Raw genomic sequence first — 59408 nt, 5'->3', positions numbered from 1 at the left:
CATGTAAGCATTAAGTCTAAATAGCATGTTAACAATAATGACAAAAACCTACTATGGTGTTTTATTCTGTTTTGTAAACCTTTCTGCACACAGAAATCAACAGCCCTTCAAACCCACAAGTGTCAAGAGTACAAAAGCCTTTTGAGAAGCATTCATGCATATTATTCATAAATAAGTCACTTTTTTAAATCACTGTGACCTACATTGTCAATAGAGGAAACTAACAGCTTTGACGAGAAAAACAACAGGAAGAAGAAAACAGAAGCTACTCTAAAACTGACAAACAGCATGTAACGCTAATATAATTTAATAATTATATAACTCTTTTCACTTGAGTTCTGAATTTAAATGATGCTTTGATACTATGACTGCATGTTTATTGAGATCATTACAGGAATTATATTAATATTTTGTATGTCTTTCCTCATGGTCACAAGATCGTATAGAACAAGGAAGCAAAAGGATATTTCCAAGAAATATAACTAGAGTCTTAAAGTTTACCAGTTACAGTATAACTAAAAAACAGGGAGGAAAAATCTCAACATCAAATACAGACAAAATAATAAGGAAATTGGGGAGCTGCGCAACTTCTAACACAGTGAATCTAACTAAAAAGATGACATATATTATATATTACTATGCAATCTGAGAGGCAAAGAAGACAAACGTTTGGTTTCGGTTTACAGGGAAAGGTTAACCAGTAAAAAAATCCATAAAATAGTAACATCATAAAGTCAATAGAAGCTAGACACACACCCCAGAACAAATGCCACCTTCATCCTGGGTTGGGGAGTGGCTGTTCAGCCTGAGAGTTTTCATTAATCCACACCTGTGTCTGACCCTGAGAACATGACATAATTACAGCTCATAAACGAGCATATATAAGAGCAGAGGAGGGACGCAGGCCACATTGTGAGCACCTGTTGGATTGATCGCAGTTTGGCATCGGATTTGAAGCAAATCTCATTCTCTGTGGCATCTTTTACCGTTTTCTCTCCATCATGAAGTGGCTGATTACAGGATTCTGCATGTTGGCTCTGCTCTCTGTCTTACAGGCTCAGGTAAAAACATACACATCCATCATTTTTACACTCCATAATGCTGCCATCTTACAATATTATCATGTGTTACTGAAATATGTGTCCGGTCAAGTCTTGAATAAGATAAGATGAGGTCAGATTCTGATAAGCTTTTTTCAAAGCTTTATGAGAAAGCTTTTTGGTAAATATAATATAATATAATATAATATAATATAATATAATGCAAAGACTAAAAATAATATCATATATTATTTTATAATATATAGAATTATTTATTATAAAGATTTATTATAAAGAAGTCTAAACTTCTTACAATAAGAAAGAAAAAATCAGTTTAAAAGGATTTAATAAGACCTGTTATTAGAGAATCTATCTTTAATTATAATAATATAATATAATATAATATAATATAATATAATATAATATAATATAATATAATATAACAGAACAGAAAATTTTGTGTTTCAAGTAAAAAAAAAAAGGTCTAAACTTCTTACAAAAAGAAAGAAAAAAAAGATTTAAAAGGATTTAATAAGACCTGTTATTAAAGAAACTATCTGGAATTATTTTATAACATAATATAATATATACAGAAACATAATCTGCACCTTTTTCTGTTGTTTCCAAAACAAAACAAAAAAATGTCTACACATCTTACAAAAAGAAAAAAAAAATGCAAAATTGTTTCAATAAGAATTGTTATCAGAAAATCTAAAATTACTGTTATTTTTTTTTTTTTTTTTTTTTTTTTTTGCTGTTGTTTTAAGCCAAAACTAAGTGAGATTTATGTTTGAAACAATGAAGTTGATGAAGAAAGAAAAATACACTTCTGTTCTGCTTCTCTAGTAAATGTATCACGTTTTATATATTCATTCAGATGTTGACACTGGATGACAAGAAAAAAAATATTATGATTGCTCACTATATATTTACAACAGTTTTACTACAATATTGAGGACAGTAATAAGGAAGGGGAAGTTCTACACCAATAAACTTTGAGGAACAAATATTGTATTGTGTTTCAATTTTAACAGTTCAAAATTGGCATGGGTAATAATAAGCTTTTAAATTGTTCCCTAAAAGTCATCAACTAGAGCTCCAACTGCTCTGTCAACAAGTGGTCCTGCTACAACGACAACTGCAAATACAACTGCAACTACAACTTCAGCTAGAACTTCAACTACAACTTCAGCTAGAACTTCAACTACAACTTCAGCTAAAACTTCAACTACAACTTCAGCTAGAACTTCAACTACAACTTCAGCTGCAACTACAACTACAGCTACAACTACAACTGTAGCTCCAACCAGTAAAATCAGTTCTACTGCACCAAACCAGCCCACCACAACGTCTCCATCTTCAGCGCCCACCATGATTCGAACCACAATTCCAAGCAACATGACCACGATGACAAACACCTCGATGCCAGATAATGACAACACCACAACAGCAAGCCTGACGACAAGTCCAATGACCACGTCGTCCGGCAACTCAATGACAGTTAGCGTCATCAGCTTTACTCTATCTGTCCTGCTCTTCATGATGTTGAATTGAGCATTACCTGATTCAACCCTGGACTAAAGCGAAGTCTGACTGTTTGGCAAAGAACTGTAGTATAATAGTATATGAGTAATATATAAAGGTGAAGTATAGACTACGTGTATATTTGATATATAAATTACCAATGAGTATATAAATGCTCAATTATAAATTATATTTTTGCTAGCAATATTGCTAAATTATATTTATAGTAGCATAAGCCAAAACTGAAAAACAGATAATAGTTTTCTTGACTAAATGCTTGGTATGATAAACCTAACGGCTTATGCTTAAATGCTTAAAATTAGAAATTTGCTTTGTTGATAAATATAAACTCTGTGTCTCTATGTATGAATTTATGTTTTTTATTACATTATTTCAATGAATAACTTGGAACTTGGAAATGGAAGTGTCCATAAAGAAAGAAATAATTATAATGTACATATAAAGTGCCTTTATTAGATTTAAAAAGTGCTTGTTGCACCACAAATGAGGACTTTCTATACATTTTAAACGAAAAATTTATATTTATAGTTTACTGCCTGAAATAAAGAAAAAAAAATGTTGATTGTATGTCTTTCATAGTTATAACTAGTGAAGATTTTCATTGTAATGTGACAGCAATGTATTTACTAGCAACTTTTTCTTGACTGAAACATGTTAAGCAAAATCAGTTATTTCCTTTTGCTCAGTTTATGACCTCATGACATCCTGCGAAAACTATTTAAGCCTTTGGCTAATCATAAAACAAATGATTCATGCTACAATCTACAAGAAATGTCAAATAATAAAGTTGACTTCATCAAAGTTGTCCTAAGACAAGAACGGGTATTGTTTTGGTTTTAGGACAACTTTGATGAAAAGTTTTAATCCACTTCAAATTCAGGTTTATGAAGTGTTGCATCAACCAAACACATGAACACATTAATGTTTATTTTAATTATCACTCTGTAAGTTATTTAACCATGTATTATTTTTTGGAAGGCTTTTGTTTTTCAAACACATTAAAATGCACAAAATCACAACGTTTTGTGTCATCTGATCCTCTTTCACCTAATATATTTACTTGAATTACCCCTGAAATTTCAAAATTAATATTTTAATAACAAAGTATCACATTTGCATGTTAATTGGTTCATTGATGTTGGTTATCATCACATGACATGCAAGTAAACAAAAAACATGAAGTATATGAAGTTTTTTATTTTGATTGATTTTAAAATAATTTATTTTTTCATGATTGAATTAGCTTTTCATTAAAGTCATAAACCCCCTCCTATCCTAACAACCCATACCTCGATGGAAAACTTATTTATTTAGCTTTCAGGAGATGCATAAATCTCAATTTCTTGAAATTTACACTTATGACTGGTTTTGTGGTCCAGGGTCACATATATGAGACTGCTTGTTTTCTTGCCCTTGCCCTTCCTATTTCTCTTCCATGTTGTTGTCGTTGTCCACCTCCTTCTACTCCTCCTCTTCTTCTTTTACGTCCTAATCTTCCTCTTTGAAATCACACATTACTGTATGCAGGATATTGATTGAAAAAGACCGGATAGGATTCACAGTTACACTTTTACTAGTGGTCTGACAAAAAAAATATTGAGATAAAAAATAAATAAAATAAAAATACATTACAAAGTAATTGTGAAATAGAAAAGAAAAAGAAATATGGGCAAAGGTGGAAATATAAATTAGAAAGTCCACTGTCAGAATTTGTAACTCTTGTGTTGTCCTCTGTCTATATATGCTTTCCAATTGAAGGTTCATGTTGAGATGCACCTTTGAGCTATTTTAGAGAACTGCTTTATCATTGGCCGATCTGTAGTCTCTACACTAGTGAAAGTTAATATTCACTTGAACAATTCATGGCAAATTTACAAAAAGGCTAATAGAAATGTGTAGAATATGCTTGACAGTTTATGACAACTAGATCAAAAATTTAGCATTTGCTGTAAAGGCACATATGATGAGCTAATGATGTTTTGAGGGGCAAGACTGCAACAACATGACAGTAGGAACTGATAACGTAGGAAACCGCAGACAAATCAGTTGCACAATCAGTTGCATGAACGTACCAAAGCAAACACAACTTGTTCAAAACAATTAGAAACATTTTATGATGTGCACAAGTGACTAGATAATGCGGAGGTTGAACAAGTAGTTTTGAGAATTTAATTTCTGATCTGAGAAATGCACCAAACTGTAAGCTGACTTTGGCCCTTTTATCCCCATCGAAGGTTCTGATTGGTGTGTGATAAATTTTGTTTCCACTTGGGTAACTGTGTTCAGGGAAATGGGTGTGCTTTTTGAAAAATGGCATTATGGTTTTGAAATTTTCGTTCAAAAGACTGGCTATAGTGTTTTAGCAATCGAGAAACACTTTAATAATAAAGATAAAATGACAAAAAATGACTAAATTGTTGTTGTGAAATAAAATGACTATAAGATTTGGCTTTATCCTTTAAGCTAACATACCAATATAGCAAAGATCTCTACATACCTGTAGGCTTGGTAGTTGTTCACCATAATCCTGTGTAGTGGCACTGGCATGTGATTATTATTATTTTATTTTATTTTATTTATTTATTTATTTATTTTTAAAGGGGGGATGAAATGCTTTGTTTTAATAGATAAAATAACTATGATCTCCATTTGGATCATCTATTTAAATTGCACCCATATGAGCTCCTGGTTTGACATGTATAATTTAAATAGGTTACAATTTTAAACAGTCTGTTGTAATTGACAATTTAATCTTGATTAAAGTCACTGGATAAATTTAAGTGTTTGACATTAAAAACAACACAGGATGGTGATTATAATAATAACGTGATAATAACATAAAAACTGCCCTTATGAATAAAAAAAGCATCATTACTCCAGTCACATGATCCTTCAGAAAGCATTGTAATATTCTGATTTGCTGCTCAAAAAAACATTTATTATTATTAATATGTTGAAAACAGCTGAGTAGAAATTTTTCAGGTTTCTTTGATGCCTGGAAAGTTCAGAAGAACAGCATTTATCTGAAATAGAAATCTTTTTAAACATTGTAAATGTCTGTATCATCACTTTTGTTCAATTTAAAGAAGCCTTGCTAAATTCAAGTATTAATTTCTTTCCCCGAAAAAACAAAAAACAAAAAAACATTATACTGACTCCAAGTTTTGAATGGTATAGTGTATGTTACAAAAGCCTATTATTTCAGATAAGTGGTGGTCTTTGGATCTTTCTATTCATCAAAGAATCCTGAAAAAAAAAGTACTCAACTGTTTTAGATATTGATAATAATAATAATAATAATAATAATAATTGTTTCTTAAACAGCAAATCATCATATTAGAATGATTTCTGAAGGATCATGGGACACTGAAGACTGGAGTAATGATGCTAAAAATGTAGCTTTGATCACAGGAATAAATGACATTTTATAAATTATTCAAATAGAAAGCAGTTATTGTAAATGGTAAAAATATTTCACAATATTACTGCTTTTTCTGTACTTTGGATCAGATAAATACAGGCTTGGTGAGCAGAAGAGAATTCTTTAAAAAACATTAAAAGCCTATTTCTGCCACATGAAAAAAGTCATGATAATTATGACATATAAGTCAAAATTCTGACATAAAAAAGTCATGAAAATTCTGAGGAAAAAGTCATAACCGACATTGTCTTTTACAGGAATCCATAAACAACAGTGCTGCAATTCTCAGTAACATTTTATTTTTTTCTTTATTTGTTTTCCAGACACAAAGCTGTTGTTTAACAGCAATTCATGAACGGAATGTGCTTTTACTGTGTGCACGTGAATGTTTATCATTTGGGTCACACGTAGCACTTCCTCTAATCTTCTGCACGGCATATAGCCAACAAACACTGCTGGAGTTCACCTTTGAACTGCTTCTGTAAGGCCGTGTACAGGGAAGTTCCCGTTGCCTGAAGGTATGCCACTCGAACTCTCAGCAGATCCTCCTCACTGTGAGACACCATCACACCCTGGACCACCGGTGCCTACAGAGTACAGGACAGAGTATCTTTAATACACATCTATAGATGGTTTCACCATAAGCACACACCTGGCCCGAAGTTTAACTTCCGGTCTGTGTTTGTTAAGCAATCTGGCTAGTGACTAATAATATGGCGTCGACTACAAACACAGTTAAAGTTAAGGTGGTGAGTAGACTGAAGTTGAGCACAGGTTGTTGTGCTGTGGGATGCAACCCAGTGTTTCCCATACATGATTTATTTTTGAATAGTAAGATTTTAATGTTTTTTTTAAGTCTTTTCTGCTCACCAAGCCTGCATTTATTTGATTCGAAGTACAGCAAAAACAGCTACATTTACAAATGTTTTTACTATTTACAATAACTATTTTCTATTTGAATATTTTAAAATGTAATTTATTCCTGTGATTTCAAAGCTAATTTTTTAGCATCATTACTCCAGTCACTTGATCCTTCAGAAATTATTCTAATATTCTGATTTGCTGCTCAAAAAACATTTATTATTATGTTGAAAGCAGCTGAGTACATTTTTTTCAGGTTTCTTTGATGAATAGAATGTTCAGAAGAACAGCATTTATCTGAAATAGAAATAGAAAAATGTACTTAATTGTTTCATTTGTTTTAAATATTGATAATAATAATAATAATAATAAATGTTTCTTTAACAGCAAATCAGCATATTAGAATGATGTCTGAAGGATCATGTGACACTGAAAACTGGAGTAATGATGCTGAAAATGTAGCTTTGATCACAGGAATAAATTACATTTTTAAAATATTTTCAAACAGAAAGCAGTTGTTTTAAATAGTAAAAATGTTTCACAGTTTTACTGCTTTTACTGTACTTTGGACCAAATAAATGCAGGCTTAGTAACAGAAGAGACTTCTTTAAAAACATTAAAAATCTTACTGTTCAAAAACTTTTGACTGGTAGTGTATATATATATATATATATATATACATACACATATATATATATATACATACACACACATATATATATATATATATATATATATACACACACACAGTGTTTCCCCCAGGGGAAGTGCTGCCACACATAGAGTGTAAGTCTGGGCGAAAGACAAGGAGAGACAGCGAGCATGGAGGCAAGACATAGTTTTAACTTTTAATGGAATTTACTTATTTATTGTGCTTGTTATGAGAAATAATGTACTCTAGAGGGACTCTGTTATTGACTTCTTTGTAGAAGTCTACCAAAAGTTATGTTTGGGCCACAAAATCGCACATGCGCATTAATGTTTGCTTATGTTATTGACGTTGAAACCATCTATAGCTGTTTCAAAGAAAAAAGAAAAACGAAGTCTGTGGTAAACTAAGCATTACACAATGCATCAACAAACAGTGACCTTATTATCTTTGTAAAGTTGTATATTTGCTTACAAGAACTTCCTGTTCTGCATTTGCATGTGCTTTGCATTGATTTAGCATATTGTATTTTAGGAAATAACTTTATGATTTTTTTTTTTATTGACACATACCTGCCATGCAAAACAATGCAAGTTTGATACAAGATAACAAAAGTACTGTAACTATATTTACATTATTACTGTAACATTTTTCTATGATGACTGAGACTTCTGTTGTTTTTATATTGAGCTAATGGTATTTTCTATTCACTAACCTCAAACCAAACCCTCAAATAAACCTTTCTGTATTTTTATCCCAACATATAACTGATTTTAGCTTTTACTTTACTCTTTGTTGGGACATTTGGGACATAAGGAAAACCTTATCATGCAGACAAAAGTTTTAAAGTAAATAATTTAGGAACAGCATCAATATTTGGCTTTTTGAAATGACACTTATAAAGACAGATATTTCTTAAAAAAAAAAAAAAAAAACTTACTTTCATAGTTTGGATCCGTTGTGCCAAGAACAAATACTGGTTTTGTATACATCGTACTGATGAGAAAAAGAAAGGGATGAATCGCAAAGGCTTTGTAATGATCAGTTAATTTACATTAACTGATCATTACACATTGAGCACACGCACATTAATACATCCTTAAACACACATAAACCAGTTTTACCTAGTGTTTTTAAGCCTTTTTTCATATCTCCAGAGAGGAGTCCTTTAAAATGTCCCTCTATAGCGTCCTCCACTGTCTGCCCTTTCTCAAACTCCACTTGTTCCAGCACTGAAGTAGAAATAACATTCGAGTTCACACACATTTGAAATATTTGTTCTTGTCAACCTTAAAAATACCTTACAAGAAGGCTTAAATAATACAGATGGATATGTTCCAAGGATTTGCATGTTAGAAATGTGTCATTAAATTTACACAAATAATTACTTGCACCAAGGATACAGGAAACAACAACCTTTCCAAACACTAGGCTACGAATAACACTAGGCAAACACTATACTGCCAGCAATGGCAGATATAAATAAAACTTTGTGATGCATCTCATGCACAAGAATTTCATCAGAAGTATGAGCTGTCAAATTTAAATTTTGATATGTTGACTAAAAGCATTATTTAGTATCTTTATGAATAATGTTCCTGTTGATTAAATGGTTTGGTTTTGGTGGAATGGTTTTCCACATTTAGTAAGGCCCTATAAAACCTTTTTTTTTCCCCAATTTTAGTTTTATTTTTTCCGAAAAAATTCTGTTTTGTTATTTTTTTTCTTTCATTTTATTTTTTTCCTGGATTCAGTTTTTTCCCCCAGACTCTATTTTAATGGTTGAATTAACAAATATAAATCAAAATGACATCTAAATAATTGAAATCCCGAAATTTAACAGCATTTTTTTTTTTTTACCGAATTCTTTGTTTCCAATAATTTTCTGTATTTCAATTTAATGGTTTCTTAAATTTTAATAATCAAATGTATCACAAATTGATACATTGATATAATTGATTTTATTAAAAAAAAAAAAAAAATATATATATATATATATATATATATATATATATTTTACTCCGCCCCCGCCCCCCTTCATTAAATATAACTTTCGATTATTAATTTTATTAGTAGTAGTACTACCATTAAAATTATGTAATCTATTTCTGTCACAGTTTCTCCAAGTTAAACCAAACTTTTATTTTGACGCATTGCTGTGAAGACCTTTAAGTTTCTGTTTGTATATGATATGACGATAGTTGTTCTCAAAAGAAATGGTAAAATACTCAAGAATTGGCTTTCAGTGCAGTTCTAGAGATTATGTTTAAGGAATGGTTTTCCACATTTAGTAGGGGCCTGTAAAATCTGTTTTATTTTTTCCCAAATTGCATTATATTTTTTTCCATTGTATTTTTTTTTCTGGATTCAGTTTTTTCCCCTAGACTTTATTTTAATGGTTAAATAAAAAATATGAATCAAAATGCACATCTAATTAACTGAAATCATGAAACTTAACAGCATTTTTTTTTTTTAATTTACTTTGTTTCCATTAATTTTCTGTATTTCAGTTTAATGGTTTCTTAACATTTTAATAATCAAAAGCATCACCAATTAATTGTTTAATTAATTAATTGTTTTATTTATTTATTTCCCTAGAAATACTGTGTTGTACATATACTTTTTCTGGTAAATAAATTCTGGCAAATATTTTTTTTTCTGATAAATATTCCTTAAAAATAATGTTTTAATAATAATTTTATTATTAGTAGTAGTACTATCATTAAAGTTGTGGAAAGTTGTGTAATCTTAGTTTGACAGCTTGATCTCAAAAGAAATTATAAAATACTCATGAAGTGACTTTCAGAGCAGTTCTAGGATTATGTTCATGTGTTCATGTACTCATAAATCGAGATGCAGAAATTTGCAGAAATCATAGGGCCTTAATTTAGCTTAATTATAGCTTTAGATCAGACACACACGTATGAACACTTACAACTCACCAGTTCTAAGATGGTCTGGGTTTCTTGTGGTGAGTATTTTGATCCAAATATCAGCTGCAGGTTTCTTGTTTTTCAGCTCCTCAGATAAAGACTGTAAAACAAAATCATAATATACTATATTCGATCAGACAATTCAATCAGGTGAATGGAGTATGCATCTTATCTGAGTTGAACTTTTAGAAAACTTTAGACATCTGTTATCCTGTGATCTTAGCTGGAATTCTTACAACCCAAATCCTACTTCCGAGGTCATCTAGAGGTCTCGGTACAGGCTGTTGCAGTGCAACAGATCAAACAAAGCAAAGTCAACATCATATGTTTTATAGTTAAACCTTTATCAGCTACATCACCTAATATGTCATGAAAGCATTCACTGGAGTGCAGGTGACTTTGAGGGCGCCTGAAATCTTTTAAAGGAACAATCCATCCTAAAATGACAACTCTATCATGAATGTATATGGACTCACTGCTATATCCTGGTCAATACTTCCTGGCCCATTCTCTTTCTGATAAAGGAAATAGAACAAAAAACAAAACAAAACAATGAGCATCATGATGCACACAGCATGAGATATTGGCATACTGATGATGTATTAACACAATAACTTTTGTTTTGGTGGTAAATATTTAACAGTGAGATTTAGGACAGGTATCACACGTCTTACCTTCAACAACGCCACAATGAGCTTTGAAAAATCTCCACTGGTTTCACTTATCAAGTCTTTCTCCAAATCCCGCTTATACTCTGTTAAAGTGACAATGTTGAAACGTTCAATCACAGACCAATAGAAATTATCATTAATATTCAATTCTTACCCAATTAAAAATTACAGTGATAATATATGCAATTGTTATACATTAAAGGAGAAATCCACTTCCAGAACAACAATTCACAAATAATTTACTTACCCCCTTGTCATACAAGATGTTCATGTCTTTCTGTCTTCAGTCGTAAAGAAATTATGGTTTTTGAACAATTCATTCATTTGAACGAATCTTTAATGTGACTCACGAAGAACGAGTCGTCTCGGGGAGTGATTCGTTCAGTCGCGCATGCGCAACAGCCTATTAGGTTCAGTACCGGAATTAGTTCACCTGTTTCGAGTCTTCAGGTTTTTCGAGTCGTTCGTTCATCTTATGGGGCTGTCACGTGATGCTGATTTTGCTAAAATTAACGAAATGACTTAAAAAAGATTAGTTCATTTTGCTGAACGAGACTGAAAGGTCCGAGTCGATAAAATGATCCGAACTCCCATCACTACTACGAATCACGTCTAGGTTCATCTTCTGTGTAATCCGGCTAAAAAGGTACAGCATGGCGAAAAACTCAATCTTATTTTCTCCTACAACTTCAGAATCATCCAACACATACCTTTTTGTTTGTAAACAGCGTTTGACTTACTTGCACTTTCTTAGTCTTTGCGCATTCGCTTTGTAAACACTGGGTCTGTAGTTCCACCTACATTCAGCGTGACCTTTCGACATGATTTATTAGTACGTCGTGAACGTGCATGCCAGAACCTGTGCTACACAAGCTTTTGTGCTTAAAAAGTATACAAATTCTTATTTTCCGAAAAAAAAAACGGCAGATCGTTTCGCTAGATAAGACCCTTCTTTCTCGGCTGGGATCGTGTAGAGCACTTTGAAGCTGCATTTAAACTACATTTTTGAAGTTCAAAATCAGGGGCACAATTGAAGTCCATTATATGAAGAAAAATCCTAAAATATTTCCTCAAAAACCATAATTTCTTTTCGACTGAAGACAGAAAGACATGAACATCTTGGATGACAAGGGGGTGAGCAAATTATTTGTGAATTGTTGTTTTGGAAGTGGACTCCTCCTTTAATATAAAATAAACCTTAAATCTGATCTCACTCTAATTATACAAATGCACAGATATTCCTTGTTTTTGTGTTGCCTTACAGTAAAAAAAAATCACCAATAATTAGTAAGTAATTAGTGTCTTAAACGAGGACTTTTTTTTCAGACAGTGACATATTTGGTTTGAGGGCAACTGGCATAGCATTTTTTAACCCTATGTCAATATAAAATGCTTTAGTTCAGTATGAGCAGGGTTAAAAGTGAAACATTCAAAAAAACAAAAGGCTTTTAATTGCATTAATTAAATTAAAAGGTTCAACATTTTTACATTTTGTAAAATAATTATTAAAGCACCTTGATTGTATGTGGTCCTGATGTCAGAGAGCTGCTGTGGAGTCCTTGTGCACAGAATCTCCAAAAGAGTTTCTTCATCTGTGCCAGCACCCTAAACACACACAAAAAAATGAATACAGTCTAAATGGGTGTCGATCTATAGTTAAATGTATGCTGATTATCACACACACACACCGGTGGGGTGCAGTGGTGTTCTAAAACGAGGAGAAAATGTTAAATGTTTTTTCAATTTAAATCAAATCTAAATTCATGTCCCAACTACATTTTCTTGGTTAAATGAACATTACTTACACTATTAAATGGGAAAAAAAGTCTATTTTTACATTAACAATGTAATCAATATTCTATTTATTAAAGCCAAGCATTTTACATTTATTCCAAAACATAAACTCAAGGTAGTAACAATTTAAACAATATATTTTATTTGTGAACTTATGGTCAGCTTTTTAATAGTTAACCATTTTTTATTTTTTCAGATCAAAGGTCATCAAAGCTCAGTAAATATTGGTTACTGATTAAATTACACCAAGCTGATTACTCACTAAAAAGTCACACAGATCATGTTTTTAGGCCATTTCAAGTGTTATTTTGATGTAATGAAGTGGTTATATTTAAGTGTGTGAGTTGTTTACTCACTTTTTTATTAGTCTTCCCATTAAATTATGTTTTATTAACAAGGTTCAGGAGGAGCGTGTCAGATACCTAGCCTAATAATCACAAGAGAAGCTCGCTCAAGTCAATCAATGCTATAGGTTTAAATACAACTGACTAACCTCTATCCATTAGATGGTTTATCAGCATCCCTCCACCACCCCATCTCCTCACTCCGAGTTCTCACTACACCTATAGGGGTGTACTCTGGGTTTGGGCCATTCCCGAGCCTGGAGCCCTTCCCCGGAGAGCATGCTAAATATGCATTATACTCTGGCTAATTATATGTAAGCGTGAACTCGTGAACACCATTATATTGCTCATTCAGACTAATTTGTGAAAGCGGGAGGCAGGATTTATCGCATGAACCAATCACAGCCGAACTAGTCATATCTAATCATATTGCGATGATGATTCACGTGACTTTCCCCCATTCATAATTCTTAATTACCCCCCAGCAAACTCACCGCATGCTTTAGGGGGTCTGTTAAAACTCAATGGGCTCAGGGGAGGCGAGAGAGACGCGAACTCCTGCTGTACGTTTATCTGTTTGTGTCGCTGTTAGAAAATGTTTCTTTAGAAAAATTAGTGATTTTTTACACTTTTTACTGTTATATTTTGTAATATTGGCATTTTTTTTATTTTTGTACTATGAATTTTGTCTCGATTGCCTCACCCCTGATACACACTCATGTAATTGAATTCTCATAACACTATACTAGCGATTAATTGCAAACCTCCATGGCTTTGCGTAAGCGATGGGCCTCAAACTGCTCTGGTATCATCATCAGTCCAAGCATCAAAGACTGCAGATCACCAGAAAGAACCTTTTTTAGACCTGCGTCCAATTCCTGTAACACACACACAAGTCACTGTTATGTCACACACATTTTTGTATCATGATGTGGATTATCCATTTTCTATTGATATTTAGTTAATGATATATTATATCCCCTAAACCAAATCCTCACAAGCCTTTCTTTAGTTTTAAATGTTTATTAAGACATTATTTAAGGTGTTTAGTATATTTATTAGGCCATTTTCCTAAAGTGAACTATATGTGATTTTAATTTTTACTTTCCTTGTGGGGACATTTGGTGTCTATAATAATGTATTATATGACTTTGTCACTTCTATGTATTTGGCCTTTAAAAAAACTCAACCTGAGCAGCTTGTGATGATTTGGAGATGAATTTGTTTCTGACTTACCTTTTGTGAGAAATTCTTGTAGGCCCGGGCAAGAGTTTGTCTCTGAGCATTACTGCGATTGGTTAGTATTCTCACAAGGGTGCTCACATCTAAGAAATGGTAGTTTGAAATAACAACAATTAAATATAATAAAATACTAGCACATTGACTTTTACTACTCATGCCTCGTGAGCATTTATACAACTGTACCTTTCTTCTCCAGTGCAGTATGAAGAACTGTAACATCTCTCTCGGGACGGAAATTTGGGAAGGGCCGAACAGACCCAAGGGTGCCCCACCACATGCCTTCAGACTGTGGGATGATAAAAAAAGCAATGTAAAAGGGAGCATGGAAAATATAGAAGAAAATAGCCCTGATATAGAAAAGCTACGCTACTGAGAAGATGTTTTAAAGGAGAAACAGCAGATTTAGCAGCAAACTTCAAGACTGAAGCACTACACAAAAGGTGATGTACAGATGCAAATATTCACCATAAGTGGAGATGTTTCCTGTGAGTTAGCTTCTGCCTCCATCGCACCACTTGTCAGTGTAACAGGAAGTTATGCACAAGCTGCACTGATAAAGCAAAAAGGTGTAGAAACAATTTTCTAGTAGTAAATTTACTAGTAAATTTCACAATTGACCATATGCACGGAGCGTTCTTAGAACTTCCACATAATGATAAGCCAGCTCGTAAACTTCCGGTGAAGCTCATTTTAAATGTGCTATATATAGATGGAGACTTTTAAGACACCTCTCCTGCCTCGTTCCTATCAGAACTGAGAAAAATAATAATTGCAACATTGTAAATAATGATAGCAGCATGAACATGCAGTTATATATTATTTAACAACATATGTGACCCTGGATCACAAAACCAGTCATAAGGGTCAATTTTTCAAAATTGAGATTTATACGTCATCTGAAAATAAGCTTTCCGTTGATGTATGGCTTGTTAGGATAGGACAATATTTGGTTGAGATACAACTATTTGAAAACCTGGAATCTGAGGGTGCACACAAATCAAAACATTGAGAAAATTGCCTTTAAAGTTGTCCAAATAAAGTTCTTAACAATGTATATTACTAATCAAAAATTAAGTTTTGATATATTTACAGTAGGAATTTTACAAAATATCTTCATGGAACATGACCTTTACTTAATTTCCTAATGATTTTTGCCATAAAAGAAAAATCAGTAAATTTGACCCATACAATGTATTTTTGGCTATTGCTACAAATATACCCCAGTGACTTAAGACTGGTTTTGTGGTCCAGGGTCAAATATAATTCAAATGTCGAGCCTGGTAATCCCAGGAGAGTACCTAGACACATAGTTGTACATTAAAATGCTGACAACTAAACACTATCACAACCGTTTAGGCAAACAATAGCTAGCTAGCTAGCTAGCGATGCTTCTCTTCAACGACATCTTAATAGTATTCTTGATAATCAATAACTTGCCTTCATAGTCATGAACACATTTTTAAATTCTTGTAATATTTTAAAGCCTTTATTATTTTTTAACTTAACAGCTGTGCAGTAAAATTCACTTTTCATTCATAAAGATGACATGAAAAATGTCTTATCACAGAAAACAATGACTTTTTAAGATGAAAATGATATGAAGATGGCAGAAGAGGATCACTCATTGGCTGCAGCTGCCATTTCAACTCCCTAGTTTTTTCAAGTCTTGCTTTTCAAGTTATTATAAAATTACTAGTATAACAAATTTTAGTAGTTTTACCGTACTGAAGTATATAGTATAGCAAGTGCAGAAAGTCATTAAAATAAATAAATAAATAAATAAGCTCACACACAAACAGCCTATAAGGGTGAATTATTTAAAGGGGTCATCCGATGCCCATTTTTTCACAAGCTGATATGATTCTTTAGGGTCTTAATGAAAAGTCTCTAATTTACTTTGATTAAAAATTCTCAATGGTTTTGTAAAACAACACCCTTTTTACCTTGTCAAAATGAGCTCTGCAAAAATCATCTCATTCTAAGGGGTTGTTCCTTTAAATGCAAATGAGCTCTGCTCACCCCGCCCCTCTCTTCTCTCTGTGGAATGACGATCTTGTTTACTTTATCCGCATTTAGCCGCTAAACTTCCTAACTACCACGTTATAAGGAAAGGCGATCGCAAAGATTCATAAAGAAACGCTTATACACACTTCTGCTGTAAGTGAAGCTGAATCATGAATGATTTGCATGAACATAGACGGATATATGTAGATCGGAAGGTGCATTCCATTCACAAACAAACGTAATCTACTGAATCTTCAGCTGCTCAGATGTCGGGAATAAATGACGACCACTATGTTCATTATAACATCCTGCAACACGACAACTCAATCGGAGATATTCTTGTCTAACTTACATCCCTGCTTCGGCATCGAAACAAGGAAAGTTACTGGACTGTGACAGTGGATCTGAGGTAAGAGCTCATGTCAATCAACTATCGTGTGAGCGGCCTCTGTCGGTGTGACAGGCATCTGAGAACGGCTCGATTTGAAAAAGGGGATATTATTTTTACAGATTAATTAAAAACCACTGCATGGATTTTATCATTATAGGGTAGATTTGTACATACACTGCCAACACACATTAATCTTTAAACAACATGTAAAAGTGAACTTAGCATCCGATGACCCCTTTAAATACTTATATGTAGTTCACTACAAATTAAATAAGTTAAATATTAATGGTATAAGAATTAAATAATGCATTCAATATGAATCAATATGAATTTAAAATATATTTGATTTAATTTAATAACTACATCATTTAAGTTTTATCTTGAACTGTGAAGGCTATTAAATAGCCTATTCAACCAACACAAAATTGTTACTGCTGTAGTTTTGTTACTCTGAATTTAGTCTGAATCATTTAATGCACATCTCTACTTTTGTCATCGGCTTGTCAGATGTTTTGTTCGATTATAACCGTCAATCATAGAAATGACTTCCGTATATTTAGCGGATTTACTAATTACGTAATTTTTTACACTTCCTTTTTTCATTCTTGAAAGGGTATACGTGGACTCTTAGACAAACAAACTCTTCTTTGAATTGTGAATGGATTATGCAGAGAAAGCGAGCAACGGACACTCCAATTGACACAGAACAGTTGACCGGAAATCACTGAGCTGGCTTGTCTAAAACAAGGAGGTAATCTATGCATATGGTCAATTACCTTCAAAAGAATGGCAAGTAGCACACTGCATTATACATGACATTTTAAGTAGACAGACTGAAAAAACATACTCCAATTTTAATTTACAACTTGAAAAATCATTTTCACAGTGTATATAGAAAAAACAATAACAAAAATGATGAAAAAGACTTACGAAAGAGCAAAAATACTGTAAACAAATACATTTCCTTATTATTATTATTTTTAAAAAACTGAGAAATGAATAAACAAAGAAATTAACTTTATTCTCACTGTAAAATATGACTAAATGAAATTGAAATGATCCTTCTGACAAAAAGAGGAAAGCAAATTTGGTTTAAAAATGTTTAACTAACTTTAAAAGACTACTCAGATAGTCATGATGATTAGATAAGGTGGTTTACCTGCTGAAGACTGAAGTGTGTTTGTAGTGAGATTCAGTCTCAGGTGAGATCGAGTTTCAGCTTTTTTGTGACCCCTGATCTGCCTTCTCTCAAACTTAATAGCGCAAGATGAAAACTCAAGGTTTTAAATCACTTTTGAGAAATTAACAGCATCCAAACGCCATAGTTTTCAGCCTCGTCTGCTGCAAAAAGCACAAAATGTTTCAAAACATATGAAGCTCCCAATGCCTCAGATCAGATCAGATCAGATATCCCATGGGTGTAACCTTGACACCACACACAAAAACTTCAAAAACCTGCAAAACTGGAAGACTCAATTGACCAGATTCCTCCCCAAAACAACCATTTCTGAATTACAACGATTCTTCGAAGGAGAATTCTCGAACACGTTTAGATGTACATTTAAACAACGTTCGATGTCAGTTATTTGCTAGACGCTGCACAAAACAGGTTGTAATTTGAGAAATGTGTGAACGTGTTGTTAATGTCAACAAAGACGTTTGTGGAGCTGAACTTGTGTACATAAACCCAAGTTGAAATTATCACGAGAATTTACCTCCACCCGAAAGAGCAACATCATCAGGTGCAGCGTTTGATTTGTAGACCTGAACAAATGGCATTAGTACACGCATCTGCATTGTCACTCATCAGCAGCCGTTATCGTACATCTTTCACATAGCAAACATGCCACTCTTGACCCTGCCGCTCCAGTCCGGTCACGGCACCTGCAGCTGCAGCTAGAGTTTCACTGATTGTAAACACAACGGTAAGTCAAACAGCCATTTGGCAAGTACAGTCAGTTTCCTAAGCCAAATGAAACTGGTTAAAATGAATGCACATGTATGTCAACACGAGTTGTTTTTATGAACTGTTGTAAGAAATAGTGCCATCAAACGATTAATCGCGATTAATCGCATCCAAAATAAAAGTTTGTGTTTACATAATATATGTGTGATATATAAATACATACACATGTATATTTAGAAAAATAATTTATTAATATATAAAATATTTCTATTTATATATAATATGAAATAAAATACATACATACAAATTTTTTTTAATACATATATATGTGTCTGTATTTATATATACTAAATAAATATACACAGCACACACACATACACTATGTAAACAAACAAACTTTTATTTTGGATGCGATTAATCGTGATTAATCACTTGACAGCGCTACTAAAACATCAATATTCCACATTTAAGTCAAAAAATGATACATTCCCACATGATTTTTTTTTTTACATAGTTTTATTACAAAATTAAAGCCACTCCCTGTTATATATTTCAAATGTATTTTAAAAATAACATTTATACATAATAAAGCTTCCAAAAACATGGCGACTTTATATCGACTTTGACTTAATCACACTTTTTGGTAATAAAAACAACAGGACAGACCGAAATCTGCCGGGATTCACTCCAGTAGCATTTGCAGTGACTATAAACGAATCATAGACATTGATATTAAAGCATACATACCAGAATATACCCAATGTCAAGTAAATGTTAAGAAAAATAACATTAGCTCGTAAACAAATAAAATGAGCAGAAATTAAAGCTGCTGGATTGATATACAATGACGACATTCTCATGTGCCGCACAGGGAAATTGAAAGAAAAAACTTTGAAGTGACTTAACCACCAGCACCATCATCGGTGTGTAAATGACCTGTAGGCAATATGTTCTATTCAAACTATGTGGAAATAAGACACATCACAGCCAAGAGCTTTATATTTCAAGAACACTAGCATGTCGAATGATATTTGACCTGGGGTTATCTTTCATTTATAAATGGTAACACATTACCTATGATCCATTTTACCTATTATACAGTCTCAACTGACAGGAGAAAGTTTTCTTGCCCAGCATCTTCTGATTGTATGTAAGAATGACTCACTGTGCCCTCATAGTGTCCTATATCAGATCACAGACAGTGTTTGTATTGTTGGGGCAAGATAAGTGGGTGGAGTCAGAAGAAGGAGGAAGTCAGATTAGGAAAAAAATAGGGCAGGATTACACAAATTCCAGCTCCCACTGTTGGGTGGCGTGTTCCTCATTCTCTTCTCGAATCACTAAATGCTGTTTGTCATACGTTTTACCCCCTGTAAAAAAGAGATTGCTGGTGAATGTTTTTAGGTCATTTTGTTGTTGTCAAATAACATTGACATGAACTTTTTGTTGGCAAAATCATGATTTTAGGTCTGAATACATATATTCATAAAGGAATTTAGATATTTAATATTTAAAAGAGAAAGTATATACTACCATTCAAAAGTTTGGGGTCTATAAGATTTTTTTTTATATATTTTTTTTAAATGCTGCATTATTTGATCAAAAATAGAGTAAAAACAGTAATATTGTGAAATACTATTACAATTTAAATGTAAAAATTTTATAAATTTGTTTTCTATTTTAATATATTTTAAAATGCCATTCTGGGCCTTGAATGTGGTAGTACCGTTGCTGTCTATGCAGGGCCTGAAAGCTCTCAGATTTTATCAAAAATATCTTAATTTGTGTTCCAAAGATGGGTTTGGAATGACATGAGGGTGAGTAATTAATGACTGAATGTTCATTTTTGGGTGAGCTATCCCTTTAAATAATTTATAGTTGCAATAGACAGTAGTAAAGCTACTACAACTCACCCTTGATATCCAGCACCATTCCAGGAAATGTGACGCTGGAGATTGTACCGCTGACCTGAGCGCTCCACGTTTGCACTGGAACACGTGTTTCAGTCCACAGCACCACCTTTGCACCTGACTCGACATTACCCATCACTTGCAGACTCATGGTTCGAGCCAGCTGACACAAAAAGAGCACATTGTTAAAAATCTGAGAGAATAATTAACTATACATGCATCACTACTCATCCACATCATGGTGTGCAAAGCACCTTGTTTTTGATGAGCCCGTCCTGGTAAAGCCAAATATCACTCATTCCCTCCACCTGCTCTGTGACGACCACGCGGCCCGTCTTCATGTCCTCAACACCACCCTGCACTGATATGTAGTTGCCCGTCTCTTTATTTTTAATGCGGAACAGTCTTTGTTTCTATAAGGATGTAAATGCACAATTAAAACATCAATGTATAAAATCATACAGTTTTCTAGTTATCTTGTGTAAATAATTGGTCATGTGAAGGTGATACTAACTTGTCTGACTGGATACAAGGAGCCGACACAGGAAATAGAGCTGAATTTATTCCAGTTTGTGATTTCAATGGGCTCCAAAAGGAACTGGCGCCCTCTGTAGTTACTGTATTCACATAACACCCAGCTGCAAAGAGATTAACATGGTTTTGACATATTTAAGTGTAAATCTTATGCAAACAGACATGAAACCTGAAATGTACTAATATAGAACAATAATAAGCATCACTGCAAACTCACCAACCACTGTTGACCCTGACAGAGAGGAATTGTGTATTAAATCCTTCCTCCAACATATTGGTCATCTGTGTGTCAATAGTGACCTCACGACCTTCAAAGCACTCTAGTCCAAAGAGTGAGATTGAGGGCACTGAAAAGGTCTAAAGGAGAGAATAAATGGACAAAAAGAGAGATACAGTAGTTAAATGCTTCGTCTACAGATTTCCTAATGTTTCCAGAAACATATTAAATGGATAGTACACCCCAAAATGAAAATTCTGTCCTTAATTATTCACCCTTATGTCGTTCCAAACCTGTAAGACCTTCGTTCATCTTCAGAACACAAATTATGATATTTTTGATGAAATCCAAGAGCTTTTTGACCCTGCGCAGACAGCAACGCAACTGACATGTTCAAGATCCAGAAAGGTAGTAAGGACATTGTTAAAATAGTCCATGTAACATCAGTGGTTCAACCGTAATGTTATGAAGCTACGAAAATACTTTTTATGCTCAAAGAAAACAAAAAATAATGACTTTATTCAACAGTTTGACATGGAATCTGACAGGGAAGAGAAGAAATTGTTGAATAAAGTTATTTTTGTTTATTCTTGTAGCTTCGTAACATTAAGGTTGAACCACAGATGTCACATGGACTACTGTCAAGTACTTACTACCATTTTGGCCTTGAACGTGGTAGTTGCGTTGCTGTCTTTCCAGGGTCAGAAAGCTATTGGATTTTATCAAAAATATCTTAATTTGTGTTCTGGAGATGAACAAAGTTCTTACGGGTTTGGAACGACATGAGGGCGAGTAATTAACGACAGAATGTTTCTTTTGGGTGAACTATCCCTTTAAGAAAGTATTTCTACTTACCATTGGAACTGCTCTGACTGAGCGAATGCTGGAGTCAGTTGGGATGCCCATGCTGGTCAGGTTGGGATAATCTCCTTCAGACAAAACATACATGTCTCCTGTGAACATCTCTTCTCCATATAGCACCCAACTGAAATGAAGACAGGTAAACAAACTTGTGTCACAATCTGAAAGTAGTACATTATCACGAATATACTGAATTTTAATGCATGGTGGTCACTGTGCACTTTTCATAGCTCAGCCATGCATCCATCTAAACATTTATCCTACTCTAAATTTTCTTACTAACCTTCCTCCCACCACCCTGCAGGATTTGACAGTGAGACTTTCAGGCAAAGAGCCTTGGTTCTGATGGCACACCCTACATTTGCCCTGGAAATCAGTCTCTGAGTAGAGCAGCACCTGTAGTATTAATAATAATGTTCTTGAGCACTTAATCAGCACATTAGAATGATTTAAGAATGATCATATGACATTGAAGACTGGAGTAATGGAAAATTCAGCTTTACCATCACAGGTATAAATTACATTTTGAAATGTATTAAATAGAAAACAGCTATTTTAAATTGTAATAATATTTCAAAATATTGTTATTTTTACTGTTTTTGATTAAATAAATGCAGCCTCAGTGAGCATAAGAGTCTCAGATCACCTCATTTCTGAAGATAGGTCCGTCCCTAGGTGCCTGAAATACACAAGAACAGCCTCATTAATGAAAACAAGGACAGAATGTTCAATGAAGATTCTATGAAATAATTCCTGTCAATAAAATTTCAGCACATTTAACATCTGATTAAGGTGGATTATACATAGCTATGAAACCATACACAAGAATTTACAATAGATTACCAGATGCAAAAGTTAAGCAAAGTATTAGTGGTTGCACCTCTCAATCATCTCTAATATTTACTCTTTATGCAAAACATTTTCAACCACACACAATTTGAGCGAATGTCCTTGCACAAACTGTTTGGATTAGATTAATGGATAATAAAAATGACTTACTGTGAGGATGGGCTGTAAGGAGCAGATGCGGTTGTCTTCAGAGCCCCAGTCTCCACAGCTGTTGTAGAAGCCTTTCTCCAAGATGTACTGGTTACCTGAGAAATCCACATGAGAGTAGCCCACCCATCTGAGAAAAGAAAAAAAAAAATCAATTTACATACATATTATTTACCAGACTGCAATGTGACAGTAACTATCAGATAATGTATGTGGTAGAGCTTTATGGTCACTCAAACACTGCTACATCAAGAGAATGAGCTACTAGAACATACACTCCACTCAGCACGTGGATGGAGCGGGTGTTGATGCCGAACCCGAACAGCTCCACGTCTGCGACAGCTTCTGTCACCTCAAACGTGGGCTCTTCGCTATCCGCTTTCTCCTCTTCAGGCATCCCATATAACATCAGCAGGGGCTCAGACAGGTCCTACAGGAAGCAGATGTTACACTCAGAAAATTAACACTTAAAATTAACTCTCATCTATTGATTTAGTTTACAATAAGTTTTAATTATGAAGTGAACTAAACACCAAAATACTGTGAAAGCTTAAATAAATTCATTAATAAATAAGTGTATTATTTATTTAATAAAATATAGTAATATTTTCAGTTTTCAAACCAATTTACATGTATTTATAGCTAGTCACAAAAAATATGTTTAAATTATTTTAAAACATTTGTTATATATTTATTATATAATATATAATACATTTGTTATTATTATTATTAGTAGTAGTAATAGTATATTAATACAATCAAATATATAAATATTTTGGTAACACTTTACAAGGTGTCATTTGTTAATATTAGTGAATGTATGAACTAACATTAACAAATAATGAACAATAGATTTATTACAGTATTTATTATATCATCTTTGTTAATGTTAGTTAATAAAAATAGCTGATCATAGTTTGTTCATTAATTAATGTTAATGATTTTAATAATGCATTAGTAAATGCTGAAATTAACTAAGATTAATAAATACTGTAGAAGCGTTGTTCATTCTTGGTTCATGTTAACTAATGTAGTTAACTAGTGTTAATTATTGTATGTTAATTAGTGTATACTATTTTTTTTAGTATAGATATTAACATACCTTTATAATTAGTTAATTAATATTAAATAATTCATTTTTTTTGTTCAGACATTTACACATCTTTATAGCTTGTCACAGAAATTACATTTAATATATTTAAAAATATATTATATTGTTGTTATTATTAATATTATTATTTGTGGTAGTAGTAGGACATTAATATAATAAAATATATTATTATTATTATTATTATTAACATTTTAATACATTTTAATAATAACAAATATTTTAATGAAACTAAACGGTATGAATCTTGGTGAGATTTTATCAAATGTGACCCTGGACCACAAAACCAGTCATAAGGTTCAATTTTTTAAAATTGAGATGTATACATAATCTGAAAGCTAAATAAATAAGCTTTCCATTGATGTATGGTTAGTTATGATAGGACAGTATTTGTCTGAGATACAACTATTTGAAAATCTGGAATCTGAGGGTGCAAAATAACAAAATATTGAGAAAATCACCTTTAAAGTTGTCCAGATGAAGTTCTTAGCAATGCATATTAATAATCAAAAATTAAGTTTTGATATATTTACGGTAGGAAATTTACAAAATATCTTAATGGAACATGATCTTTACTTAATATCTTAATGATTTTTGGCATAAAAGAAAAATCAATCATTTTGACCCATACAATGTATTGTTAGATATTGCTACAAATGTACCCATGCAACTTATGACTGGTTTTGTGGTCCAGGGTCATATATACAAATAATATAAAATAGCAAAATCTATTTTGTGTTTGTCTTACAGCTTGGATGACTCGGACCGAGCGCAGCTCTGAGTTCACTCCTCCCCAAACCCGCCAGTCATGGTACTCTCCTTCCTCCAGAAGATACTGGTAACCCCGGAAACCCTCCTTCTCATAGCCCACCCAGCTACAAGACAGATGGAGTAAGTAAAACAGAAGAGAATAGAGAGCAATACAACAAAAATAAGTCAGATACTGTCCCGCATACTACGCATAGTAAATGTATCAGCTTTTGCTCTCTTCCTCACTTCATTCTTTATCAACACACACATACTTTCAATACTCACCAGCCTCCAACAACTTTAAGGGATCCTGCACTGAACATAAACAATGATTGTTGCTTGTCCACTCTTGACAGGAAATCTCTCATGCTGGTGTAGATTTCTCTGGTTTTGCCAGTGAAATATGGCTTTTCATAAAGCACAATCTGTTTAAAACAAATAAACATGAATTACCTTGATCCCATAAAGAACATCAGATACATTACTACTTAATTAGATGGCAGTTGATGAATTTAATACTTACTTTTGGCTCATAGATGTTCTCCACTTTAGGTTCCCCCTACAAAAAAACAAACAAACACTTTCTTTAATATACATCATTTAATTTCTGACATGCTGTGGAATTAATGATCAAAAAGAACAGCAGACTGAGAAGGAGATGCTCACTATTTTAAGGGTGTACGGAGCCCACATATGGATGTGTGACGCCCCAGGCGGCTGGGGTGGGGAATCCCCCCGACTTCAAGCACTCGCGGGACACCTTGAAAGAAGGGCTCCGCAAACACCAACCATCTGGAGGAGATCAAACACATGATGTTACCAAATAAACACTAAAACTGAGCCCAAATGGAATATATGCATTTTCACCCAAAATCAGTGCAGGAGAGTTTTGGAATAAGCTGCACTGATTACTCACAGTCCAGCGTTGATGATGATAGAGTTCGCTTTGACTGGGAAGCCAAAAATTCTGGAGTCTTCTGACGTGTCTCTGAATGTGACCTTCTTGCCTTCTGCATTTTCTTCTGGGAAAAGGCTGATTTCAGGAACGCTGTAATCCTGGAAAGACAAAAGAAAAATGTGTTAAACATTTAGAGCATTGAAAAACAACAACAAAAACCCTTACAAAAACTTTACTTGTGCAAGTGTGAGTTCTTAAAAAGTCAAAATACTAGCACAATTTTGCTTCAAAACACAAGGTGGCGCACTTGTGTGACATAACACTTCAGTGAACTTAAAACATGATCACATCCATCCCAGACACATTTACAAGCTAAAACATTGTCACCTCTTATGGTCCGTCTATGGCAAAATTAAGAATAGTAAGATTCACTGATTCGCATTGGTGCTTTGGCATTTAAATGCATCGTTTTAAAAAAGTGTGCATCAGATACAAGTTGGCATTGTGTCTAACATATTTGCATTGGTAAAAAACAATTTATTCATATATAATTACTAGTAGATGTGCTGTACTTTTATTATTTAGAAAGTGATCAATAATTTGTGACCAATAGTTTATATGTAGATTGATTTCTCTAAACTGTTTTTAAAGCTTGTTCTCTCATCACTGCTGCTGAAGTGGTGAATATGACGTATCACAACACAGTGGAGACTGAGGCATCTAGAATGTAGATCAACATGGCAGAGGTAGAGCTGCTTTTTCCACCAAATAATTACAATGAACCAAGAAATAAAAGCGAACTACACTACCAGTCGGACGTGTTTGAACAGCAGCTTTTACAAGTTTTTACTTTTTTTTTTTAAGTCTCTTCTGCTCACCCAGCCTGTCTTTATTTGATACAAAGTACAGCAAAAACAGTAAAATTCAGATTATTTTTTTACTATTTAAAATAACAGTTTTCTATTTTAATATATTTTAAAAGCAGTCACATGATCCTTCAGAAATCACTATAATGTTCTGATTTGTTGCTAAAAAACATTTATTTAGAATGATTTCTGAAGGATCATGTGACACTGAAGACTGGAGTAATGATGCTGAAAATTTAGCTTTGATCACAGGAATAAATTACATTTTAAAATCTATCAAATCTTACTGTTCAAAAACTTTTGACTGGTAGCGTATCTGCATTGATCGCATTGTATCGCATTGTGTTGAATCGAATCACACTGCATCGTAGTAGGGGTGAATCATATTGGATCACATCGGTAGCTGCCTCTTATGTATCTTTAATGTATCCTATAGTTGGCTATAGCATCAGTTATGGAGATGCACATCCCAAGACAGAATGCTTATAAACTTGAATATCAGTTAACAAAGAGATAACAAAAAAGTGCAGCAAACACAAGTCTGACATACACTGATGGCAAAAACAGTCAATTTCAGAGAAGGAAAGAACAAGAATATGCAAGTATAAGCTTGAAATGTTTCTGTGACCTCTTCTAGACCTTTTGTTTTACTTTCTGATGAAGTACACAAGAATTTCAAACAAAACTAATTCAGTAGAGATGTATGGGTAGTTGTCAAATATATAACATAGATGTTTAGTAAATGTCACACTGACAAGTTGAATCATGCATCATGGAAAACCGTTATTGTGGTTTAAAGTTCCCACGAGACAGCAATCCTGAATGAATGAATGTTAAAAATACTAACAGAAATAATAAACTATCCTCTTTCACAGACAATGTATCTTTAATGTATCCAATCAAGATGCATATTGCATCAGTTATGGAGATGCACATCCCAAGGCAGAATGCTTATAAACTTGAATTTCAGTTAACAAAGACATAACAAAAAAGTGCAGCAAACACAAGTCTGACATACTCTCACTGCTCGGCGTATGGATCCGAAGCTGAACTTCCTCTTCGGCTGAGGCTTGGACTCATGGTCCTCTTTCCCATTATCCTGTGTTGTTCCATTCTGCTGAACAACCACTTCTTCATCTGGCGGTCCAAATGGATCTGTCAGCTCCATGTCTCCCTCATCCAGAGCAATCTTTTCCCCTTTGAAGTTTGGCTTCTCATATAACACCCAGCTTTGGAAGACAATGCAGAGGACAAAATATGAGGAACAGAACACACAACTATTATTGTATTGTCATCAGGGTTGGGCAGTAACGCATTACTTTGTAACGCGTTACTGTAATTTGATTATTTTTTTAGTAACAGAGTAATTTAACGCGTTATAATTTCCAAATGAGTAATTAGAGTATAGTTACAAGCATGCGTTACCACTGCGTTACATCATTGCCGACAGAATGTGTTTTATCATCTAGATTGTAAAAAGGGTGTTGGCTAGCACACGCAACGTCCTCTACCTGGGACCTAGTTTGACTGGTAAGCGCCTGTGAGGCGGATTCTACCAATGAAAACAAAGTCAGTATGGAGAGAGGAAAGTACGCGTTCTGTAGCTGGAAATACAATCATTAATTTGAGTTTATTTTTGTCAAAGGCAAGAACATTATCGTGCGTTGTCAATTAGAGGGGAAGAAAACCTTTTCAACCGCGAAAAACTCCATATCCAATTTAAAACACCTGAAATGGCAGCACGGCACATTAAACTTCTTGGGAAAGTACCGGGTGCGGAGAGCAACGCATTAACTTCTATTGTCTTGACATCAGTCTCTGTCTGCCAGCGCCCGCACACGCACACGCACTCGCCCGTCAAGTCTTGTCCCGCACCGCTCTCTGTTGCGTCGAGTCCAGCGGGAGTGCGGGTCTCTAGTCCACTGGCACTGGACTTGACGCAACAGAGAGCGGCGCGGGACAAGACTCGATGGGCAAGTGCGGGTGAGCAGAGACTCATGTGTAGAATAAATTATTTGCGGGACTCCCGCAAAATAGAAATATCTAAACATAAAATATCTAAAACAAATGAACTGCTATTCATGTACTGCACAAAAGCAGCAAGAACAACGAATATAAAACAAAAACGATTAATACGTGTAAGGGTAGGCAGAGTTTCTATTTATAACACCTGTTTGCAGCGTTAAACAGTGTTGATTTCTGGAATGCAAGGGACAATCAGAGAATCCACTCACCGCTGGAAATGCCGTGCATTCTGCAAACACACACGCAGCAGCCTATTGCTTTTAGTAAAAATAACAGTGGTTTGTGAATGTTGATGCTTTAATAACAAATATTTTATTGGGAGCGTTTATGCTGGGATGACAAACTTAATATTTCATGTAAATTTCGTGGATGTACAGAAAAAAGTAATGTAACTAGTAATGTAACTAATTTCTTTTGAAATAAAGTAATCAGAACAGTAATTTGATGACTTTTAAAAGGAGTAATCAGTAATCAGTAATTTATTTACATTTTCAGAGTAACTTGCCCAACACTGATTGTCAGTTTGAAATTGTTTTTATCATATTTTCCGTTTTCAAGTTTTAGTAATTTTGTTGTTTTGTCACTTTTGTTAGTTTTTCTTTCTTCTTTTAAACTATACATCTACATAACATGTCTAATCATCTTCTAATTTTGAGTTAAACTAAATGAAAATGACAATAAATGCAGCCTTAATGAGCATAAGAAACTTCTTTTTAAATTTTTTTTTAAACTTTACCAACCCATACATACCACAATTTATGACTTTTTTTGAAATACATAGCTCAGAAGCTTTTACCCCACTTCACGTCTATTTGAAGTACATTGATGCAAGTGTTTTCAAACTTGATGGAGTAAAGAAATTTTTAAAAAACCACAATGTCGTGTTATGACAATACAGCTGACTTCGCCTGATCACTCAGATAAATGTCGAGGGCAAACATGATGTTGCTTATGCATAAACATAAAACAGCCAGCTCTCTTTGTGCTGAGAATGTGACAAAGCCGGTGTTCCTTTTAGTATAAAAATGTTCAAAAATTCAAAAAAGCAATTAGCAAAAGCTAGAGTTGTGGGTTTCTGCAGTTAATGATGTTTTGCAGTGATTTGGAGATGTTTTATTGCTGGGAGGCAGGGAGAGTCTGCATGTCAAGACTGATGTGGAATGTGTCTGATTCTCTTCACTAGCTACGTGACTATATTATTTATTGTGCATTAAAGGTATAGTTCACCCAAAAATAAAAACTCTGTCATTTATTACTCAGCCTCATGTCATTCCAAACCCAAAAGACATTCATCTTCAAAATACAAATTATGATATTTCAGATGAAATCCAAGAGCTTTCAGTCTTCAACGCATATTTTACTACCTTTCTGGGCCCGAAAGCATTCATCCAAAATATCTTAATTTGTGTTCCGAAGATGAACGAAGGTCTTACAGGTTTGGAACAATACGAGGGTGAGTAATTAATGACAGAATATTCATTTTTGGGTGAACTATACCTTTAAGATTTTCTTCTGTATATTTACTGTCCTGTGTCAGTTAATGTTTTGTATCATCCTGAACAGCATTAGTACTGTATTATGCCTATGTTTATGAAACAAGCATGAGCCTTTCTCGTTTTAATTACATAATTCAAGTAATTAATATTCATTTTGGCCAATTACTTTGTAGTTGCAAGATAATGACATCCAGTATAAAACAAAAATGATGTTTGCCACTCACCCTCCTCTGATCACTCTGATTGAAATAGTGTCTGTAAACTCCCATGGTGTGGCGTCCACAACATCGCCACGCACTTCAATTCTCCCACCGGTCAATCCAGGCTTGTCATAGATTAGCATCTGACAGAAAAAAAAAAGAAGCAGCTTAAAAAAGTCCCACCAATCTTTTGTACAAAGACTTCACTGTTTAATATTTAACCACCTCAAACACTAGGGGCAGCAGATGTGATAATATAGGACAAGGGACAATCTTCTTTTGTCCTGCACTGACAGTGAAACACCCATTCGCACCGTCCTACTTTTCAAAGGCACTTTCATGGTCTCAAAAGCTTAAGGCTGCAATATTACACTGATGACTAAAACAATTTTGGAGAAGGAAAGAACAAGAATATGCAAGTATTTGCAAGCTTGAAATGCCAGTTTCGGTGACCTTTTCTAGTCCTTTTGTTTAACTTTACAAACAAAACTAATTCAGTAGAGATGTATGGGTAGTTATCAAATATATAACATAGATGTTTAGTAAATGTCACAGTGACAAGTTGAATCATAGATCCTGGATAACCGTTATTGTGGTTCCCACGAGACAGCAATCCTGAATGAATGAATGTTAAAAATACTAACAGAAATAATAAACTATCCTCTGGTTTCACAAACAAGGCTTAAGCTGTTAAAACTTCCTCTAACTTATCTTTAAGAGGTCATCGGATGAAAACTTCACTTTTACGTGTTGTTTGAACATTAATGTCTGTTGGCAGTGTATGTACACATCTACCCTATTATGACAAAAATCCATGCAGTGGTTTTTAATTAATCTGTAAAAATAATATTCCCTTTTTCAAATCGAGCCAGATGCCTGTCGGTGTAACGAGGTCGCTCCCACGATAATTGATTGACATGAGCGTCTTACCTCAGATCGGCTGTAACAGTCCGACCTTCATTGTTTCGATGCCGGAGCAGGGATGTAAGTTAGACAAGAATATCTCCAATTGAGGTGTTGTGTTGCTGGATGTTATAATGAACATAGTGGTCGTCATTTACTCCCGACATCTGAGCCACTGAAGATGCAGTGGATTAGATTTGTTTGTGAAGGGAATGCACCTCCCGATCTACATAAATGCGTCTATGTTCGCGCGAATCATTCGTGATCCAGCTTCACTTACAGCAGAAGTGAGTATAAGGATTTTTTTTTATAAATCTCTGCAATCACCTTTCCTAATAACGTGCTAGTTACCAAGTTTTGCAGCTAAATGCGGCTAAAGTAAACAATCTCTGAGCATTTGCATTTAAAGGAACAATCCCTCAGAATGGGATGATTTTTGCAGAGCTCATTTTGACAAGGTAAAAAGGGTGTTTTTTTACACTACCATTGAGAATTTTTAACCAAAGTATATTATAGACTTTTCATTAAGACCCTAAAGAATCATATCAACTTGTGGAAAATGGGCATCCGATGACCCTTTTAAAATATATCAGTCCCTTTTTTTTGTCTCAAGATGCACACCAGTAATGTTTTTTTTTTTTTTTTATTACTTTAATGTCCTAATTGAACTATGGCCTAATCCTGGTTTAGGCTAAGATCTGTCTATGAAACCGGGCCATTGTCTTTAAGATAATATGCATAATTTTACTATACATTATTATATAAATAAATGTAAAGCATTTTATTTTCCAATTTCCAAGTACAAAACACAAATTTTGTTGGAGTGTCAGTAGTAACAATTCATAATCCATCTCTTTTTTAAAAACCATTTGATAAAGATGATCATGTCATTCGCTGTCGGTCATGTCATTTGTAGTTCTCATTTTATAATCCAAGACTGTCCAAATATGTGTATTTGGCAGGTGAAGCGTATCTAAATGTGCTCTTAGCACCATCTGCAGATCATCTACACACCCAATAATCTCTCACCAGTTCTTAAATACCACCCTCAGGCTTTCCTCAAGTGCAAACCAAGTACATTCTGTCACTTTTGAATATAAAAAGCACATGCAGTAGAGCTAATATATCGAGGGCTTGGTTTAGTCTGATCAGGCCATTAAATTAATATTAGAAAGAAAAGAAAGGACATTTGAGTGAAATATCTCACCTTCCCAGGTCGAGGATTAAGCTTGCCATGCTCCTTTTCTTTTGTGAGCTGAATAAAACAAAAGAAATGTTGACTGAAACACTGATACAAACACAACAGTGAGTAACATCTATTTTAAGGAAGCATTACAATTCAATCATTCAGAGCACATTTGCACTAGTGGTTAAGTAAAATATTATGCTAGTATGATAAGATCAGACAGAAACCACAGAGACAATGTTATCCTTTACATAGTGCTTAGATCAAACCTTCATGTCATATGAATGATATATTTTTCTTTTATGCCAAAAATCATTAGGATATTAAGTAAAGATCACGTTCCTTGAAGATATTTTGTAAAATTTCTACTGTGAATATATAAAAAGTAATATGCGTTGCTAAGAACTTTATCTGAACAACTTTAAAGGCGATTTTCTCAGTATTTAGATTTTTTTTTTTGCAACCTCAGATTCCAGATTTTCAAATTGTTGTGTCTTGGCCAAATATTGTCCTAACAAACCATACATCAATGGAAAGACTATTTATTTAGCTTTTAGATAAATTTAAAAAATGGACCCTTATGACTGGTTTTGTGGTCCAGGGTCACATTTATTTTCTCATCTTCAAATCTCGTCGGATCAACTTTGGTATTTCAAGAAAACACTACACTTGTATACCTAACCTTTAACAATAGAAGAACAAGTACTTTTCACAACACTTGATGTTTCTACCTCTCAGGTCACACGTAGGAAGATGTGAGAGGCTCATTGTCACTAGACTTGTAAAACAGCACTGGAATGCAGCAAAAATGTAGTGAATGGTGTAATGCCTGTGTGTGACAAGTTGTTAGAAGTGTTTATTGTACTTAGAGGTCCTCAGGGAAACCATATACATTAGGGGAAACAAACTGAGAATGACACCAACACTGCAGATCTGCTGTTAGCATCTATGCCAAAACAAACCGTTGGCTTTTGACATGGAAATAAAGAGGTCAGCTTATCAGGTCAAATGGTCAAAAGGTTCTCAGTGGATTAATGGCTTAAGATGAATGTTAAGTTTCTACAGTGCATGTCAAGAGCTCATTGTTTGTTTAGAAATGCTGCATATTTATGCATGTAGGAGGTGTTGAAAAGCCATTCCCAGACTTTGCCGAGCGACATGCCTTTGCACTTGCAATGAGGCACGGCAAGGTTAGAAGAGAGACAACATTACACAAGAAGCCAAGTCAAATTTCTCTGTTTGCATATGGGGATGCTCTTAATGAAAAGTCAAATACGTGAGTTACATAATGCTATAAAGCTGCTACCTCTGTAAACCACCGTATGTCAGTCTCACTGTCAGACATTGTGAAAATGCATTTTCCACACTGTCAGAATATTTCAAATATGCTTAGAAAAAATTGGGTGTGAGATGTAGTCAGTATCTCTACAGTCGATCTGTTCAATCAATGGAACAGTGAATGTGACATTCTATTGATATCTAGCCAAATTACGCACAACTGCTTAAAATGTACCTCCTTTTGTTTGGTGTAGGTCTTAATTTTAACTTTTGAATATAACTAAACTTTAAAACGTTTGGTTGTAGTTCAACTACATCACTAAAATATAGTGCTGTGTGCTTCTAGCACCCACTAGGAAACTGAAAATAAGTCTATGTAGCCTATAGGATCTACACAAACTGAAGGTGACACGATCGTTTTCTATATGCCTTTTCCAACTTGCAAATATATAGTAAGCCACTGCCAACCCAAAGAAGGGTGTGTCTGAGCGGGACTTGACATAACCTGGCTAGGAAAATTATCAAAGCTAATTAGAGGAGACAAAGTGAACACAGTAGGGTAATAAACAGCGTCACATTCCATCAGCCTCTCCTTCGTTCCCTGCCTACTGACAAGAGCTCCAGGGACGACCTGTTTTACTGATACTATTTTCTGACACTTAAGAAAGTGCCAATTTAGCTTCATTATTCCCAATGGTTTTGCCAAAAACTGTCTGTGTTTGTCTTACATAAGCATGCTCTGAGAAATGTATGCAATAGGAAACCAGCGTAATTATATAGAGTTTAAATCAATTCTCATTTTGGTGTTATGAAACGATATAATTTCAAGAAGGACATTGCTCTAAGCATAATTACAGCAAATCAAAAAGTTTGCTCTCTCATTAAAACCTGAACTATTATTATTTTGTGAAGTTTGCATATTATGATTTCATTACATGCAGGAAGTAGTATGCTCTTGCAAACGTGCTTATGTGCATTAAGTGACAAATATGTGACCCTAGACCACAAAACCAGTCATAAGTGTCATTTTTTTTAATTGAGATTTATACATAAATAAGCTTTAAATAAATAAGCTTTCAATTGATGTATGGTTTGTTAGGACAGGACATTATTTGGCCAAGACAACTAAAATCTGAGAAAATAGTCGTTGTCTAAATGAAGTTCTTAGCAATGCATATTACTAATCAAAACTAGGTTTTGATATATTTACGGTAGGAAATTTACAAAATATCTCCATGGAACATGGTCATTACTTAATATCCTAATAATTTTCATAATAAAAGAAAAATCAAGAATTTTGACTCATACAATGTATTTTTGGCTATTGCTACAAATATACCCATGCTACTTAAGACTGGTTTTGTGGTCCAGGGTCACATACAAAGATTTTTGCATACTGGATTTTAATATAAAGTTGGATGTGTGTTGAATTGTCAGATAACTCAACGTTATCACTCTATGTCAACACAGAGCAAGAACAGTATGATGTGAATGACAGAGGTCAAGCTGTGTTTTACAGTGGACCTGTGATAATTTGAAGTTACTCCCTTGTGACAAACCTTTTCTATATCTAAATCATAAAAGTCTGGCCCTTAGTAACATGACTAGTCACGTCCCAGAGTAATGAACTTTCATTGCTTGAGTATCATAACTTGAGTACTTCAAGCCTTATATGCAAAGTCACCGAAGCCTGGTGTCTTTCAAAAAGCCTTTTTTTTCGGATCTGTGAAGTGCCCGAGGGATGAAAGTGAGCATGATTCCTTCACCAGATGAAGGTTACACCTTCCCATAGTATCTGTAAAGCCTAACCAAACTACAGTTTTGGCAAAGCTGCTTTTGGTTAAAATCCAAATTTGACTTGCAAACGCAGGCTATGTACAGTAGAGAGAAGCAGTAATAAAAAAAGACTACAGAACTGCTCAGCGTCTGTTTTGGAGGACAAGAGGAAACGTGAATATTGCATGAGGACTGAGGTAACGTATACTCCCATCAATCTCTATTGTAAACCCTTCTTGGCGAGGTGACATAACACCCCTTCTAGCCTTTCATTCACCGAGGTTTAAGGCTAAGGTGCTTTGCAGAGTTTTACAGTAGTTCCACAGCCAAAATTCTAGCCACAAACAATGTAAGAGGTTAGGAACAAAGTTCTGCAAGATATCCAGGAACAGGGCTGAGTAGGGCATCCTATACCTGAACAGGTCTAAAAACAAAGCACATCAGACGTTTGAGGTCTAAAACAATCCACATACTATGTTAGACAATGCTTGGTGTAAGTGGTTTCATATCAGGTTACACTAAGGCTGACTAGGACCGGGAGAAACAGAGCAGTGACATAATACGAAAACAACACTCTCATTGATTCCATGCCCTCATTCTCAGAGTGGTAAACTTCACCATGGCACTCTTTTACTCTTGTAATACTCACATATGCATCAGGGAAGGCTCTGTATTTGAGGAGTAAGTTCTGCTCTGGTTCAGGCTTTTTATTCACTTGGAAGCTCTTGGTGTCATTCATTAGAAGACCTCCATCAAGACTGCTGCTGCGTTGAAGTCCCAAAGGTTGAGAGTTCTGAAGGAGAGTTTCTGAGGGCAGAGAGCGGTAAAGTTCCATAGTGGACTTGTGGTCAAAACTGGAGGTGTCTTGCGAGCTGTGTTGGACAGATGAAGCCACGCTTATTCGGGAAGTTTCATTGATCCCACTGAGGGAATTCGATGGAGATGTAAGGTACGAGAAGCGTTCGAAACGTGAACCGAGCGAGGTGTCAGATCCCTTGGTGGCTGAGCTTATCCGCTCGTGACTGGGGCCGATCTCAGGGAGCGAGGCTGCGCGGAAGATGGAGCGGTTCGAGGCCTTGCCATTCTCAGTTGGCTGGAAGAAGAAGCTGTTCTCCAGGCGAGATGAGCTTCCATTTACGAGTCCTGTTGTAGAGCTCTCTTCAGGACTCAGGTCGTTGAGGGAGCCCCTGCGCATGACAATGCTGTTGAGGGCCGAAGCTCGCAGAGGCAAGGCGAGCCCCCGATTCTGGGACTCTACGAATTGCTGTTCCTTCATCATGGTCAATGGAGAGCGCATGTCCTTGGGGGAACTCCAGGTAAAGCCAATATCTAGAGGCAAACTAGAAACTCCATTCATCACCTTTGGCTCAGTAATTGGTGAGAGTGGAGTACAAGGAGAGAGTGGAGTAAAGGGTGAGACTGGTGCATCCTCTTTGATAGGTGGCAGTGACGAGAAAGGAGTGTTGGATGGGGTGCGTTGAACTCTTTGCCGGACCGGTCGCTCCATGCTCTTGAGAGTGTCTACCAGGCTATCCATTTCTGAGAAGGATGAGGAAGATTGAGCTTCAGGCTCAGGACTAGTGGGTGAGGGAACTAGCTCTACTCGTGTAGCTTGGAAAACATCCGATGAGTAGTCATCTGCCTCCACGATCATCAAGCTGGAATCGAAATGTGCCTGTGAGTCGAAGACTGTTTTTCTTATCTCCTGCTCTCCCTCTCCCTCTCTTGTCACAGGTAAATTAAGCTCCACCCTGCTCCTCCCACTGGTGTAACTCTCACTACTCTGATGAACTTCGCTCTCAAAATGTTTCCAGTTACTGTGGCTACCGTCAGTCTCTGAGGAGAAAGCAGTAGACTGGGTCTCGGAAGAGGGAAAATGAGACGTGTAGATTCCTTTTTCATAGCTGGGGGACAGCTGAGAGGAACGTAGGTATATGCTATCTGTAAACGAGTAGTCTGAATGCTCTGTGGGGCTGGATTGCTTTTCTTCAGAGTCGGAATGGAGACTTTTCCACCTCCTCGTAAGCTCAGGACTGGCTCTGCTTGGTTCTGACTGATCTCGCCTAATGCTGTCCATTGAACTTTCATGGTTGCCAAAGTTACCGTCTTTGTCAATCTTGACCAGGGACACTTTGCGGACCACCATGGTGTCCTCTCTGCCCTCTCGAGACGATGGCCGACTGAGCGTCGTATTTAGCACCGCAACACCAGAGTTCATGTCTGTATCAGATCCAGTCTCAGTTTCCACTTGATTCTCTGTTTTTGACTCCTCAATCACTGTACTGAGAACAGTGGATGCATTAAGGAACCTAGAACAAAAGCATAAAAGTAGAAACTTTTATACTGATCCTTTGCATACATTTCAAAATTACTGTGTTGTAAGTAAAAGCATTAAAATATAATTATAGGGGAACACAATGCTGCTGTGTCACAGTATGTACACAAGTAATACACTTTAGATCTATGACTAATAAATACTGGGAACCTTGACATCTGTAGTTTTCAGAACAAATTCTGTTCATGTGATGAGGAATTTGAAGCTTGTTTGGTTTATGAATCCCTGAATAAATACGATTATACTTGAAGTGGAAGCATAAAGCACTAAATACAAATGCACATGCAAAGTATAATATAGATAATGGAAGGTATAATTGTTCCTTTCTAGCATGGCGGTGTATCGCAATGTGCGTAGGTGAGTTTCTGGAGAAACAACGTGTTAAAAGGGCACTTCAAAATGAATCACAGCGTTAAATGCTTTAAGCCCACACCATACAATAGTAAAAATGTGAGTGGGACTTCAGAATCTGTTCCACATGAAAATTTGCAAATGGAACAGACTATAGTTATGTAATGACTTTACAACAGTAAGCATGTAACAATAACAGTAAATACAATCAATAAATGTGTAAAAGGTTATTTGCTTCTGTAATCAGGGCATTGCCTTCTGGGTATAGAGCAAGTGGCACACATGACGTCTTTTTCAACAATATTTATAGAGTTTATACTTGACTGCAAAAAAAGAAAACAAATTGCAATGTAATTTATTATTGTTTTCAAAAGTGATACCTTTTCATCAACGTCTCTGTAAGTTACAGTTAGTATTCATTAGTTAGTTAGCTAGTTAAATATTAAACAGGAAGACCCCTAGGTTAAGATTTACACACATTCCACACATCAGACTGAAAGCAGAAATAGTGTGAGTTGAATGCTCACACGTTATATACTAATACATTAATACACACACAGTAAACCATACAGGTACCCGCGTTTGACCATAATAACATTAGTAGTTTTAGTTTACTTTCGCTTTATCACAAGTATGTTTAACTGATATTAAAGAAGATACAAGTACTTATAATTTGATTAAACACAAGACACAGAGACAAGATAAACAAGGAAGCGTCACTTCATATCATCTAATTTTGAAAACAGAGGTGCTACATGTCATGTAGTTTATTTTTCATTGCTTTTGGCCCTGTGACATTTAAAGGGAGAGGTATCAAGTTATTTCAGTTGGCAGAACCAGTCACTCTGGATCATCTACAGTAAATCACACCCCCTGGTGGTAAAGCAGCAGCTTTACATTTTATCATTAGTCCCCTGCAATTTACTGTAAAAATAATCAACAGATTTTAAATTAAATTTTTAAAGTGTTAAAAATGCAGACTTGCCAGCTACACTGCACCACCGTAGGCACCTGTGTATTCAAGTATTAGTTCAGGTGAATTTCCAGAGCATTTTGTCTACATTCTGAGAATTGCTTTGGCTCATATCTTGGGTGGTGGCCAAGATCACCTTGTGTAGAGATATAAAATAACTTAAAACAAGTGTTCTTTCTAGCTGTATATTCAAGTTACACTGATTCTGCTACAGTCTTTAGTTTAGAGATCAGGTGCAATAAGAATGTTTGTGTGTTCGGCCAATTCATGTGCTATGTGACTCACCAGAGATATCTATAATTGTCCCTTGTCTGTTAAGGTGTAGCTTTCTGTAACAGAAATGGCATCTATAATTGCCGGCTGGTCCCTAATAAGCATTTCTGAGAATTTATACACACATTTACATGCCCATTATAGACTGTGGGAGAACCACCTAGTGTACTGAAAGACTGTTTCTACCTAACAAATTCCTGTAAGAGGGCATGTTGTTATGTTATGTTACCATGATTAGGTCAAAGGTCTTTTTTCCAAATATAATGCAATACCTATGGAAGCCTGTTTCCACCACTGAATAAATAAAAACTTTTTGATACAAATTTGCAATTCTGACTTTTTTCTCAGAATTGGGAGATATAAATGCACAATTGTGAGTTATAAAGTCAGAATTGCGTGATATAAACTCAACTGCAAGAAATAAAGATGCAAAAAACTCGCAATTCTGCCCTTTTTCCTCGCAAATGCGAGTTTATATCTTGCTTCTGACTTCATAACACACAATAACGAGTTAAGTCAGAATTGTGAGACATAAACTCGCAGTTCTGAGAACATATCAGTTTTCCCCCTCACAATCAGACTTAACTCACAGTTGCAAATCTCACAATTCTGAGAAAAAAAGTCAGAATTGCGAGACAAAATGTCGCAATTACCTTTTTTACTTTTTATTCAGTGGAGGAAATGGGCTTCGATCCTCCCCCCTTTGGGTATAATTAAACTTTATATAATTCTGTCAACAAGATTCATTCAAATTCAATGCTATAATTCTTTAATTGTTTAAACCTTATACGTTGTTATAGTATATAAGTACCTCATTACAAGTGCAATAAGGATTAAACAATGTATCAGCACTCATTCTCAAATGAACATGCATAACTTATTTGCTCTAAGGCAAATAATATAAACTTTGTCATTTACACTTCTTGAAAGATTAACAAATGTTTACAGATTGAAAAATGTTTACACCCACGTAAGACTAATGACCAATCCATTTTTACAACTTAATGAGCATATTTTAATAACAAGCATACTGTTTTCGTAAATCTTTGGTTCATTCTGATGGAATGTTCCGTAAAGCTTGTCTAAACTGTCAGTAATCAAAAGGGGGTGGAGCTTAGTGAAGTCAATTGTAGTATATACTTCATCAGGCTTATTTTTGACAGTTTACTATAGTAATTATAGGGATTATTTCAGCTTTTCCATGTCAAAAAAAGGCTTAACTTTTGAATTTCCTTAAAATCACCTATACACACCAGGAAATTAATTTCAAATAAGGTCAAAGTGAGTCATGGTCAGCTGTCTTCCATCTAAGTATGGTGTTATTGTCTTTTTTGGCTAAATGTCAAAACCAAAGTTAAATAGCACATTTACACTTCCAGGCAAAAACATTTCACATTCTGACCATAACATGTCTGATGCTACTTTGAAACTGACAGCACTGATAACAAAGGCTGGAGCTTAGAATATGCAAATAAGAACATGGTAAGGGGGGGTTGAGGACGTCTTTTGCAACATCAGTCTGTCACTTGCATCACTGCAATCATTCTGGACATCCACATACTAGGCATTGCTAAGAGCTACAACAAGAATGTACATATTAAAACTTTTTTACTGCTGTTTCTACCTGTAATTTGTTAACACAAAATACACCCACGCTGTTAAAATGATTGACATTCATAAATGTGACAGGTTTTATCTGAGTGTCTGAAAGATTGGACTGACATGTATGAAACTTTCCACTGCAGGGTTCGTAAAATCGCCATCCCAAAGACCTAGGGGCTATTGTGTCTTCCAGTCGGGCTACCAAAATCCATCACCGCCCTACCCGACGGGCTATTTTATTGGGTCTAGCTTTCAGCTTGGCAAAAAAGCTTGTTTTGCTGTTTGATATTGCAAATTGGTGTGTCTTACTATATTATTTTAATGTATTATATTAATTAAGAATATACTGGTTTGTAGTGCAAACAGTTTTACTGTTTAGTGCTTCTCATTATTTCCCTAAAGCAGCTAATGAACAAAGTCATAGGCTTAATCAGGTGGATGGTGAAATAATGAAAAGAATAACAACCTAGTGGTAGAGAATAAATATGCATTTTTTAATAAGCCTATCTGCTGTTTTTGTTCTGATCAGTGCAATTATTGACCCGTTTTTTTACAGAGCTGTCAATGTGAAAGCTAATGTGCTTTCCAAAAAGCTAAACAACTACAAGTATGATATATATTTATATATTTTGAATTAATATAATAACTTATATGTCTGACTAATCTCTAATCCTAAAAATGGTTTAAAGGCTAAAATGCGATGTTTATTATTTCATAAGATTTTTTGTTTTTGTGAAAACTTGTATCTGAACTGCAAATCATGTCATTTTATGGTTTAATATGCTACCATATTAATTGCCTAACCGTGTTCATATGATATTAGTTTTATGTGTGCAGGTCAATGCCTTAAATTATTTTTTTTTAATCCCACAGATAACCTGTAAATAGTGAAATAAAATTCCTTCCTTGATATCTGTTGATAATTGTGTTTTGAAATTATTTTTTAATGACAGTGGGGTAACAGAGGCTGATAAATGGCTAGAAGTTAAATGAACTGAACTAAACTAAACTGAACGTAACCAAATGAAATACATAAATTCCTACAAGCAAACAACTTTGATGCATGGAAAAAACACCTTTACAATAAGGAACTAACAATAAACAAATTGCATTTAATTATTATGTATTGTTAGTTCATGTTAGTTGCTGCATTTAACTTGACTCACAGGCCTAATGTAAGCATTACCGAAATCTAAATGCCGAAGTACAATATGCAAATGAATCAGCCACATTCCTGATGATCACACTTGCTTGGATGAATTCAAGAGGATTTCAGCTGTTTTGACATTGGCCTTTATGCATGAGGGCTATTTCAAGAATGTGTATCATCAAGTTTGAGTCAGTGGCATACTTTTAACTACCTTACATTCCTTCAGCAGCCCATCCCATGAACCCATTCCAATGAACGTATGAGACGTGAGGTTGCGAGTGGGTGAGGCTTTGATAAACCTGTCCCTTCTTTAGACAAGAACTTCAACCTCACTTACAAAACAATTTGAAATTCATCTTATCTAATCCAAAAGAGAAAGAACAATCATTCTGTATATACTCACTGAAAAACAATGAAACTGGCAGAGACAAAAACACAAGCTAGAATGTCCAGAAAGTTAGACACGTGGAACAAGAATGGGGCTGTAAATAAACAATTTTACGCTTGTATACCTCCCATAATTTGACTTTATCTCATATATCACTTTAACCATAAAAATTAACAACCATAAACAAAGGCACTCCATATAATAATTTCTGCATTTCACTTCTGTTCTAACTTGAGTACACGCTCATACGTAAAACTTGGCATGGTGTACTGCAAATATTGATGGCTATGATGTGAAACTTGCGCTGTTCCTCATTCGAAGTCACTTTGGATAGTGGCGTCAGCTAATTTAATTGAAATACAGTAAATATAATGTGAATCACTTTAGGGGTACATTGCAGTTAGAACTGAGTGTTTACATCTGTCTGTTCCAGATGTGAGAAGTGTATAATTCAAGCATGATAAGCTGAATTGATTTTGTATCTTCTCTTAAACCATGCATAAATAAATGCACAAATAAAATCATTTTAAAGTTACATATACAGTATATTATATATGTTATATAAGATAAATTATTTGATTCATGCATTTTGTATTTTTTCATGAATTATGCATACTGTAAATAAATACGTATATATATAATTTACATTTGCACGGTTTAAAAAAATACAAATCTCATCTCAAAAAAAAAAAACAAAAAAAAAAACAAGATATTTTTGTAGCTTACCTTTCACCTGGTATTAAACTTCTTGAAAGTATCTGATCTGGAACAGCGCTAACATCTGTGGTGTCTTTGTTTTCCCTTCTGTTCTCTGGTGTACTTTCGCTGATTTCTACCCAGTTCCTTTGAGAGATATTATCTGTCTTTACCTTTGTTGCGGTCACCTCTCCCTGTTTGTGGCTTGCGTATCTGAAGGTCTCCTCTGCAGTGTGTGCAGTGGAGATCTTGCCACTGCTGTGTTCTTGACTTTCACTGTCCTGTGTTCTTGTGAGAAATGTGGCAATATCCACAAACACTTCACCACTGGTGTGTTCCTCCCTCTCAGCGTGGTGGTTATCAAAGCTTGTTTGGTATTTGCACCTTGCCGTGTCCTCCAGTATTGTTATCTCTCCGCTTGACTGCTGCGGGGGCAAGGGGTGGAGACAAATCTCCAGGTGACTGAGTGTTTCCATTCTTGATTCCGCAAGTGATACCTTCACTGGCTCAGAGAAGGGAGGGGCCGAAGTGCATTCTTCAGGGCCACATTCTTGATTGACTGGTATGGCTGGTTTCAGTGAAGCAAGATGGTGAATCTGCTGCTCTGACTGACCTGTCAACACTTCGGTACCTCTATATTCCTCTGCTTCCATTGCACCTTGCATTGCAGATGCTTCGTTGGTGCTTTGGACTATTTGCAGTTCCCTTCTCTTTTCAATGACCTCATCACGATTTTTATTATAAATATCATCTAATCTACTTCCTTGCTCCATTTCTGGTCCACATTTGTCCTGAAAGTCATTTCTAGTAGTCAGAGCTTGTGTGCTTTCAACCTGGTCAATCAACTCATGGCTTTCTTGAGTAGATGCCTCCTGAACATCTTCCTCGCAATCTTTATATTCTTCGTATGTTTTCTGTTGTGTGTCTATCTCTCTCTTTGAGGTTTGAGAGCTGAACAGCTGGTCTGAAACATTTAAGTGAGGGGGAGGATGTATTATAAGAGCAGGCATGTCTTCAGAGGTCAAAGTGCAAGAGACACCACATTCTGAGGAAGTTTCTGAACGGTTGGTAGATATAGCTTGATCATTCTCCTGATTTATCTGGTTGTGCTCTGGTATTTCAGTTCGGGTTTCCACATCTGAATAAGATGTATTGTTCCCTCTTTGGGAATGGTCAAGCCTGATGGGGTCTGTGGGACCTGAAAGGTCAAAGGTGACAGTTGACTTGTTGGTGGAGGTTCTCCACAAAGCTGACTGTGGTACAGAGATATTTGACTCATTCTCAAGAAGGACAGGTTGAGCAGGGCTAGGTTTCTCTGAGTCAGTGGCATATGTCGAGGAAGTATAATTGTCGGTTTCATAAGATTCCATTGAAATGGTCTCACAATGAATCTCAGGGTGAGTTTCTTTCAGTAAACTTGAATCAGAAGTGGAATGTGCAGTGATTGTGGATAAACTCTGAGGTGTAGAGCTTAAATCACCTTCAGAAACATCAGTATTGGACAGAGATAAAATTGGCTTTCTATCAGTATCAGCATCCAAACTGCTGTCTGTGATTCTGGAGGAAGACACAGTGCTAGATACAATCACATCTGGCATGGATGAAACAGAATCGGCACTGGAGGGGTCAGTGCTGACTACATCGCTGTTGCTGACAGACATGTTTTTGGGTTGAGAATCTTCTATCTCAGTAGATATAATGTAAGGTGGACGACTGGGGGAATGTTCTGGAAGGATATCAGCAGAATATGAGTTTGAGCTGGAACTCTGGGTCCCAGTACTGTTTGAGGTGAAACCATCAAGGAGGACAGAGGTGGAACTGTAGGGGATGTAAGAGCCAAGACTTTGGGAGATGGAAGAAATGGAACTTTGGGATGTCTGTGGAATGCAAGATGCGGAAATTTCATGAATGGAATCAGTGGAACTCTGGTGGATTGAGAGGACGGCAGAATCTTTTGAATCTTGACATTGCAGGTGTGACTGAAAAACCATTTTGCCTTCGTTAAGAGTAACATCTAAGTTGGTGGTGTTGAGCTCAACATCTTTGGATGTTTCAAAATCAGAGAAGGGTTGATCATCCCTAAAAGAAACGCCACTCGGGTTCAGATCTATGTCTGAGTTATGGACTGTGCATATGTCAGTACTTGCTGCAGTTTCCAAATTAGGAACAGGATTGAATAAGTCAGTCATTTCAGACCTAGAGATGGAGTACTGAACAAATTTATCTGCAGATGGGCTATCTGGGGGTGTCTCATAAGCATCGCTATCAGACAGCGGACAGTCAATGTATGGTATCGATGTGCCGTCCAGATTTGAAGGCATAAAACCTGCATCTTCTTCAGACATATCACTCATGATATTCTGGGGCTGGGATTCCTCAGCTGTACAGGAGGGTTCTGGTGTAGGCTCTGCTGCCTGAAAACCAACCTCCTTTTGTTTCGTTTCTACCTGGTTGTCAAATTCTTCATGTTCACTGATGTGATCCTTGACCTCTGGGACTTCACTTGAGAGACCTTCAGATGGATCTCTTTTCTTCTTCTTCTTCCAGGACAGGGATACAGCAAAGCCCTTGGTTTTACGAAGGTCACTCTCTGAGTAGCTGACTTGCAATTTCTAAAAAAAAATTAAAGGAAGAGAAAGTCAGTAAAGAAAGTACAAAACGTCATTTAAAGAAAGGAGGTGAAGGGGAGAATGAATGCAAAAAAAAGATAAAGAACGAGGACAAAGATTAAAAGACAATTTAACTTCCAGAACAACAATTTACAAATAATTTGCTCATCCCCTTGTCATCCACGATGTTCATGTCTTTATTTCTTCAGTCGTAAAGAAATTATGTTTTTTGAGGAAAACATTTCAGCATTTTTCTCCATGTAATGGACTGATATGGTGCCCCGATTTTGAACTTCCAAAATGCAGTTTAAATGCGGCTTCAAACGATCCCAAATGTGGTTGTAAACGATCCCAGCGGAGGAAAAAGGGTCTTATCTAGCGTAACGATCGGTTATTGTAATAAAAATAATACAATTTATACAGTTTTTAGTGCCAAACGCTCATCTTGTCTTACTCTGCCTGGACTGTTTTTGTTCCTGTTCATGACAGGTAGGGTATGTCGAAAAACTCTCATGTTCTCCCTCAACTTCAAAATCATTCTATATCGCTGTTTTACCTTTTTTGTTAAGGGTGTTTGATCTTTTTTGCATGTTTAGTTTGCAAAAACTGGGTCGGAACTTTTGCAATGATGTAGGATGATTGAATGAAATGGATGATTGGATGATTTTGAAATGATTTTTGAAGTTGAGGGAGAAAATACGGTCAGAGTTTTTTGACATACCCTAACTGTCTTGAGCCAGAGTACACAGAGTTCAAGGACTGCAAGGCAAGAGAATAAAGAGTATTTCAATGGTAATTTTTTTTAAATGTAAATAACCGATTGTTTCGCTAGATAAGACCCTTCTTCCTCGGGTGGGATCGTTTACAACAGCATTTGGGATCGTTTGAAGCCGCATTTAAACTGCATTTTGGAAGCTCAAAATGGGGCACCATAGCAGTCCATTATATGGGGAAAAATGCTGAAATGTTTTCCCCAAAAAACATAATTTCTTTACGACTGATGAAAGAAAGACATGAACATTGTGGATGACAAGGGGGTGAGTAAATTATTTGTAAATTGTTGTTTTGGAAGTGGAGTTCTTTAATGAACATTTACATTTATAAAAATCTGTTCATATGCATCAGTACATTGTTGACATTTATATAAATATGTCACAGATAGTGTTGGGTGATGTCTACCAAACTGGAATCAGACGATGTCTACAGTGAAACATAGGAATCACGATCAGCGTTGCCAAGTCTGCGGTTTTCTCGCGGAATTTGGCAACTTTAACACTGTTGCCGTGTTTTGTCAATAACATGATATTAAACCCCTGGAATGCAAATTTTACCAGGGGAAGCCCACCAAAAAACGTGTTTTATAACCGCCAAAAACGTGATTTTTAACAGGGGGAGCCCCCTGAAACACAACTGGGCTTTTGTGTAGCAATTGAAAGGGTTTTTCTTGGAAAACCTGGCAACCCTGATCACGATGCTTAACATCGGCATCATCTATCGGCCCAACCATAAATGTATATAAAACATAAAGATATTTATTTCTGACCCCATACAATCTTACTTGTAAAGTAAGAAACATTTTATATCTCATAGTAACCTGGCTCTTCTGCATTTTTTATGGCTTTTTTAGGCATGAGAAGTATGACAGTGATTCACTGGAAAGAGTTATAGGCTTTTTGTTACTAAAGTATTCATGAAACACCCTGCTATGTTAGTTTTATATACTGAATATGATTCAACCACTTTTACTAATGACAACGAGAGCACAGAACACAACAGAATGGGAGCAAAGAGAAAAGAGTATTTGTTTAAATCAATCATAATTGAAACCTGAAATTGCAAAATGTCATAATGGCATTTTTATATAAAGTAACAAGCACAATGAAGAATAACAGTAAATAGGAAAATCAAATTTATCAAATAAATAATTGACAGATTCATAGTATCTATAGTTGTTAGCTGCACAGTAATGAAGCCATGCATTATGTTATTATATTATTTAATGTTTATCTCCCTGGGAAATGAAGTCTTGCTCTGCTGTCTGGTGAAATATGATACGTCTGCTGCAAAAGTGCATTCAGTGTTCCATCTGATAACATTAAAGGTTGAAATGTCATGAAGTGAGATAAAGATAAATGTGTCACTGTCTGTCAGTTTGGGTGGAGGCCCTTGTATTCCTTGAACTGTGTTAGAGTTCAAAATGACCACATAATTAGGTCTTCAGTCAACCTGACACAACTCAACCAATTAATATTGATCACTAGTATTATGAAATACACACCTCTGTGTCAGTTTTTTTTTTTAAATGACATATATATATATATATATATATATATATATTGGGTATAGCATGCTTTGATGACAAACACAACATATTTTTGTAACAGTGAATCTGAAAGCCTTAATTACATGAAAAATATTATCCATGAAGCACATCTGTTACCATTTTTTTTTTACTTTTAACCTACTGGAATTACACTAATAAGCTTTCAACATGACTAAATGCTATCTGCTTTTTATGGAAGAGTTACGCTTATCTGTGTCATAAACAATGGCATAAATCAAAGGGACTGTGTGAAACACCAACTTAAAAGTAATGACGTTATGTTTATGATGATATGACTCCAAAAAGCTAAACATGGAAGAAGCATTTTCTCATATAAATTACTAAAGAACTGCCAGAAGCTTAACCCACTATGGATTGTTCAACCACAATAAACACTCACACATGCAAGTACATACACATGCAAATAGCTCCACCTGCTGGTCAAGTTCCAAAATCCAAAAAGGAATTACAACCAAAAGCTAAGTGCTCAGTTTCAGATCTTACTACAAAATAACCAAAACTCTTACCTTAAAACATGAAATACATACATAAACATCATACTGTTTTAAAAAAGTAACTGTTTTAAATAGTAAACCAGGTTACAGATGACCCACTTTAAATACTGACCAATTAACATACACTAACAGCTCCATCTTGTTGATAAATCAAATAAGCAATAGTTAAAAAGATTTCAATAAAACCTTAGAATGCAGAATAATAAATAAATAAATAAAATTAACTAATCCAATACTGAACTGATTACTTTAAGAATAATATAAGAATGTTATTCTTAATGTAAAATAAGAATATTTTATAAAATTGCTTGGTCTGATGAGTGTTTAGGAGTATACTAGATTATATATAACCTTAAATCCTTACGAGTCTTTAAAAATAGAGAACAGGACAGAAGCAAAAGCACGGAGTTCCTGCACATTTTTTATTTCAAAATTCAGTATTTTTCCAGACTCAAATTTATATTAATATATCAATTATGTACACATATTTAACCCTTTAACTGTCACCGTTCCCTTTGTAGGACGCCTAAGTTTACTTCAGCATATTACAAATAAATCCTAATCTAATCATGACAAACTATACATCGTTGGAAAGGTCTAAGACTCCTAAATAGATATTTCACCATATTTTTGTGTTACAAATTATGTAGGAAAAGTAGTAGATTATATGTCAAGAGTGCAACTTAAAAAAACCTACATCATAACATGAGTTCTGACCTTTGTCACAAAATGCATGACAACAAATTACAATTTCTAGTTTTATATAGCCTAACCTGTTTCGTTTGTGCATTACTGGTATCTAACTGTGAATAAAACAAGAGCATGGATTTTCCTCTGTGTTGGCGAAGAAATCATAACATGAAATGGGCCGATGGCATGATTCGACTGTGTGCATTGTCCTGTTTGCCAAGTTCAAGGGTCTATAAAAAAGACTGGTACTATAAAAAAAAGTGTTCAAAATTTGGCTTTCTTTAGGGCAGTATGTCATATTTCAAGGCCTTAGGTCTCTTTAATGCATACTCTGTGGCGGCCATAAAACCAACACTGTGAAATGGACTGATGGCACAATAGGTGGCTCAGTGTGCATTGACTTATATGCTAAATTTAATGGTTTCTCGTGTGCATATAAAACTCTGTATATTATTCTTATTTTTTTATTTAAAAAAAAACTAAAAAGGGGTACAAAAGTCTAGAAATGCATTTTTTTTTTAAATACTCTGCTTTCTTTTTTCCATACTTTTCCAGACCTGGAAATGATTCAAATCAAATTCCATATTTTCCAAACTGCATAGAAGCCCTGAACACAATAAGTAAAAACAGCACCATTCAGAAAGATGAGGCCTCCCATTTTCCACACAACCCAGTGCTCTGAAAATGACATTTAGCACAATTTGCCCTAATCATCCATGTTCCACATCACGTCTGTGCATGTCTTCCGTGCAAAAAAGGTATGCATTTTAATTTCTGGACTACTGAACATAAGCATGACAGGACAGAATAAATCATTCTTCCATTACATCATCATCAATAAATAACTGTTTGTTTATTTATTAATTTAAAATGTGGATGTAAATATATGAGAAGGATTGTAACAGTAAAAATTCAATAAAAAAAATTGGATGAGCATATTGATATTTGGGTTTAGCGTGCACTTAAAAGCATGCAGCTACAAGATATGATTCATCTGCAAATATTGTATGCTAAACTGTTAAATGAATTTATTAATTAGTCAAACAATATTTGCAGATGAATCATGATCCCAAACTTTCTTCAAAAGTTTGGGATCATATATATATACTGCTATTCAAAAGTTTGGGATAAGTAAGGCTGTATTTATTTGATCAAAACTACAGAAAAAAAACAGTAATATTGTGAAAATTTATTGCAATTTCCAATATTAGTTTCCTAATTTTAAGTTTTAATATACTTTAAAATATAATTTATTTCTGTGACGCAGCGCTGAATTTTCATCAGCCATTACTGCAGTCTTCAGTGTTACATGATTGTTGAAACTGTTGTGCTGCTTAATATTTTTGGAACCTGTGATACTTTTACTTTGATTCTTTGATGAATAAAAAAAAAAAAAAAAAAAAAACAGCATTTATTCAAAATAGAAATCTTTTCTAACAATACGTGTCTTTACCATCACTTTTTATCCATTTAACACATCCTTGCAGAATAACAGTATTAATTTCTTTAAAAAAATAAAAAAAAAAAAGAAAAATGACCCTAAACTTTTGAATAGAAATATATATTGTAACACAAAAATTTTGAATAAACACAGTTTTAAAACACCTTTTAAACTTTTTATTTATCAAAGAATCCTGAATAAAGTATCACAGGTCCCAAAAAATATTAAGCAGCACAACGGTTTCCAACACTGATTATAAATCAGCATATTACAATAATTTCTAAAGGGTCATGTGACACTGAAGACTGGAGTAATGATGCAGAAAATTCAGCTTTGCTTCACAAGAATACATTATATTTTAAAATATATTAAATAGAAAACTGTTATTTTAAATTGCAGTAATTTCACAAAATTACTTTTTTACTTTTTTAATCAAACAGATACAGCATCAAATTAATCAGCATAAGAAACTTTAAAAAAACAATAATAGCCTTACTAATCCCAAACTTTTGAACGGCAGTGTATACATATACATATATATGTGTGCGTGTGTTTATTTTTTCATTTTATTCACTGTTCTGTGCAAAACCATGTTAAGTTTAAGCATAACCTGAACAAGATGGTGTAGTTACAGAATCTACCAGCAGGGGGTAATGGGGCCACGCTAACCAGCCAAACCTTGACTCCTTGGTCAAAAAAGGAGGATTTACTGTTATTATTGAAAATATTATTGTTCATATTTTGCATACAAGCTGTGCTAATTACCTTAATTTTCAAGCTCTGTATTAAAATATTAGTAATATGTACCTTTTTTACATGGCAGCACATATACTGAAAGTGTCGGACAAATTAAAACGAAAAGATAGATGTTTATTGTAATTTTGTAATATTTATTGTATAGTCATGCACATGTTGGTTTAAAACCAACTCAAGTACAAGTTTAGTGCTCTCTGACCTTTGACCTGAGGACACTGCCAAATAAAGATTTGCGTTTAGTTGACTTCTCCTCATCCGGAGCTTCACTGTCGCCAGCTCCCAACGTCCCGGATTCAGCTCTGTGGAAGACGACATTCAGTTAAAGATCTGGAGATTGAGGATTCGGTTTAAAGTTCAGATAAATGCACAAAGAGCAAACAAAAAAGTGGCCTCAAGTTTACTGTGTGGCGCCAACGCTCAAGTCAGTCAGCGAAAATGACAAGAATGTGGAACATTAAATGTCTTTCCTAAGACAGGCATCTCATCCAAATACAATGTGTAAACAGGTTATTAATTTTCTTCCAAAATACACTGTCAGCAGAAACCTGCCGCATACTTTCAGAGAACAAAATGTGGAAAATGCAGGGTAAAACAAACGCACTTACTAATACAAACACACCCAGCGTGGTCTATTGTACAGCACCACCTAAAATAACTTAAGTAAAGTGGGTGCAAAACAAGGATGAATAGAGTCACGCAGGCAGGAATCACTGCATCACGTTAATGAACACAATTGCTTAATTGTGTGGCATTACAGAGTCTTAAAGAAAGAGACGCAATTCATAGCTCAGCTCTGATTTGGCCAGCATTAAGCAACAGGAAATATCAAGGTGGAACAGGTGCATCCAGAAGTCTCTGTCATGAAGGAAGCAGTCAGATATTTTGAAAGTGAATTACATAGTTGTCACATAAACCTATTTTAAACAAAGAGCAACTGTTACCTGAGTGACTTGAATGACTGATGAATTAAAGTAATTTATGCTTATGTGATAGAATTGAATGATAGAATGAAAAGTCATGCAGACAGCTGAGACTGATTCTACAACTTCAGAGTTTTTCATTAGCATGCATGTACATGCAGTGATGATCCAGGAACCTCAACAGCGCGTGAGAGCAAAAGGGAGTTGTCTGAGGCCTAAAGATTGCAGGGTCTTTTGCTAAATATCCTGCTTTGCATTCCAAACCCACCCTTAAATACCCCCAGGCACATGACTCTGAAAATGCATTGGTTTGAAGATGCATAAAAATGCACTTTTAAAATCAAACCCGGGCATAATCACTGAAGTGATATTTGTTTAACCTGCAACTGTAAAAAATGTTCTGCTCTTTAAAGGTCTCACCTTTACAGGTATCACTGACACGCCAACAGCATCAGGTGAAAACAAGCTGAAACTTTTACTCATGCATCTAGGTTTTTTGAGCAAGCTTCTCCCCGGAGGGTACAGCCAAATGTATGAGTTTCTCTGTGTGATGGAAGACAGTAAGCATGCAGTGTGGCCAGTTCTTTTAGGTATAACCATATCATTTGCTGGTAGCAGTGAAAACTACCTCAAAAGCAAAAATGCACTGCTCTCATGTAAAGTTATATTTGTTTTCGTAAAATATTGAGGCAAGAAATGTACTATCCAAGACTATTATAAACTATGTTGGGACTATACACAAACAACATGACTGGGGATTTTAAATGTACTCCTGTTACATGACCTCACTGTGAGTACACAGCTTGTTTGCCTTTGTGTCACGGTTTATTTGTGAATGGAGACGCACAACGAACCGTGTTTGAATAAGGCATCACAACGTATTGTGCCAAGCAAACACAGGGGACAGATCCTGTCTGTTACAACAGACAGGTTCTGAAGAACAGTCACATGTCAGAGTATTTTTATAAGATTACAGCAGGTTGCTCACCTGAGGGAGGAGCTTTTGTGGCCGTACAAATAACCTACAATGTTTAAGCACAAAAGCTGGTTGTTGAGGGTTTTAATTGAGGGTTAAGCTGTGTGAATGTGCAAAACCAAACAAACATGCTCTTCACACAGTATTGGGTCATTTTGTCTAGCAATTAATGCCACCCATTAAAGAAAAATCTGGTGTCACCATAATTGGCTGCATAATTTGTATATTCGTCACCTCTGCAGCCTGTGAATTACCAGCATTCTACCACCCTTGAAATGACAGAACAATTATAGTCATACTTATATGACTGAAAGGAACCATAAAGTAGCACTACTACTACTGACCTCTTTCAGAGCACATTCACCAGCTGACTAGTAGGTAAAGTTGATAAGCATATTCAAATATAAAAGGGCAGACCGAGCCAAGACTAAAGTCAAAGTCCACCGCATAACAAGTTTGAAGTGTACATGTGTACCATTCAAGCTCCCAAATAAGCCCCCGATGTTTTTTAAATGCTGATGCTTGTAGCAGCTTGTGAGAAAATCCCCTGTCACTTAGAGTCCTTTAATGTTTTCCCCAAATCGTCTGTACAATGAAAATAATGTTGGTAAAGATCATGAATGTGCTCTTCTTACAATGAACTCACTTAAAGGAGTTCAAAAAATGTTTTTTGAGGAATATATTTCAGGATTTTTCTCCATATAGTGGAGTTCTATGGTGTCTGGGTGTTTAAACTTCCAAAATGCAGTTTAAATGCAGCTTTAAAGGGCTCTAAACAAGGAATAAGGGTCTTATCTAGCAAAACGATCGGTTATTTTCTAAAAACAGTTACAATTTATGTATGTTTTAACCTCAGATGCTTGTCTTGTCTAGCTCTGCAATGCGTATTCCGGTTCATGACAGTTAAGGTATGTCGAAAAACTCCCATCTCATTTTCTTCTCCAACTTCAAAATCATCCTACATCGCCGTTTTAACTTTTTTTGTAAAGGGCGTTTGATCTTCTTTGCACATTCACAACACAGGGTCGGTACTTCTGCAGCGATGTAGAACGATTTTGAAGTTTGAGGGAAAAAATGAGATGAGTTTTTTTACCTACCCTAACTGTCTTGAACTGCATTACATGGAGTTCATGCAGAGCTAGACAAGACAAGCATTTGAGGTTAAAAAGTATATAAATCGTTCGTTTTTTTAGAAAATAACCAATTGTTTCACTAGATAAGACCCATCTTCCTCGGCTGGGATCATTTGGAGCCCTTTGAAGTCCACTATATGGAGAGAAATCCTGAAATGTTTTCCTCAAAAAACATAATTTCTTTACAAATAAAGAAAGAAAGACATGAACATCTTGGATGACGGGCGTGAGTAAATTATCTGTAAATTTTTGTTCTGGAAGTGAACTTTTCCTTTTTAATGTTTTTATTTTGGCCTATTAGGAACAGTATGGGTCAACTATGGTATTTCTTATGAGCCCACTTGACAAATAGTTATTTTTATGATTTATGTATGAATTACAGATACAACATTAATTTTTCTTAATCTTATTTTATTTACAGTAAAACTGTCATGAGCAGTTTAGATTAACTTTGTGGTGTTCTGCTACATCTATCAACAGCGCTCATGCGGTGTGAGCTACTTACAGATATTCACATAATCAATCTTTTCAGTTAAGCAATTTCACAAGAGCAAGAGTCTTATTAGATTTTAGATCAGCAAAGTTATGAATCGGCCATAGGCACAAAGCCATAGGCCGAGTACCAGTAACATAAATCGCAGCTGTGTGTATGGTGCAAACAAGTAGTTAATATTCATAAACTTACATTTCAAGCAAAAACTAGCCATTTAGTTTATTTCTTTTCCACCATCAAAAACAGTTTCTCAACAATTTTATCATAAAGCAAAGAGTTCCAATAGTGCTCACAGAGCGTGATTATTTTTGCCGCTTTATACATGGCATTTATACATGGCCGTGAACAGCTAAATACACACACTTGTATTTGTCAAAATGCCTGTCTTTGCAAGTATCTTTGTAAACACAGTAATTTAGGTCTTAAGTGAAAGCAAACAGCTGAGAAAGAGAACACGTGTAGCAGTATATTGGATCCGGGTAGCTCTTAAAGTGACAGCAGTCTAATATTCCTGCTGTCTGTCATTTATGTTACTCAAACAACAAAAGAGAAAATCTCTCACTGCTCTTGACTAAATCACTTTTGTAACTTTAATAAGAAGACCATTATATTTAGAATATGCAGTGTTTTTATACATTTGATTATTCAATGGATGTAGCATTTCTTATTTGTTCTACTGTTGTTGTTGTTGTTTTGTTTTTTGTCCTATTGCTTGTAATTAGTTACTTTTTCTTATTTAATCACTGACTTGTCTTCAGTGAGCCTGAGGCTTGTATTAGTTTTTTTGTGATACTGACACTGGTGACAAGGATTATGAAATTTCTATGGTACCAAAAATGTTCATATCATAAAGACCTTATTTAAAGCAAAAATAATATATTGTAATATACTGTAACGATGAAATAAAATTACTCATATCGTAATATAAGATTTTGGTCATTTCACCCACTCTTATTTAAAAGCTATCTCAAATTTTTTTTTTTAAAAAAATGCTCCTCTCTGCAGTTGCACGAGAAAACATCTAAGATCTGACCTTTCATATAACCTCTACTACTTGCTTTGCACTGCAAATCCCTTTCTCAGCAGAGTAATACTTGCAGTAAAACATCCCAGCACAATTTCAGATTTACTTCATTGTTCTACATACAACCAAAACACACACACAAATAATAATAATAATAATAAATAATAATATAAGGAAATAATAACGTTAAAATAATATATTATATAATAAAGGTGCCAAAAAGTTAACAGAATAATAATTTAGGCCCTATATTACAAAATAGGCTACTACTTCCTACTAATATTAAATAAAAATAAATACTAAGTATAAAAATTGCAGCAGAACAGAAAAGAAAAGAATAGCTTAATTTATTTAGCTTTATAATTCTTTAAAAGCTACATTCAAATTAAAAAAAACTAACTGTCCTTTGACTGTACAGAAAATAGGTGAGATCGTTTTAAAATACCTACAGAATAAATCATAACAGGTTGCATTTGATTTACTAATATTAATAAAAAAAAAAATACCAATGCTCTTATGAGTGTTACTGTCACACAGTGACTGTCTGTCCAATTCACAAGAACAGGCTCTAAATAAAAAAAGTAAAATCACAGTAACAAACATGTACGTTACATTGCTCTCATGAATAGGCCATCTAGGAGATATTACAATTTTATGCATTTTGTGGTTTGCACATTCTATATTGTTTAAACCTGTACAGATAACAGATATTGGTTTTAGGCTGTCTAATAGATAAATGGACAAAAAATAACTATGGATCATTCAGTATTAACGAAAAACATTATGTAATGGTTTACCTTGAAGTCTTTAGGCTCTTCTCCAAACTGTCCGATTTCTTTGACTTGCGTTTAAATAATTTGAGCGTTCCTTTGCCGCTGTCATCTGTCTCCACAGTCTCTTTGAGATTTGCTTCACTTTTAGAAAACAAATTCCTCAAAGACCTTTTGGTTGAAAAACTCTTTTTCGCCATGGTGAAACTTAAAAAAGGATCTCTACAGAACTAAGCGAATGCATTCAGTAAAAGTTTACTACGATGCGCTGAGTCGACGCACTAGACCTCACTAATGCACAGCCAAACCTTACGCTCTCTCATAAACAGATGCTCTAGCTCGGTCAAAGCTAGTGAGACACCTACCGAGTTTTTAGGCGCGCTCCAACTCAACGGCTGCACGCGCCCATCATTTCCATAAAGGATATCAAGATAGGCAGTTCTCTAGGTTATGAAACGCAGCCATAGACTCTGCTCATTTTATGTGCTAAGGTTACTGAATCATCCGAGTGAATCGAATCTTTTGAATCAGATTAGTTCATTAATTCGTTTAGTGACAGTTTGTGCAGATTATGGTATGAGCGAGTAAATGAAGTCGTTCACGACAGGCACAATTAGGTCTTACAGTCATTTATTAAAATTAGTGTGTAGCTTCTAAATTAACTAAGAGGCTTATTTTTCCCATGGAAACAAAACTATACTTTTTTTTTTTTTTTAATTCTGTCAACTAATCAGGTTGTGGCAACAACAGCCTACTTAAATTAAGCGTTTCAAAAATGTAATTTAATGGTCAGTAGTAATTTCCATAGTTCGAAAATTATTCGTTTTTTGTTGTTATTACTATTATTATTTTAGCTATTCTTGAAAGAAACACTAAAATCTTAAATATATCATGAAAAGATTTCAGCTGATTCTCAAAATCTATACTTGTTTTTTTTTTTGTAAAAGTTGTTGATGAGAAAGGAATTCTGTCCTTCATTAGCATGTATTCATGGACAACAAATTATTTAGTACAGAACACATTTTTAACCAATATAAAGCATATTAGGCTATGAATAAAATGCATACTGGATCATATCTAGAATCAAGTAGGGCTACACCAGGTTGGTGTTACCAATGCCTATGTGAAATAGCAAGTTTGTTGTCTGTTTTTCTCTCTTTTTTGAAAGACAAAAATAATAATAAATATAGCTGCAAGCAGCAATTACGGGGCCAAGCACTAGGCAAGCAAACATCAGAGCAACTGAAGCAATGTGTAATTGAAGCCATTTTAAGACCATTTCAGTCAAAACGGGTGAAAAATCATAAAAACAAAGAAATAAATTTAATGGATTATCACTTTTGACCATTCTCACAGTGAGAGGTGAGAACGACATACACAAAGTTTTTTTTTTGTCTATCAACACAAAATCCGTAACTTTGTGTCAGCACAGTCTGAAGATGATCTGACTCGATTTTGGTGAAAATCAGATGAACGGTTGTGGAGGAGTTCAAGAAAGTATGTTTTCAACATAAATCAAAATGGTGGACAGGAAGTTCGGCCAACTATGAGACCAGTTTCATTACAACAGGCTAATGCAAACAAAAGTTATTAGCATTTTTAGAAATTTCATTATTAATGTTTAATGAATGGTGTATTACTTTTGACCAATAGATGGTTCTGTTACCAAATTGATGTGGTGTGGTCAGTGTGACGTGACAATGGCACATACAAAGTTTGGTGTCAATATGTCAAAGCTTTGCAGGGATACAACCTCAGATGCAGTTTGGCATCTTTTCAGCAAATTTGTTGATGTGTTAAACGTATATCAACACGAATCTCATAATGTTTTGACAGCCTGGTCTGAAGATGATCCGAGTCAAATTTGGTGAAAATCGGACCAGCGGTATAGGAGGTGTTTGAAAAAGTAGGTTTTCAACATTAATCAAAATGAGGGACAGGAAGCTGGACCAATTATGGCATAATTGGTTTTGTTGTTCTCGGCATGACCCAAGGAATATATTGAGGTAGCCTCATGTCATGCTTATTATAACACACAACAAATTTGGTCTCAATACACCAAACCGTTGCAGAGATAAAGCCTCACGTTCGCACGTCTTTGGTTTGACTAATCAACTTGAATTCCATAACTTTTTGCCAGCATGGTCTGAAGATGATCTGAGTCAATTTTGGTGACAATCAGACA

At 34.9% G+C, this 59408-nt stretch overlaps 4 protein-coding genes across 5 annotated transcripts; 1 reads left to right on the top strand and 3 right to left on the bottom strand.

Annotated features, from left to right (window-relative positions):
- The first annotated feature begins 866 nt into the window (after nucleotides 1-866).
- On the top strand, nucleotides 867-3604 carry LOC127182049 (integumentary mucin C.1-like). Its single transcript, XM_051137149.1, has 2 exons — nucleotides 867-1061; nucleotides 2124-3604. The coding sequence occupies exons 1-2, from the start codon at nucleotides 1002-1004 to the stop codon at nucleotides 2592-2594; spliced, it is 531 nt and encodes a 176-aa protein (XP_050993106.1). The 5' UTR covers nucleotides 867-1001; the 3' UTR covers nucleotides 2595-3604.
- A 2683-nt stretch (nucleotides 3605-6287) lies between these two features.
- anxa14 (annexin A14) lies at nucleotides 6288-18679 on the bottom strand. 2 transcript variants are annotated; one of them, XM_051137147.1, is made up of 13 exons: nucleotides 18611-18679; nucleotides 18065-18236; nucleotides 14966-15053; nucleotides 14684-14786; nucleotides 14495-14583; nucleotides 14023-14136; nucleotides 12635-12725; nucleotides 11124-11203; nucleotides 10926-10964; nucleotides 10459-10549; nucleotides 8641-8748; nucleotides 8457-8512; nucleotides 6288-6593 (listed from the first exon to the last, which is right to left on the bottom strand). In XM_051137147.1, exons 3-13 carry the CDS (start codon nucleotides 15005-15007, stop codon nucleotides 6426-6428), a joined length of 981 nt encoding a protein of 326 aa, XP_050993104.1. In that variant the 5' UTR covers nucleotides 15008-15053; nucleotides 18065-18236; nucleotides 18611-18679; the 3' UTR covers nucleotides 6288-6425. The 2 variants fall into 2 exon arrangements, with proteins under 2 accessions (XP_050993104.1, XP_050993103.1); XM_051137146.1 differs by lacking the exon at nucleotides 18611-18679 and having other exon boundaries at nucleotides 18065-18498.
- Nucleotides 18680-19229: 550 nt separating this feature from the next.
- On the bottom strand, nucleotides 19230-25775 carry LOC127182047 (beta/gamma crystallin domain-containing protein 2-like). The gene is made up of 13 exons (XM_051137145.1): nucleotides 25701-25775; nucleotides 25463-25602; nucleotides 25176-25302; nucleotides 23595-23749; nucleotides 23323-23449; nucleotides 22970-23002; nucleotides 22607-22719; nucleotides 22318-22447; nucleotides 21463-21602; nucleotides 21226-21349; nucleotides 20966-21124; nucleotides 20715-20874; nucleotides 19230-20171 (listed from the first exon to the last, which is right to left on the bottom strand). Exons 2-13 carry the CDS (start codon nucleotides 25543-25545, stop codon nucleotides 20083-20085), a joined length of 1440 nt encoding a protein of 479 aa, XP_050993102.1. The 5' UTR covers nucleotides 25546-25602; nucleotides 25701-25775; the 3' UTR covers nucleotides 19230-20082.
- A 67-nt stretch (nucleotides 25776-25842) lies between these two features.
- On the bottom strand, nucleotides 25843-57642 carry crybg2 (crystallin beta-gamma domain containing 2). Its single transcript, XM_051136312.1, has 9 exons — nucleotides 57251-57642; nucleotides 52107-52206; nucleotides 43604-46185; nucleotides 36455-38114; nucleotides 32773-32820; nucleotides 30687-30805; nucleotides 27960-28170; nucleotides 26094-26233; nucleotides 25843-25969 (listed from the first exon to the last, which is right to left on the bottom strand). Exons 1-9 carry the CDS (start codon nucleotides 57421-57423, stop codon nucleotides 25843-25845), a joined length of 5160 nt encoding a protein of 1719 aa, XP_050992269.1. The 5' UTR covers nucleotides 57424-57642.
- Nucleotides 57643-59408: the final 1766 nt, after the last annotated feature.

The sequence above is a fragment of the Labeo rohita genome, chromosome 19 (genome assembly GCF_022985175.1).
Source record: "Labeo rohita strain BAU-BD-2019 chromosome 19, IGBB_LRoh.1.0, whole genome shotgun sequence".
NCBI classification, from domain to species: domain Eukaryota; kingdom Metazoa; phylum Chordata; class Actinopteri; order Cypriniformes; family Cyprinidae; genus Labeo; species Labeo rohita.
This window is presented reverse-complemented; position numbering and strand designations above follow the sequence as displayed.

Bases quoted from the DNA above. Each gene is read 5' to 3' on its own strand.
- anxa14 (XM_051137147.1), bottom strand. From the start codon at position 15,007: ATGGAGGCAGAAGCTAACTCACAGGAAACATCTCCACTTATG. The intron at 12,726-14,022 runs GTTTGCAATTAA...GTGTGTGTTTAG, and splicing joins GCTTACGCAAAGCCATGGAG to GGTGCTGGCACAGATGAAGA. The intron at 10,965-11,123 runs GTAAGACGTGTG...TTCCTTTATCAG, and splicing joins TCATTGTGGCGTTGTTGAAG to AAAGAGAATGGGCCAGGAAG.
- crybg2 (XM_051136312.1), bottom strand. From the start codon at position 57,423: ATGGCGAAAAAGAGTTTTTCAACCAAAAGGTCTTTGAGGAATTTGTTT. The intron at 52,207-57,250 runs GTAAACCATTAC...CGTCTTCCACAG, and splicing joins AAGAGCCTAAAGACTTCAAG to AGCTGAATCCGGGACGTTGG. The intron at 46,186-52,106 runs GTCAGAGAGCAC...ATTTTTTTTTAG, and splicing joins GCAGTGTCCTCAGGTCAAAG to AAATTGCAAGTCAGCTACTC.
- LOC127182047 (XM_051137145.1), bottom strand. From the start codon at position 25,545: ATGAGAGATTTCCTGTCAAGAGTGGACAAGCAACAATCATTGTTTATG. The intron at 22,448-22,606 runs GTTAGTAAGAAA...TCTTCATTTCAG, and splicing joins TGCAGGGTGGTGGGAGGAAG to TTGGGTGCTATATGGAGAAG. The intron at 21,603-22,317 runs GTAAGTAGAAAT...TCTCTCCTTTAG, and splicing joins CAGTCAGAGCAGTTCCAATG to ACCTTTTCAGTGCCCTCAAT.
- LOC127182049 (XM_051137149.1), top strand. From the start codon at position 1,002: ATGAAGTGGCTGATTACAGGATTCTGCATGTTGGCTCTGCTCTCTGTC. The intron at 1,062-2,123 runs GTAAAAACATAC...GTTCCCTAAAAG, and splicing joins TCTCTGTCTTACAGGCTCAG to TCATCAACTAGAGCTCCAAC.